Source organism: Trichoplax adhaerens, genomic scaffold, assembly GCF_000150275.1.
Source record: "Trichoplax adhaerens TRIADscaffold_4 genomic scaffold, whole genome shotgun sequence".
Lineage (NCBI taxonomy): Eukaryota > Metazoa > Placozoa > Uniplacotomia > Trichoplacea > Trichoplacidae > Trichoplax > Trichoplax adhaerens.
Window position 1 is genome coordinate 2,397,920 of NW_002060946.1, and position 60,490 is coordinate 2,458,409.

Genomic DNA, 60,490 nt, shown 5'->3' on the forward strand with positions numbered 1-60,490 from the left:
GTAGAACAGGTGTCAATACAGTATACATAGACAATATGATGTTATTGAAAGGAATATTAAAATCACTACAGGTTAATACTATGCTACAACTGACTAGTTATTACTGATTAGAACTGCCATGAGGGTTAGGAATCGAATTAGGAGTAGGTAGGGCAAGGTTAGGACTAAGTTCATTTTATTAATAGTTTATTTCAGTTTTTAGTACGTATAGAATACCGACATACAGGAATTCAGTGCAATCACCGGCTTGCTAAAGTGCCATAACCCGATATAAGTTAGTACGACTATAGCGCTACACAAGCTAAAGCTCTTCGCTGAAATATGTCATAGTAGTTGGAATTCAAACTTGTCCAAAAGTAAATCAATCAATCTTATAGTCATCGATAATACAGTAGAGATTGCTGCTTCATTACACGGTATAACATTACGCTTAATAAAATAATAGTGATGGAAGATGTTGTAACACGTTGCCATAAACTTTATTGATTAACATACGGTCTTACAAATAATGATACGCTTAATAAATCACCTCACAGCTTAGTTAGTTCAATCGATACAGTTATTATGTAGTCATCATCACTACCATTACCCGACTACTTAACCTTATTCTAGCATCTTAACCAGATATTCATATAGGATGATTAGTATTTTCATCTTCTAGCGATATTGAATACGAAAAACAAGGAAGATAGAGACAAAGCAAATATGCAGAAGCAAAATTAACATCTGCACCAAAATAATTATATTATAATACAAATGCCGGCTACTAATAAGCATATTTTTGCTAAAGGAGTGATAGTATAGTGCCGGTATTCCTGTACTCCAATCATAACAATCTATCACTACTCGATTGCTAAAGACCTTCTTAATTTACTTAATCTATTTTAGAAACTATTACACAAGCATTATTCTAGAATCGTTTCCAATTTTAGTGCCAATAAGAAGAACAAAGAAGGACAATAAGCCGTAATAATGTGTATAGGTATGAAGAAGGTCTGCATAAATAGCATAATATATCGGCTACTATGTACGTCTTTGCTATTGAGAACACTAATGTAGTATTCCCATTACTAAATATCGTAATACATGAAGCAACGGCTACATCTCCAAAGCCAGAAACATCGTGGATTGACTCAAAATACTTGAAGCTAGAAAAAGCTTCACTGCTTCTTTGCCTCATCAAGATTTAGCTTTATCTTTTCAAAATCAAATTTCGAACCCGTAATCCGAAAATACATATCCACGATATCATCGCATGTTGTTTCAAAGTGTGATGTGGCATCGTAAGATTTACTTATGAAAATCTACACCATTGGCGGTAAAATTAATATGAAATCAAGTTCTTACTGAAGTAGATTGCATAATAAAATACGGTGAATTGATGTAGCTAGTACAACTCATGAAAATTGAATCGATCGAACGTAGAAATTTGAGTAATACACAATACCATCAAACATACCTTGCTAGCTTTTCCATCATCTGTTGGCTCAAATATGTCTTTAACAGATATAAACCTACAAAGTATACGAATTACGTCAGATAAGACTAGAAATTTGCTATAATGTCATATGGTGGAAAGATTGATAAATTACTTATGCTCGATTGGCGATAAAAGATCTAAACCAATTTTCAACTCCGCTTCTGGGTTATTCGTTTCAACAAGTGTACTCACACTACCTAGATAGAAATCCTTGGCACTTACTTGATTTAAATTTGATAGCAAGCAAACATATATGTCTGTAAAATATAATGGAACAATTCAGAATGATAATTATAATTAATTTTACATTCGAAAATAACTGTAAAATTATAAATCATAGCATACCAGATTTACGATCAGTTTGATTTGCAGGAATAATAGTTTGGAATGAAGACGAATTACCAGCTTTAGCAACGGGATGTTTAAGTATGCAGATAGCTCGAACAACCTACATTATGATTAAAGGTACCACAACAGCTAACCTTAGGCAGCTGATATTATTGCGGCTCAAATTATAAACAATACTGTAATTGCACGGCAGCAAAAGATTTACCTGACCAACTTTCTTAACTTTATCTGAACAGTATGAAGGGTCACAAATAACACATTTTGCTTTGGCAACCTCTCCCCCAGATTTAACACCTACAACAGCACCATTCTCCATAACTAATTCTTCCACCGGTTTATCCAGCATATAAGTACCACCATAAACGGCGCTCAATCTATTATAGAATGACAGCAGAATCATTTAATATGCGTTGTAAAGAGATGAGAAATAAATTTAGTTTAGTCTATCTTGCAGTTGTGTAAGTAGAACAGTTTCTAACACTAGCGATAACTGACCTAGCAAATCCTTGAGGAAATTCTCCAAGGCCATAAAGAGGATAAAGATAAGGCGATTTGCCATAACTAGAAAGGGAATCACTTTTCAAAATATCAAAAATAGCAAATTTTATTATCAACAAAATTTCAAACAGCAAGCTTACGAGAATATTCTTTAAACATGTAGATTAATACATCAAGACAATATAGATATAACCATATGGATATAGATCCAATTGATTGTTATGTATGAAATTGTAACCTAAAACCTTACTAATAAAGCTTGATTCTTTTAATTGCATCAGCACAAGGTTTCTCCAAATATCTGTAATATACAAAAGTCAGTAAATATGAAATTACAATATCCAGTCAATAGTCATACGATCGTTGACTACAGTCCTCAATTGTGATTATATCAGCGAAACGACTTGACTAGGTTAACACGTTAAATGACAGGGCGGGAAATTAATTTTAATTCACCTCATGTTTATATATGTAACAATATTATTTCAACAAAAAGTACTAATTCTACAACCCGTTGCTTTGCTGAGAGAGTATGAGCCACAACGTCGTTACTTACAATAGCAGTTTTAATAGATTTTACAACTTACTGTTTATATTACACATCAAATAAGTTCAAAATTAACTTTACTTCTATTCATATTGTACCGTATTATGTATTATTATGCACCGCACAATGTAGAATTATGTTTGTATCTCAAGTGGAGGATTCAATTTACATATGATAGCCACTATACACGCAGAATAAATTTGAAGAATTTAAACATGCGTGTAGCTTCTGTATTATTTGACATACAGTACGTAAAAAACAATCCGATTTCATAAAGCTAACTGGCAGTGCACTGCCGTGTTGCCTATTGAGACTGTTCGTAAAATCATTTACATATACGAGTATACTGTTTCTACTTTTAATAAAATAGAAAAAATATAATATAGCAGCGTACCCGTCATCAAGATATAACGCTATCGCATGCCCTGTAAAAGCAGCTGTATTGGAATCTAAACCAAATTTCTTGTACACCTCAGTCATTGTCGTTTTCTCAGGGTCGACACCTACCAAACAAATTAACATTACTCTAATCATTGCTTTTTAATATCGGTACTTTATAAATCCATTGGAAAATTAAATTGAAATTGAAATTAAATATGGCTACAATACGGATAACGATATAATCAAAAACCTTGAAAAGTTTTTGGATCTTGGAAATTTAAACTCTGGGCCCATATTAAAAAATTGCGGAATCTCCTCTTCTCAAATATTCCCATCAAGCCTGCCAAATGATATTAATAATATATTTTTTTACTAGATATTTAAAATCAAAATATTCTCGGTTCAAGCTTCTTCATTAAAACATTACATACTCGACGCTAGAGCTTCTTTGTCACTAGCCGGCACCTTATAAACGTTACCACCTTTTTTGTATACGTAACTGCCTTCTATTTGTTTAAATTCTAAATAGCGAGTTACATCGCTATGAATGAGTAATTTCGTAAGTCGGCCTAAATGTACAAGAAAATGGATCAGACGTAATATACGAATCGTGTACAAAGTATTTTACAACTCGAAATATCTAGACATAATGATAGTAATACCATCAAAATATGATCACTGTGATATATATATGCATTAAATAACATCAATGTCAGAAAATAACATTGCAAAACATGATAAATATTAGTAGTAGTTAGCTAATGGAATAAGAATTGTTCCATATATCATAAAATAGCTTCGTCCTGCAGTAACTGAAAATGAACCTAACATGACATAGTTGTAATAATGAGAAAAACAAGAGATAATAACACTATATCACCGATAACAGGATAATATATTCAAAATAGATAAGTTTCCGATTCAATATACTGATATAGTACTAAGCATTGTATATTATTATAAACCGATAAAGTGCTATTTTGCTTTAACTAATCTCATGTATATCGACATTAAGTCTACGAAATTTCTCTTTTAATACAAATCAGTAATGTTTTACTATATTATTAAGAGATATTCAAATAAATATCAATAATATTGTATTTATAATAGCCGCAATTTGTCTTGATGATATCAAATTATTGCTTTACACCTTTCGGTAAATATAATTTATAATTAAAATAATTGGTTATACCACAACGATTTAGCTGTAAGATACTAATCCAATTTTTCCGAAAAACAGTTACAGATTAAATGATTAAAGTCTATTTTATCTGTAATTTACTGAACAGCATACGATATATACGTTGAACAGGGTTATAACATCTCCACTAAGATCGTCGCTTCAATTAAATCTTCTTCATAAAATTATCATTTAGAATTTAGAATTTAGAAAATGCATTGGGATGATAGTCGCAATGTACAGAAATAGGCGTTAAGGCTATAGCTTTTGATGAGCAATAAAGAAATGATGATGATGTCTTAAAATAGATTAATAAATGATACTTTTTTAATTTGCTAGTAACATAGACAGTCATCCATTTTAACATTACAGATCGCAATAAAGATCGTATCTCGTACTACTATTATCTCTCGATACTTTTTCGATATTAAGATGATAGAAATGAGTAATAAATATTGTCCTTCATAACTATAAATTATAGTTATTTTACACGAGTATACACGATAATAAATGATGTAAAACCTAATGTTGCACGTAATACAATACTTGGGTCCAAAAAGATTATACAAACATTTCACTATTACATTACTGTACATAACATATAACCAAGGGTAAGCAATATCCAACAGTTAAAGATCAGAAAATTTCAACATTAATTCAGCAATTCGAATTGCAGATGGGTATTTACCGTGTGCCATTAAAAATTTGGTAATTAAATCAACATTCCAATCGCGTCCACGACCATATTTTTCACCTTCGAGTGTTTCACCAAATAAGGTATATAGCTAATATGAATAAAAATGATTTCATTAATTACAATAGCTGGGTAATAAAGTATTTATTCATGGCTACTGGCAATATGCAAGCAGATTATTTTAGCACTATGGATATTCTACAATTCTTGAGAAGCGGATGTACAAAACAAGCATGATCAATTCAAGTATATTGCATTACCGATTCCAATGGGCTCATCGATGCACTTTCTGCACCATAATAATTGTTGCGGTCTAGATGGAGTACTTTGCGACCTTCAACTGATAAGATACCGCTAAGGATGCATTCCTAAACCAATTTTTTAAGCCAATAGTACAGTATATCAAATTCCAATTTAAGTAAATTAAAAACAAGTTCTTTAATCATAAATATTGATTATTCAAATTGAAGCTCTTTATTAACTCAAGTAGTATTGACATCTGAAGTATTTCGGTTACATTTTTAATGTGATTGGTGGCGGCATAAACTATATGACATGGTAGTTATACTACTACAATGATGATTGCAATCAGAACATAAAGACGAAATGTACGTATATTACTAAATTACAGCAATACGATATCTACTGTATCTTACGTTTTTATCAACATATTTTCACCAATTTTTTATTGCTCTTTTCGTAAGAAGATATAAAATACTTAATACTTAATAGCAAAGGTGAGGAAGAAGATACTAATGTAACCCGTAATTTCATGTCAGCGCTAATCTACTGCAAATTTAAAATAATGATAAACCGTGGTATTTGTGAAGATTTATGGGGCATCAGTTAAGTGTGCAAATTTATCGTTTCGTTAATAGAACTAATTCGATAACGATTAAGATATCGTTTTTATACATCATTTACAGAAACACAACATTGGAGAATTATTATTCTCGTAAATAAGAACGAGCGATATTAATTTTACATTTATATCAATTAAGATACCCAATATCTCCCCTCACTATAATCGAATTATAAGGATTTTAAATACAGTAAAACATTACAGAGTAGATTCTTAAATATAGATCACCTACAAATGAGTATTCTACAGTGTCATCTTAAATTAACAGGAGATTATACTATACGGAGGAACATACAACATACTTAGTATAAAGTAAGTAAATTTTACTACTCAGTGAGATGCTGCTGGTGAATAGACACTTTAGATAAGTAATAAAGCTAGTCTTGCTAGCATTTGAAACTTGGATAAAGCACTGTAAGCCGTGTCAAGATGATAGGGAAATAAACATCATTAAAACTCGATTAGTCATTTGTACGCGTGGAACATTTTATCGCTTATGTTTCTCTAAACTCGTAGTGTGTATTCGATTAAAGTAATTTCCACTGACGTTTGCCTATTTGATTCCAACATAACAACAGTCGTCTATGCTGTAGAAGTGTTATTACTTGAATGAAAATCAGGACAAATTCATATCTTATTCACTGTGATAAGCTGATACGAGATAAATTATAGTTTCATAACAAGATCATGAGATTTACATAATGACCAAAAGTTCCATTAGATCAGGTAACTCTAAAGCATCATGCTAGATGCTCTTTAATCTCTTTTCCTTTCTAATAGTAAGTTTCAATTTTAATAATGGTCGATTAGTAGCAATATTATTGTTTTAATGAGAAATAAGACAACTAGTATAGTTTTCTAATTGAGATATTACTTTACTAAATCATGAAGAGATGAAATGAAGTATCAATGAAGATTGTGCTACCGTAAACACCGGATGCTACTTTGATCCTTTCTTTCTCCTCATATCTTCAAACAGTAGTCGTATATACAGTAATAATGTTATTATCTGAAAGATAAACCAGTCTACCATTGTATAATTGCCTGATTTGTGTTTTTATTAGGTTATGGTGTAATAAAAGGAAGTACAAATAAAATAGTGAAACTTTATACAATTATTACAACATAAATAGATAAAATGACGCCACTCTAGGCGCTAAGAGCCCCAACTACCCTTATTTTTCTTACTTTTAATCCGCTTTACACAGCATTCTATAACTATGTGTGGCCATAAATAAAGTTGGAGATTACCAGATTGCTAAAGGTAAACTGTAGTTTTATTCCATAATCATCACTCCATGTTTGAATACAGGCCGAACAGTAAGTGAATAATATCTTACACTAATACAGATCGACCGATAGATCGATAGATAGATAGATATGCCCGTGTAGAAAGATAGATAATGTTATGTATTCGAGAGAAATGAAAAGCATTTGATCAATTGCAGTAAACTATAGATAGATAGATAGATAGATAGATAGATAGATAGATAGATACGAGTAGATAGATAGATAGATACGAGTAGATAGATAGATACGAGTAGATAGATAGATAGATAGATAGATAGATAGATAGATAGATAGATAGGTAGACAGATATTCGGTAGATCCTCTACCGTTATCAAAACCTAAGGGATTTATATAAAGATTAACAGCCTTCACGCATTAATAAATTCGTACGGTTTCTAGGCAATTAGCTTTACTAATCGTCAAAATAGGGTTAATTTATGGATTATCTATGAAATAATTGCCGAAGTGCGTGCAGATGTATTTAAATAATAAAGTGTGTTAGTGATTATTCAGTATCAGTGTGATAAATATACTAGCCCTGGCAAAGTTGGCATTTCGCTTTGATGATTTTTCATGTTTAAGCCTATAGGAAAATATTTCAACACTCAATCTAGAGTGATAAGTTGTTTAATAGGCTTAGCTTATCCGCTCGGTTATGTTGTAAACATACTAATACAGATTTAGAAACCTTTGTGTCGCCGTTCACTTAGAACATCATCCCATAATTGTATTCATTGCTCATCGATTTCGGCATATTATCGTAGATATTATATTATATATCATTTCTAGCCATCATTATCGCTAACCTTTAGACCGGTACCAAGCACAATCACATCATATTCTGAATTCATAATTATCGACAAAATAAAAAGTAAATTCCTAAGATCTAAAACTACGAAATACGGTGTCAAGGAGCCGGTTACTTAATCGTCTGCGAAAAACCGACAGCGAAAGTACTTTGCAAAACGCTAGGCGCTAGTCTTATATACAGTAGGTGATTAATGTGAATCTACCATCGACTCTGTATACTTAATACTATTAAATGTATTACCTATACATTCCTAAAACTCCGTGGGGCTCTTTTATAATCCCCTGAGAATTAAGAGTCCCAGGGGATTAACACACACTAAGGGGTCCCAGGGGATTATCTCATCAATTCATGTGTTTCCACAATTGTATAAAACGATGAACTATACAATATTATTAATCCTGAACTCCTAAAACGGCCTCATTCTTATCGAGCGTTTATCTTCGACTGTGCCGACACTAATTGAACTTCAGTTAATCATAAAGTGCTAGTACGATCGAAAATTATGATTAAAAGTTGTCTATAACTAGTAATTTATTAACGTTGCGCTTCATGTAGAATATGTATAATACAAGCATGATTAAACGTACACCAATGTATAGAACAGTGGTTCATCTCCAGGTGCTTAGGAGTGGAATAGCGTTGCTTTATTCTAATAGACTATTTGAAAGTAAGAATTGTATACGTCTGTTCTTCCATTGTGCCTCAGTAGTGGGTAATAACATCTAAACAAGATGGCCGTAGATTAAAGTCATTGTACATTACACAATTGAAAGTACAATTATATAATACTAAAGTTAATACTAGAAACTCTCAATCAGGAATAACTCTAAAGCAATTATTTGGTAATGATATGGATCGGGGTTTATTTTCAACTGTTCTACCTTATACATATCTAATTAACTATTTATTGACTTTTAAAATACTGCGCCTGAAGATGATATGCAAACTGCCGTACAATTATCTAAACTGATATTCAAGATATGATAACAGCACGATATCTTGTGCTAACGTGTGCTCGTACCGTAATAATCCCTAATTTTAACAGGTTATGTGCTATAAAATCTAATTTAGAAAAGGGATTTGTGAGTAAAACATGGTGGTAGTCCGTCATAAACCGCAATAAACTTTTACTAAAAGAACCCAAATTTGTAATGAATAAAACTCTTTTAAATTTTGGGGGAACTTTCTGAACAGTATGCGTGCACTACTGGTAAAATCTAGAATAATAAAGTGTCACTACACTGCTACACAAACCAAAGCTAGTCAATAGTATGTAGACAACTAACGTAAAACTGGAACTTATTAAAACGTAAATTAAGCAACTTTTTACAGTATACTGAGCTACGCCTCAGTAGATATTGTTACTTCTCTATGTAACACTAAGATTGACAGCGTAATAGTGATCAAAGTGTTGTAGTATCCGAACAGCTCGGTTAAAAGGTTTACTGTACTAAAAATTGAATATACTGATCAACAAATTGCCCTACAAGTAACTAGCAAATTATTCGTTCAAATGAGCGGGAACATAATCTGCACAAAGCAATATATTAAAAGAAAATTCACGGCGAGGTTATCTTAATATACACGCTTCCTAGATAGCAACATCATTTTAATGGTTAAACCTGCATAACTACGAATATGGTATGGCTTTCCTCAAACGTAGAAGACTGGTATCTACTGCACATTATGATTTATTAATATCCGATTTTCACCGATTTATTATTACTCATTTCGTGAGAATATATGAAATGTTGATACTTAATAGCAAAGGTAAGAAAGAGGATACTAATGTAGCCTATAATTTCATATCAGTGTCAAATCTATTGCAAATATAAAAAATGATAAACCATGATGTTTGTAAAGATTTCTGGATGTATTGTATCAGCAGAGAATTACGCTGGATAAAATCGAGGAAATTATAGCTTTTATCCCAGTCAGTGTCGAGAAAAATCGTACGTAGCATGCCCAACTGTAGCTACCTGATTATATCAATTTCACGCTATAAGTTAAGCGTGTAAACTTATTTTTTGTTAGAACTAACTCGATAAACGATTAAGATATCGTTTTTACACTTTATGTATGGAAATACAAAATTGGAGAACTATTACTCTTGTACATAAGAACGAGCGATCGCAGTTTCACGCGTATACTAATTAAAGTACCCGATATCTCCCCAGTTCAATCGAATTATAAATGTTTTAAATATAGTAAAATACTACAAAGTAGATTATTAAACATAGATCATGTGCAGACGAGTATTCTGCAGTGTCATCTTAGGTTAACGACAGATTATACGATACATAGCAACCTAGCGACATACTTAACATAAAGTAAGTAAATTTTACTACTCATGCGATGCTACTAGTAAATAGATACTTTAGATGGGCGATAAAGTACTATAATCCGTGTCAAGATAATCGGGAAATAAACGTCATTAAACTCGATTAGTCATTTCTACGTGTTGGGCATTTTATCGCTTATATTTCTCTAAACTCGTAGTATGATTTTGATTAAAGTAATTTGAGCTGATAAAGCCTACTTATTTCCAACACAATAGCAATCGTATATGCTGCGGTAGTGTTAACGCTTGAATGGAAAATCAAAACTATTTCATGTCTTATTTACTCTAATAAGTTGATACGAGATAAATTACAGTTTCATTACGATATCAGGAGATTTACATAATGACCAAAAGTACCTATGCTTATTAGATTGGGTAACTTTAGAGCATCGTGCTAGATGCTCTTTTATCTCTTTTCTTCTCTAATTTCAAGTCTTATTTTAAATAATATTCGATATGTAGCAATACTGCTATTCGGATAGGAAACAATACTACTTGTATAGTTTTCTAATTGAGATATTACTTTATTAAATCAGGAAGAGATAAAATGAAGTATTAATGAAGGTTGGGCTGCTGTAAGCACTGGATACTACTTTGATCTTCTTTTTTCTCTTCGTAACTTCAAACAATAGTCTTATATACAGTAATAATGTTATTGCCTGAATGAAAGACAAGTTTACCATTAGATGATTGATTGTCTGATTTGTGTTTTTATAACAAAAGGAAGTACGAATAAAATAGTAAGAATTTATATAATTATTGCAATATAAACAGATAAAATGGGGACGCTCTAGAGGATAGAAACTCCTTCTACTCTTATTCCGCTTCACATGGTACCCGGATAGTTAATGTTTGCTTATGAATAAAGTTTGAGGTTACTGGTACCGGAACGCTAAATGTAAACAGTAGTTTTGCTCTACAATCATCACTCCCTGGTTGATCACAGGCCGAAGCAAAAACGAATATTTATAATACAAAGTAAAAGTAAAAAGTACAAGTACACACAGCTGTATACTATAAGCAAAGTATAACGAACGCAGGTTCTACAAATACCTTATAATAATACAGATCAATCCATGGATAGATATATATATAGATAGCATTACATATTAGAGAGAAATTAAAAAATGTATTCTCAATTACAGTAAATTAATTATAGATAGATAGATCGATAGATATCCGGTTGACCCTCTAACCTTTATCAAAGCTTAAGAGATTGATGTAAAGATTAACGGCTTCCACACACTAATAAATTCGTACGATTTCTAGGCAATTAGCTTTACTAATCGTCAAAATAGGGTTAATTTATGAATTATCTATTAAATACAGTGACCGTAGTGCGTGTAGATGTAAATAATAAAGTACTGTACGCTAGTGATTATTCAGTATCAGCGTGGTGAAATATACCAGTCATGGCAAAGGTGGCATTTTGCTTTGATGATTTTCGATGTTTAAGCCCACAGGGAAATATTTCAACACTCAATCTAGAGTGACAAGTTATTTAATAGACTTGAGTTATCCACTCGGTTACGTTGTAAACATGCTACTATATATTTAGAAACCATTGTGTCGCCGTTCACTAAGTGCATCTTCCCTTCATTTCTACTCATCGATTTCGGCATACAGTATATTCATAGATATTATATTATACAGTAAATCATTTCTAGTCATCACTATCGCTAACCTTTAGACCGGTACCAAGCACAATCACATCATATTCCGAATTCATGATTATCGATAAAATAAAAAGCAAGTTTCTACGATTCAAAACTGCGAAATTCGGTGTCAAAAGGTGTCAGTTCTTTTATCGTCTACGAAAAACTCCCAATGAAAGTATTTTGCAAAACGCTAGGCGCTAATCTTATATATGACATGGCTAAAACCCGATCTCGGCTAAGATGTATAATAGCCGGCTATTTACTGTACATTCCTAAAATTGTGAGGGACTCTTTCATAATCCCCTGGGGATTATCTTACCAATTCATGTGCTTCCACAATTATATACAACGGTTAACTGTATATTTGAGTGTACAATATTATTAATCCAGAAATAAATTAGCCTCATTCTTATCGAGGATTAATCTTCGGCTGTGCCTACACTAATCGAATTTCAGTTAATCACCAAGTGCCAATACGATCGAAGACTATAATTGGAAATCGTCTATGTTTAGTGATTTATCAATTTCATATTTAGTACGTATAACACAAGTATGATTAAACGTACAACAGAGTGTAGAATGGTAGTTCGTCTCCAGGTGCTTGTTGCGGGCCCTAAGAGTGGAATATCACCGCTTTGTTCTAATGGACTATTTAAGAGTAAGTACTGTATACGTCTGTACTTCGTTTGTGCCTTAGTAGTGGGTAATTATGCCGAAATAAGATGACCGTAGATTCAAGTCGTTGTACATTACACAATTAAAAATACAAATAGATCGTTGTACAATACTAAAATTAATACTAGAAACTGTCAAGCAGGAGTGACTCTAAAGTTCTAATTATTTGGATCGGAGTTTACTTTCGACTGTCCTATTTCTATACATATCCAATTGATTAATTATTAGCTTCTAAAATACTACGCTTGAAGATAATATACAAACTACCGCATAATAATCTAGAATGATATTCAAGATTTGATACCGATACAATATCCTGTACTAACGTGTGCTGGTATGCGTGTACAACTGGCAAAACCCAGAATAATAATTACTATAATAAACGTGCCATTCCAGTCGTACACAAATCAAAGCTATTCAATAGTATGTAGACGACTAACGTAAAACTAGAAATTATCAAAACGTAAATTAATCAACCCCTTACAGTGTACTGAGCTACGCCTCAATAGATATTATTACTTCTCTATGCAACGTTACGATTGACAGCGTAATAGTGATAAAAGCGTCGTAATATCCGAATACCCCGGTTAAAAAGGTATACCATACTAAAAATTGAATTTATTGGTCAACATACAGCTTTACAAATAATTATATAACAAATCACCTCATTGCTTAAAAGGTTAAATCTATATAACTACATGCAACTATATAAGCATTATTCTAGAATTTTATCTCAGGCACTTATTTTGAATTTTAATACTTCAATTTTCTAGCGCCAATGTGAAGAACAAAGAGGGGAAAAAAGACCACAGTGTGCAGAGGCAAGATTAAGATCTGCACAAATAGTATAATATGCCGGCTACTAAGTACGTCTTTGCTAATAAGAACACTAATGTAGTATTCCGATAACTGAACACTGTAAACGGTGTAACACACGAAGCAATTACAAATTCATCATTACTACATTGCCAAAGCCAAAGACGTTTTTAGATTTACTTAAAACATTTAGAGAAAGTGTTACCACCTACTGCTCTACAGTCTCAAGATCTTTCTGAACTTTAGCAAAATCAAATTCTGAACCAGTTACTCTACGATACATATCCACGATGTCATTGCATGTTGTTTCAAAGTGCGTTGTGGCGTCGTAAGATTTACTTATGAAAACCTATATTATCAACAACAAATTAAATATAAAATTCATCAGATAATTGGCGAAACGGATTCCATAACAAAATATGTACCGTAACGATTGAACTTATTAAAGTCACGAAACTAAATCGAGCTTATACTTATGTAACACGCAATCCATACCTTGCTCTCTTGTCCATCATCACTTGGCTCATATATGTCACTAACAGCTATAAACCTACAAAGAAGATGAAGTAAGTCACTTAACATTTACTAGAAATTTTATTATGATATCATGTGATAGAAAGGCTGTTAAATTACTTTTTCTCGATTGACCCTAAAAGATCCAAAGCAGGTTTCAGCTCCGCTTCTGCGTTATCCGTCTCAACGGTCGTACTCACAATAGCTAAATACCACCCCTTGGAGCAAACGTTGTGTGTAAAAGACACACTGCAAATATACATGTCTATAAAATAGAATATTTAAATAAACAGTCAAGGAAGAATGATTACAACTAATCCTATAGTTGAAGGCAAATATAAATCACAACATACCAGATTTGCGACCAACTTGGTTTTGAGGAATGATAATTTGGCACGAAGATGCGTTGTTAGTTTTCGGGATAGGATGATTAAGTAAACAGATAGCTCGAACAGCCTACAATTATAGTAGATAACATTATGCAGCAGAAATGATTTCGGCTTAAACTGCAAACGATAAATGCGTAACTAAAATGAAAGTTTACCTGACCAACTTTCTTAGCTCTATTCGAGCAATACGAAGGGTCACAAATAACACATTTCGCTCTAGCAACCTCTCCCTCAGACTTAACACCCACAACAACACCATTCTCCATAACTAATTCTTCTATCGGTTTATCCAGCATATAAGTACCACCATAGATGGCGCTCAATCTAATATCGATTGATAATAGTGTTATTGTAATACGTACAATAAAGATATAAGCAAGCACTTTAGTAAATTCTTGCAGCATGCGTTGCTACAACACTAATGATAACTGACCTAGCAAATCCTTGAGGAAGTTCTCCAAGACCATAAAGAGGATAAAGATAAGGCGATTTACCATAATGAGACAAGGACTCACTTTTGAAGATATTAAAAATAACCATTTCTTAATAAAGTTTCAACAACAGGTTGATGATAATATTCTCTAAATAGATTAATACATTGTGATCGATCAATCTATTATGTATCAAACTGACAAATAAAGTCTTACTAATAAAGTTTGATTCTTTGAATAGTATCACCACAAGCTGCATTCAAATATCTGCGGGATATTTCAAAAAAATTAAAATATTACAAATATCGAATAATTAATCAAACAATCGTTGATTATAATCATCAATTGTGAATCATTGCAACAGAATAACTTGACTAGATTAACATGTTAAATGAAATGGCACGAAACTAATGCAATTCACCTAAATCAATCAATTTGAGTTAAGCAACATACTATTAAATAAGATAATTATAAATGTAACACATAACAACTGTTAATATTATACATCCTATACAGTAGATTGTCAATTAGCTATACCTCTACTGGCATTCTATGATACATTGCAACGTGTTATTGTATTTACATTTTACTTTACGTAGGAATACAATTTTAACATGGTAGTAACCATACATATACGCACAATTAAAATCAGCAGATTTTAAAGTACGTGTAGACGTTGTCGTACTATTTGACATATGGAAAAGAATACCATTTCATAAACCTAAAGCGCAGTGTACCGGGACTATGTGACCTTCATAACTACTTGTAAAGATATTCACAGTATATATAGACCGTTTATCTTTTTAATAAAGCAAAAAACGATAGTAAAAATAACGTACTCATCGTCAAGATGCAATCCTAACGCATGTCCCGTAAAATCGGCGGTACCGGAGCTTAAACCGAATTTCTTATATACCTCATTCATGGTCGTTGATTTAGGGTTCGTACCTACCAAATCAAATCAATACAATAATTGCTATTTTAATATGGCAAAATTATAAATGTATTGAAATAATTTTAAAATATAATTACAGATAAGCAAACCTTGCCAAGTGGAAGGATCATCCTGCTTAAAATCCATAACGAATAATAAAAATTTTCTGAACCTTCTCTTCTCAAATAATCCCATCAGGCCTGCCAAATGATATCAAGAACCAATTTTATGTACTCGAGTACTAGAATTGCAATAACTTGTTCAAGCATATTCATCAAAATTTTACATACTTGTGGCTAGAGCTTCTTTTTCATCAGCCGGTACCTTGTAAACGCTACCACCCTTGTATACGAAACTTCCTTCAACTACTTTGAATTCTAAATAGCGAGTCACACCGCTATGAATGAGCAACTTCACAAGTTGGCCTAAATAAATAATAAAAGGAAATTATTTATACAACTTAAAATATCACAGCATGATGACATACAACCGAAATATGATCATCACAACGGATATGCATCAAAGAATGATAAACTTAAGTAATCATGACATTTCATGGAATAAGGATTAATTATAAGGTACGAGGATATCATAATACCGCTATCCTACGTGACTGAAATTTAATCCAACACTATAAACGATTATAGATAGTAACGAGAATAGCAACCGAAGAGATACAGCAACGTAATAACAGTCTAACACCGAATCACCGATAACAGGATAATAAGGTACCGATATGACCAGCTGGATATTACAGTACAGTATATTCAAAATGGATCAGTTTCTGATTCAATAAGCTTATGATATAGTACCAAAATTCAATTAACCAAATACCAGGTAAATACTATCCTGCTTGAACCCATTTTATATAGTACTACCTATCGATATTACATCTATGAAAGTGCCGTACTTTGCCAGTGCAACTGTACTGTACAAGTCCGTAATGCTATACAATTAGGAGATCTCAATCAGGAAAATCATTTCACACCATACTAATGAGCGTAAAAATATTCATGAAACAGTCTTCATAATAGCTAATAGCTACTATTATCTTAACGAACTACCGATACTGTTTTACTCCTTTTAATACACAATACAAGTATAATATAATGTAGAGTTGATATACTGTAATAAACCACAGCAATAGGGCTATACTATGCTAATCTAATTTCCAAGCAGTCATCGCTATATATTCTTAAAAGATTAAAATCTAAATCTACTTTATCTACGATTTAGCGCCTATATTTAAGTATACGTATATAACATATATACAATAGCACGATCCAATCATTTATCTAACTAAAAACATCACTATCAAGACGGCTTTAGCAAATAGTCATTCAGCCTAATTTTAAATTATAATTTCTAGTTTAGAAAACATCTTGGAATAAGAATGATACAGTAATAGGTCTTGGAATTCGAAATTTGAATGAATAACAAGAAGTGATGATATGGCATTGAAGAATAGAGTAATAGTATGGTACTCTTGTAAGCTTTCAATATTGTCAAATCAAATGGCCAATCATTCATCTTAATTTCATATTACACATATTCGTATAAAGCGTGGTAAAAAAAGATCGTAACTCGTACCACTATTATCTACTGGTACTGATACTTTCTCAACATTTAATCAATTGGAATTAGTAACAGCTATTGTCCTTGATAACTCTATTAATTACTATTAATCAATGTAAACGTCAAGAAATGGCGAAAAACGTAATGCTGCATGAACTACAAGGCCGAGACAAAATTTAGTATTGCATGCACTTTTATTGTTCAATGATATGGCGTATGATCAGCCCATTTTGATCTGTATTAGCAATATCTATCGTTTGAGGACAAGCATATTTAAACATCAAAGCAGTAAGATCAATCTGTAGATGGATATTTACCGTTTGCCATTATAAACTTGGGTATTAAATCAACGTTCCAATCGCGTCCACGACCAAATTTCTCATTGGTATCCGATTGTTCAAATTTGCTAAATAGCTAAGAATATCAATCAAGATGATGTTTATCAATTCAAAATACTGTAGTTCAATAAAAGATAAATGGATGGGTAGAAGAAAAAAAATGATTCATTTCAAATTGTGCTGCATTACCGATTCCAATGGGGTCAAGGATGCACTTTCTCCACCATAGTATTTGTTACGGTCCATATGGAGTACCTTGCGACCACTGACTGACAACATGCCGCTAAGGATGCATTCCTAAAATCAATTTGCAAGCCATTACCCAAGAGTATATCTAATTCCAATTCAAGTAGAACAAACTAATTTCCTTCAATCACAACTTTCAACACTATAGTAGTTTTATCTACAGGAATGGAATTACCAATTGTAAGTATTTCAATTGGTTTTTATACTGCACTATGTATCGATTAGACAGGGAGATATTGTAGAGAGTGGACAATAATTCTATGATGTCTGTGCGCGTTGACAGAGACAATCATGAATGGGATGAGACTATGAAGGTGGAAAGTAGGTTACTAAGGTACAGCAGTAAGGCATCTAAGGTAGTACTCTCTCTAGAAAAAGTACAATGTATTTTGTTTTATTCATTATTCTTTAAAACCTTTTCAGTCCATAAATTAACGTCTAGGGAAGAAAATTGAAAAACCATACGCTTCAAAAATGAACATGTTTACCTACTGGATGTCTTACAAAGCAATTTACTACTACTGACAACATTATGCTGTATAGCATCATCTTATAATCATTATTCTTTCATCGATTCGTTATCAATTCATTGGTGGAGAAAAAATAAAACATTCACTGAATCGTGTAAGAAAGAGGCTAATGTAATCAAGTCAGCAGCATCAATCTACTACGAATTATCTTTCCCCCCCCCCCAAAAAAATACTATTTCGTGCGTGAATATTGCTAATATTGAAAGCTGTGCTTACGACAAATGGATAAAACACAATAGGCCGTACCAAGATGACAAAGAAATGCACAGGATTCACCTTGGAAGACCTAACTGTACATGAAGGTTATTTTATCCAGTAGAAGAGGTTATCTCCAATTCATTTTAAATTGATTAAAGTAGCTTTGAACTGATTCTTGCCACCTTGCAACAAGTTGATGACCGTTGCTTGGAGAGATTAGTCATCGTCGTTTGAAGGCTAAGTAAGACTACATCTGACTCGAGTACTGTACTGTAGAATTGGCTCATTTACGTTTTTATTCAATTAGGACGAGATAAATTGAAATATCAATCAAAACGATTGGACTACAGCAAGCCGGGTTCAACAGTCTTTCAATGGTTATTTTGCTTCCACTTTTCTTATTTTCACTTTATAGTGTGATGATCACAACTATTGCTCCACTGGCTTATTTGACTAAACCGGCAACAAAACGACGGGAATCATGCTCCCCCTATCGAATTCGTCTCTATCCAATGGCCATGGTACACTGTAGCGAAAAGATCAACTGATGGACTTTCTACTACGACTACTACTACTACTGAAGTTAAAATTGCAAATATTTCCATGATTCAATAGCGATTCTTTAACATTATGATGGTAAAATACGAGTGGAAAGTGATGGTAGGCAAGAACGCTATCGGCGTTTGATGTAGTCGGTGGAGTTGGTTGGGAAAAAAGTTGGAACGATTGACTATCCAGTCTTGATTTGATGTAGTATGAGCAATAAGTGATGTTCTCAACACACTACAGTCAACACTATGCAAGGGAATGACGGCGTTGGTGATACACTTGATGCATGACTGTCCTCATCTCTCAACCATTTCTTGTTGTCGTCTCTATTCAACATTATTTCTAGGCATGAAAATCACTGACCTTTAAACCGGTACCAAGTACAATCACGTCGTACTCTTCATTCATGATTGTCGACTAAATTGAGAGCAATTTTTTTCCGATGGAAACAACCAAATATCGCCCAAGAATGCAAAAGAGGAGCTGATTCTTTTTTCGTCGTCGACCTGTCCACTGGTTGGTTTGCATGCAGTACGTGGTTACGTGTCTGCTGTCAACACGCTACAGTACAGTACAGTAGTGTATTGTACTGTAAGGAGGAATTCTTGCAGTTAGAGTACTGTACTGTACAGTACAAATAATCTACAGTGCTGTACTGTACTGTACACTAGTGTACAGTGTACAGTATAGTAGAAATTGAGATACAGTACTGTACAGTATCATCGTTTAAGCTATTTACGCTGAGTATCTGAGTAATCGGGGTTATTATGGCTGGGCCTACTGTACAGGTAACAGTACAAGATAGTACAGTACTGTACAGTACTGTGTACAGTATAAGTACTGTATGTACAGTACTGTACTGTACTGTACATTGTACTGGTTACAGTGCGAGATAGTGTAAGTATGTACTGTACACTGTACTGTCCGTAACTGTACTGTACAGTATGGTTTTTTCTGAACTCTACAGTACAGTACTACCGTATGCGAATGCAATGTACTGTACGAGTACCTGAAATCTGGACACGATCAAGATGGTACTGAGCTGTTTCTTACGTTTCTTTAACTCGTACTCACAAACCCTCATGGCCTACTGTACACTGTACAGTAGAAGCATTTTGAAAGGTAGTATCGCTAGAGTACATTACACTCCTGCGCTGTTAAAACTCAAGATTGTAGTACCGGGACTTCCAAGACTAATCATAGTCTTCCAAGCCCCTGGTAGTACCATATACTGTACAGTGTACAGTATTGTCATGGACAAGGACCACTAGAAATACAGTGTACTGTACTGTACTGTACAGTATATCTGGACACTGGACAGTACAGTACTGTACTGTACAGTACCAAAAAGAAAGAGATGGTAAGCGAAACGCTTGTTGACCATACCACTGTAATAATGTGAAAGCTGATTATTTTAAAGCTCATTTCAACTGTATCGCATGTCTGTAATGGTGCACTATACTGTCCGCGATCGATATCCAAATTAGCTGCGATTAGCCTACTAAGTTGATTTGAAGCTGCCATTGGGACACGCTTTCTTCAGCAGCGTATCGTAGCCACTTTTTACTCAACTCACCTTTGCCTGTCCGTCCCTCTCTCTTTCTTTCCCCAAGTCCTCGGTCGAATGCTACTGTACTTAGTACTGAAGCTAGTACAGTACTGTAGCCTGTAGGACTGCGACAATCCAACTCGTGTCCTTCTCCAATTCCTTCTTGTGTAAGAAATAGAATTGAGAATTGATTTGGTTCCTTCTTCATCGAGTGGATATAGATGCTAAATCAATATTTTATCTTTGCTTGTTTTCAACACTAGACTGTACAGTAGGTACTAAGAAAAAATTAATATCCTTCGATCAAAATGAACATCCGAAACGCAACGGTTAGTCTATGATGAGGTTGTATGGTGTAGACAGCCAATGTTGGACCATGCTTTTGATCATCAATAACTTAGTAGAAGAGTAATAGTTCAAATGATTCTATTTTAGCCTGCATTATCACGGCCACGGATTCTTTGCTATTGATGATATCTATTTTTAAATGTCTTGCGCTACTGATACCTTCGATTTACACTCTAAAACCTTTTTCAGCAAATGACAGATAGCTACACTAGTTCGATGAGCATTCAAAATCGCAAAGAGAATGTACAACACTACAGTATACATTAATAACATGACTGAATAGGGTCAATTTGTACGACTAAACAAAGTCAACCTGGGCTTGCATCTAGCTTTCCTAGTATCTTGTGCTACTCAGATCTTTCAAATAAGCGACAGATAGTCGATTTATTACACATGCAACATAGCAAAGATATTACTACTGTAGAACCGGACATTATCGATATTAGTCTAGATTCTAGGAGGACACGGTAATGGAAGAAATACTCTTTTAACTGAGGCCAGACAAGATCGAGCTGTCCTAATGTTTCCGACCTTCCTTTAACGGAATCAACTTACACTCATATCTTTTCTATATCCATAATGAACAGATAGCCGATTTGATGAACATGCAAAATTGTAATTTGCTATGCTTACCGGAGAATTATCAAATGAAATACTACTTGTATCATGGCCTTTCATGGCCCCAGGTAAAGTATGAAATACTTGCGCTGTGCCTAGCCTCTAATACGTCAGCTCGCCGCATTAATCAATTTTTCAATATCCATGTGGTTAATGAATAAATTGGCGCAGTAGCCTTCAATAATTAATTAATACACGGTTATTAATCTTTTACTATTATATTTAGTTGTCATTTCTAGCTGAAGATGATAAAGGGTCTGTTGTTGGTTACGTCTTAGCTAAAATGTAAGTCAAAATACTGCAAGTTATCTGCAGTATTCATACTGTATGCGTTTAAAGATAGAATTGAGGGTCCAACAAACACCAATATACTTTATATGCATTGGATAGGGAAGAAGAGTCGGATGAAGCACCTCATGGCCATATTACTTCGTTGGTATGCTACTGTGATACAATTATTGTACCCAAAAAAGTATACTTTACCACCATTTCTAATTGAACAACATACAGTAGGCACTACCTTGACGGTACTATTCATATTGTACTTTTGCATTGGAATTAGTAAATAGCTCGCTATATGCCTATTACAAAGCTTAAGGTCATCATATAACAGTATCATAGAGCCACAACAACTGTTTCTAGCGTTATACATAGATTGAGTAATTTACCCTAGACTTTTGTTATATTATACGTATAGGCGGTTCGAAGATCACATCGCCGATTAGGATTAGCTAGAACCTTGATGGACTTGGTAACTATTTGAATTCTTCACTTTGTAACATATTGATTATCGTACTAGTACTCTTTCAAGTAACGGTGTCTTCCCTATATAGTCATCCAAAGCAATGGTAGAATGTTTTAATGCTAAATATGTATCACTTCATGTTCGCAAAAGGTAATTCTATAGAAAATTTCCTACTTGCCATGATTTTATAAACTAGCACACCATTACTGTTGTACAATTTTTACGTTTGGACAATCAAATTAATATTCTATTACTTGTTGTAAATCAATTATAGCAATCGAGCGGCTCTACATCTCTACAAGAACGCTTTAAGCTTTGCGTAAGATTTAAAAACTTGTAATGCCTATGTAGTTATTGACATACAGTACTCGAGCAAATTCAATTCTAACATCTGATTTAAAAACTTGCAACACCTACGTAGTTCTCTACTGTACATTGAGTACTGGAGCAAATTCAATTCCAATATCTTATTAAATGTATATATACATATATATATACGGTAAATCAGTCAATCAAATGCTTCTGTATCTTTAATACAATAACCAGCTAAGATTGAACATCTCTTACTTTTATGTATGAAAAGATTCTAAACTTGTATTTACGTATGCTATCGTAAAATAGTATTTCCGAAATTGAACCGAAATATTATGCTGATGGAGAAGATGCATATGCTATGAAGCGGGTTTTAACACATTTAACTGCCGACGCAAAGGTATAAAATGTTGCAACATGATTACACGAATAAATTGATAAACCTTCTACGCCCTGTAATTCACTACTATCGAAATTTTAATGTACTAAATATTACCAGAAGTAGCGGTTGATCACTTTTTCTTAATCCTGGCTTTGGTAATTTGTCAATTGTTAATCAAAGCAATTCTAAGAAAAAGTATATGAAATGCATTGTTTAAAGCCCTCTGCATAAGATCTGTCAACAGCAGGCTTGCGTTAGAGGGAAGATAGCATTGCGATATCAGCTATTAAATATCCTGGCTACTCAAAGTATTTGCGTTATTCACATCTTACCTATATTAACTTTACGGAAATCTTTTTTACGATCAACTGTTTCAACTATATCGATACGTTCGTTACCGCATGAAATATACCTTACTATTACTTTTTCGTCATAATTCCTTTTTGCAATCTTAATCTAATCCTACTCCTTATGTGAATGCTAGCGTTACACCATCGTTAGTCTGTACTTGTATATAAAATCTGCTAAAATGTATATGCGCGCAATAGTAAGAAAAAGTAGTCAATGTAAAGACTTGCTCACGTAAAATATCTCATGCAATTCTACTTCTAGACTGAGGCATCAAACTAACAAATGGTTATACTTCGTCAGGACACACTACAGGTTAGCAATCGGTTATACATTATCTAAACACTGTTTAAATTTGACAACTTTAGCTTACCGCCTGTACGTCTAAAATTTTGACTAGAAACCAACAGAACGGGCACCTATCTCCTATCTACCAAATATTTACTAATCTAATCATAATATTACTATTGTATATTACCTAATATAACTAGCAGAGCCATCTACTAATGTTGTTTAAATTGTAGCACTTTCGAATGTAAGTTTATCAATGTAATAAAATTATTTTATTTCGGAAAAGCTTTCTGTGAAATGATTAGTTCAGGTTTATCATATCAAGTATACCCATTAAATGTATACAATAATGTAAACGAAAATGCTTCATCGTGTAGACAAGCTAAAATCTAGACTAACGTCATTAGTTTTATTGAGATAACTGATACATTTATTAAATTCATCACTAGCATAGGTTCTGTAGTGTTTTTCCCCTTTACGCTATCAATGTTTGGTTAGCTAGCCAGATTGAAACTTACAAAAGTGTGAAGACAAAATGTAATTCATTTTATAATCAGCTAATACATCTTCAAACTCATCACTAGCAATAACCACTGTATTTTTTTCACCTTAAACTATAAATCGCCATTGAGCTATACGAAATCTGTATTCTAATTGATACCACCCATACAAATATATTTTTTATCTAAAAATTCGTCCAGTGCATACTTCGACCCTTCACGGCCAAGACCAGACTCCTTAACTCCTCCAAAAGGAGCGTATTCCGTAGTAAGCAGACCTGTATTCACTCCCACCATACCAACTTCTAATGCCTCAGCCACTCTCCAGATCTGATTCAAATCGTTAGAGTAAAAATAGCCTGGAAGGAATAAAGTTATGTTATAAGCTATTGCCGCCGTGTTGTATTAGTGATTATCATCAAAGGTTATATATGAGTATACTTAGAATACCTGCTAAGCCAACATTCGTAGCATTTGCTAAAGTGATCACATCTTCCTCACTAGTAAACCTGTATGCAAGTAGTAAATGAATTACGAGATTATGCAGATTGCAGTTAAAGCCAAAGAGGAGTCTTAACGTTATAATAGCTCCAAATATTTCCGTAAGTACTTAAACAATGGAGCCAGAGGGCCAAAAGTTTCCTCCTGAGCTACTGCCATATCGCTTGTAACACCAGTAATTAACGTCGGCTCAAAGAATCGACCGCCTAAGGAGTGCTTCTTACCACCAGTAACAATTGTTGCTCCACGCGATACTGCATCACTGATATGCCTTTCAACCTGTTACAGTAGCAAGTTTTAAAAGTTGAGAGATAAACTTTACAAGAATTATCTCTCGTGGTATTACCTTAGCAAAAGCTTTTTCTGTAATGAGAGGGCCTTGAGTGATACCTTCCTCAAATCCTGAACCAACTTTAAGATCTCTCTTCATAGCGGCAACAAGTTTCTCACAAAATTTATCGTGAACCGAAGCATGAACAAAAATTCTATTGGCGCAAATGCATGTCTATGGTATATCAGAAGGAATCAATCACTTTTAGACAAGTAGAATCATGTTACGCGTATACTGTAGTGCCATTGCGATAACCATACTTAACTTTCACAGATAAGTAAACTATTGTACATCATATAAGGCGTTAAGCAAAGTAAACGACAGAAAACATTGAAGGATTTAGATAAACCTATCATAATTGATTAATTAACGAACCTGACCAGTATTCCTAAATTTAGAAGCAATGCAGCCTTTTACCGCATTATCTATATCAGCCGATTCAAAAACTATAAACGGAGCATTTCCACCTAATTCCATCGATACGTGTTTACAAGTTTGGGCACACTGTTCCATCAATAACTGTTTGAACAATTAGATACAAGTAACATTAGTATTTGCGAAAGATATTTACAATGGCATAGGGAAATTTTTGATCCCAGCTTCATGTTAACTAGTATTGTAGAGCATTACCAAACGACCTATACAAATCTATCAGGATGATGATAGTATAAGGGCTCTTAATAGCAATAGAACATGATTCCATAAGTGCCCTAATGGACTTTGTCTATTGCAAGTACTGACGACTAAAATTTAATCTCACGCAAAATTTATGATAAAATATACTTATGGATAGTGATAGATTTTACTAATCCCGACCTTGCCAATTGCAGTAGATCCAGTAAATGATAGCTTTCTGATCAAAGGATTGTCTATTAAAGCTTTAACATTACGTGGAGTGGATTTTGCACTGCTTGTTATGACATTGAATACACCAGGTGGGAATTCTGCCTTTTCAGCTAGCTAGTAAACAATCAAACAACAGAAAATTGAAATCGGTTCGATATGTTATCAGCTTTTTAACTTATAATAGAAATTTACGTATATACATTATATCATACAAACCGCGGCTAATGCCAACGCACAAAATGGTGTATACTCCGAAGGCTTGACCAACGTTGTACAACCTGCAGCCAGGGCTGCACTAGCTTTTCGGGTAATCATATTAATAGGGAAATTCCACTATAAAAAAATTATAAAAATTATCATTTAGCATGAAGAAATAATACCGTGCGTTAATTAAGTCTGTAGTGCGAATAGAAGAAAATTGTAATATTGTCATGTAACATGCAGAAGTAATACGGTACATTATTAACTAAATTTGCACAGCTACTAGAAGTTAACTCAATTCTTTAACTACGCGTATGATGCTTAACATTAAAATTGTTATTGAATAAGCTAACGCTATCCAAGAATAGAGGAAATATTTCTTAATAGGCTTTTTACTTGCTAAAGCACAATTATAGATTTTAGCCCTAAGCCATTACAAAATAGTTTCCAGATAATAACTTACTGGTGTTATGAGTGCTGATACACCAACTGGTTGCTTTATAACCAGTAAACGGTGATCTTGTGCATGACTAGGTAACACATCGCCATGGATTCTATTGGCCTCTTCAGCGCTCCATTGAACGTAATTAATGGCTAAGGCTACTTCACCTTTAGCTTCGGCTAACGGCTTGCCCTAGAGATTAGTGCATTGATTGTAAATTTGAAAACTATACCTATTAGATCAATTCTTAGCTAGACTTGTAGCCATCACTTCGACCGATATCTTGAAGAACTACTCATATCATATTTAACCGTAATCTGGTATATTATTAAATTTTTCCCGCTATCCTTAAACTTATGAATAAATATTAATTTATATGCTAACAGTACTGTTTTACTCTTATTGCAAAGATTTCAAAAAGCAACCCAGCTAGCTAAAATTTCGAACTACTGTAATGTGAATATCAACTCACAACCCAATTGATCAACCTATGGTATTATTGAACTCGTCTACTATCCTGCTTGACGCTGCACAAACTCGAAATCATTTAATTTAAATTATTACCAACCTCTTCTAGAGTGATAATGGCCGCTAGATCGTCACGATATTCGGATAATAACTCGCTCCAACGTCTGATGATACGCGATCGTTCCTAAATAAATCAATGGAATGGCTCAATCTACCCATCAAGAACAACAACTCAAATAATGCATCGATCGACAATTAAATCAGTAATCTATCAGGACATTGCTTTCTATAGCCAAGTCCGCTAACGATAACCGACTGAATAGTGCAAATCAAAATTGACATCATCAATTCGTCAGTAAACGTTTGAGAAAATTGTTTCTCTGGGGCTTAAATCATTGGATACATGTATGCCACTCTTACCATGTATTAAGACTTACTCTGTAAGACACTTTCCGCCATGTAAGGAATGCATTATTTGCAACATTGACGGCATTCTTTAAATCTTCTTCTGCCAAATCAGGTACTTCACCTATTAGCTCATCGTTTGCAGGGTTGTATACTTTAAAGGTTTGTTTGAGGTTAGAAGTAATCCATCGTCCTCCGATGTAGCATTCACTTCGTAAAAACTGGCTCACAGATTTGATAACTGATGATGGACTTACTTTCTCCATACTATACAGTCTACATGGGAGGAGCAGATATAGTTTAAGGCATGGCAGTCAATCAGTAAAATGGAAATGTAAGGTAGCTAAATTAAGATCGCTTGCACGATATTTGCCTTAAATTAGCACACATTTGCAGCACTTTCAAGGCGATAGTTAAACTATCACCGTAGTATTAACTGCTTGCTTTCTATCTTCTTCTTAACGAATTACAGTAATCATGACTATCTACGGTATAAATTGTCTGATTTTAGTTACCTCTAAATTGAAGGTTCCAAGAGAGAACAGCTGACAATCTAACATAACAAACCCACACAAACTTAGCAAAGTTCAGTAGAATACAATATTGTAATTACTGTACAAATGAAATCTACCGTCATACTGTGTGCAGCAATAGCAATCCCTGAGGATAGGATGACGAGGGATACTGCAGTACTGGATCACAGCAGTCCAGCACTATGCAGTATCCTCATTATACTGTAAACTGCAATACTAGTGCCGTTATAGAGAGCATGCGAAGATCCTGAATACATACATATTTTAATATCATTGAATAATTAATTAATTACTGGACTTCTTACTTTTATTAGCAGCCTGAGTAAATGATAACGATATCATTTAATGTCTGATTTTGATATCGAGCACCAAGTACTGTGCTAGAACATACAGTAAGTGCATGTATAACAACTAGTATGTGAGCACTGAACATTTTGAACATTTAGGGGAATGAGTGGGCTACAGTACACGTAAGGTGTTCTTAAATTACAGCATCAATTCATTAGTAATGAATTGATAATTTTTATATTTTTGGCAGGGCTTAATGTACTGTACTTGTGAGGCTACCGTTTGAAAGCTATTCCATACTCATTGTTTATCAGTTATTGCTGCTTCTACTTAAGTATATGTGAATGAGAAGCGTGTACCTTTCCTAAATTCAATTTATTGTGATAATAGCCAAGCCAATATACAGTACACACGCTTCGATCAGGGACTATTGAGAGTAGTCCTTGCTTCGATCATGGATTACTAATAGTAAAGTGCAGTAATAAGTAATACTCGACTAATAACCAATTTGATATCAGACGTATATGATTCGTATATAGACGGCTTATTGCACGGCCACAATATCAAGTCTTGTCATTAATTAATCAATCAAAATATACTCTTCCATCAATCGTCAATGAGACATTCGCTGTTATTTCTGGCTACTCTTAAGTTAATTAAGAGCGATAGGACCGATTTGGGCAGATAGTTGTAAACTTGTAATGTCCATGTGTGATAATAACTTACTCTTGCTGCAGTAATAACAGGTTGAGAAAGTACAGCACACTCCTCGCTTGCATTTGCATGATGTCATTTTCATGTTTAAGCTACTTTTGATTCCAATAGCATCGCAGACTCTAGCCATGCTTTATAATCATCTCTATCATTAATCATTGTTTAATACTGGATATGATGCGATACGCTAGCGATCTACTCCGTACAATTATTTACTGCACTCTTTGCTGTGGTTAACAGATAGATAAACTAGGGCGAAGAGGATTTTAAAGGCTCTACGAGCATGTACTGTGCAAGCTATAAAATTGACCTTCATCATCTCTATTGTAAAATACGCATACAGTCATTGACCACCTTACTAAAAATTTTAGTATTTTAATAGTCTGCGATACAGTATTCATCACGAGCACTAGGTGAACAAAAATTTGAGGGAAAATTAATCGTCTCCGACGTAAAACTCAATCAATCATTGCTATATAATCATCTTTTAATAGAACCATTGAACTGCAGTGATTACATAGAATACAGAAACATATGACATGTAGGTCTATATATATTTAGTTTAATAAATCGGCTTACACTAGTAATTATAATTATCACAATATCGATAGTAGCGTACCTAATTAGAGCATACAACTTAAGAATACTTTAATCACTTAACGCCGAACCACCCTTAAGTTAACTATTTCTTTCGGTAAATATTATTTCATTTCGAATCGTTATCGATATTAATCGTTACACATATGCCAATTATTAATAATGCTAATTTATTAAACCAAATATATAACGAGTACGCATTTGCTCTTGAAGATCTACTGCACATAATTTTTGCAAACATCGTGTAAGAGCGTCGCATCGTTGTGTTAAGCAACAAAATTTTGTCAGTTCTTCAAAGTAAATGCCAAATATTGGAAAGGACATATTCAACATTAGCTAATGAATGAATTAATTAATTCCACCCATGCAGACATACTTTTTATTTAAAAACTCTTCCAAAGCGTATCGTGAACCTTCACGACCAAGGCCAGATTCCTTTACTCCTCCAAATGGAGCAAATTCTGTAGTAAGTAGGCCTGAATTTACCCCAACCATGCCAACCTCCAGAGCTTCAGCTACACGCCATATCTGACATATATCACGGGAGTAAAAATAGCCTAACCAAATAAAAAGCTACATTGTACTCATTGCTAATACATAAATATTGGTTCGAAGTGGTATGAAACCTCCTAATTAAATTACAAATTTATTTATAACAAGACCTGCTAAGCCAACTTTTGTATTATTTGCAATATCGACTACTTCGTCTTCATTTTTAAATCTATTGCGAATAATCAACGAAAAATCAGTACTTGATAATTATGATTTTAATAATTGAATCGCTTTTACATATTTTATTGTACAAATAAATTGTAGAACTTAACGAATAACAATAGAGAATGTTTTCCAGTATTAGCGGCTATTGTTTGAGTTAAGTAGTCAGGATAGCATAAAAATAATAATGTAAACGGGTTTCTCCGGCAGATTACCTAAATACTGGTGCTACAGGACCAAATGTCTCTTCAGAAGCGAACGCCATATCGACTGTAGCACCGGTTAGTAAAGTCGGTTCGAAAAATTGGCCACCTAAAGGGTGCTTCGTTCCTCCTGTTACAACCGTAGCGCCACGAGATACAGCATCTGCAACATGCCTTTCAACCTAACAGTTGGAAAACCAACACTTTACGGTTACCCTGGTTTTTATTACGTAATAATTTCATCATCTTTATAACGTTAATCGTACCTTAGCAATAGCTTTCTCTGTTATCAATGGACCTTGTGTAACACCTTCTTCAAAGCCAGGACCCACCTTAAGGGTAGTTCTCATGGCAGCGGCAAGTTTTGCGCAAAACTCATCATGAACGGAATCATGAACGAAAATTCTGTTGGCACAGACGCAAGTCTGGAAATAGACATAATAGTAACCAATTTTCCATCACAATATAGTATGATTAAATATAAAAAATGGTTCCCTGACGAAAGTACTAAAGTAAGAAATTGTTGTAACGATCTGTTATATCTAGCTAACCTGGCCAGTATTTCGAAATTTAGAGTCAATGCATCCTTTCACAGCTGCATCTATATCGGCAGACTCAAATACTATAAATGAAGCATTTCCGCCTAATTCCATCGATACACGTTTACAAGTGCGAGCACATTGTTCCATTAACAGCTATTTCAAAATATAAAAAGCGAATACCCTTTGATTTTACAGTCTTAATATCGATAACGATATAAAAAGGTGAATTGACGTTTCGACAATGTTGCACTGCAATCGTACAGTTTAGTTACTATCAATAAATTACAAACTGATAAAAGAATTTTTAAACGATGATTTTACATATACGAATATAATAATGAGCCTGACCTTGCCGATTGCAGTTGATCCAGTAAATGATAATTTTCTAACTAACGGGTTGTCTAAAAGAAGTTTGACATTATGTGGAGTCGATCTTTCACCAAAAGTTATCACATTAAATACCCCTGGAGGAAAGCCAGCTTCTTCAGCAAGCTGAATGAATACAAAAAATAATAATATTAAACGACAAACGTAACTATAATACAAAATTTAAACTACTATTTCCCATTATTATACTTTTGATTATCACCTACATCAGCTAACGCTAAGGCAGATAGTGGTGTATATTCTGAAGGTTTGATAATAGCTGTACAGCCAGCAGCCAGGGCCGCACCGGCTTTCCGGGCGATCATGTTGACAGGAAAGTTCCACTAATATATTTATCAAAAAAGATATGGAAAACTAAGTTGATACTCAACGGAAAATTTACTTCTAATCTATTATCATAAGATATCAAAAAATGTGATAAATTGGATTCATATATTGCATCAATGCTGTTAGCAAGGACGATGCTACGTACTCGATATAAGAATACGAGTATCTAAGGATAACGCTGCTAAGATGTTAGATTTGATACAATGCGATGTAGAAGTAAAATTATGCGGTGATTAATATCATCACGGTGCAAGCAGCTATGCATTCTTACCGGTGTGATCAGTGCAGCAACACCGACAGGCTGTTTTAAAACAAGTAAACGATGATCGTCAGCATGGTTAGGCAAAACATCACCATGAATTCTTTTCGCTTCCTCAGCAAACCACTGAATATAGGTAGCTGCCAACGTCACTTCCCCTTTAGCGTCCATCAATGGCTTTCCCTAAATAAAATTTGCATAATTGTTATCAATCTTCTCGGCTAAATGAACTCATACGTTACGACTACAAGATGGCACTAAGACACCTCCAAGGATTAAGTACTGTAAGCAGGTGATAAGGTTGGATCATTTGCCAATCAATCAAGCTACCAAGTATCAACTGTCGTCAATAGTAATGTGAATGTTGTCAAGTTGTAAAGTAATCTAGAGTAAATGATTTCGAGTGATTGATTCATTTTGTGCATCTGCTGAGCATTGGGCATTGCAAGTGCTGCAGATACTACTTGCAGGCTCAAGAGATCAAGGCATCTACAACTTGAAAATGGGGTACTGTATACTGTAACTGTATATATTCATTCGTAAAGATTTTACTGCAAAAGTTAATGCTTTCTAATGGACTAGCCCGAATTTCGGATCCTATTTGCTATTCACTGCTTTTCATGGCAAATATTTGCATACAAACCTGTTCTGTGGTTACGATAGCAGCCAAATCATCTCGATTTTTCAACAATAGCTCTCCCCATCGACTGACAATTCCCGATCGGTTCTAAAAGTGAAATAATCAAGTTACAGTATTTACTATTTAGTATGCCAGCATGTAAAATAATTAATCTAATTTCCAATGAATAGGCAGTGCTGTACGCCGCTGTTCTGCTTTTTGAAATTAAATGAAATGATTCAGGGACTTTTACGAGAGAAAAAGTTCTCTTAGAAATCCTTGAATAATTGCAGGTTAGATAAAATGAGTACGCCATGAAAGCATTCAAGAATATTGTTCTTAAAAATTTACATCTGTGCACGTGAATGTTAGAGATAATAATAAAGTTATCGTATAAATTTTGATAATTACTATGGTATCTCAAGCAATTCCATCCTACAAACTAGTGATAACATGATCTGTAAAATGAATGAATAGATAGCGATCGGAATGTACGTGGAATAGGCGAGTACAACTTTATTCGGTACAGTATGCAACTTATCGTTTGTATAATTCATAGTTGCATACCCAAAAAATGGAAAAAAATGTCTACTTTGGAGAAGCTAAAGTGCTTTGAAGAAACAATAACCACAGTAAAGCACTTGAGACATGAAATTTTATAGTTGAATTAGACGTTTAACTGTAAATTTTATATTATTTTATCACAGGCAGAGGACAAACTGCTGTTCAGTAAAGCAACATTGTCTATCAATCCAATCCGATTCTAGCATTCGCATCAACCAGAAAAGGTAGCCACTGTCGAATTTACATGTTGAAAAGTAGGACACTACCCATTTTGCAGTTTTGAAATAGAATATTACTAGTTAAAAGCAAGTTGCTGACTAATCACTGTTCTACTGTAGTACCTTATAAGACAATTTACGCCATTGATGAAAAGATTGATGTGCTGAATCCACCACTTGAGCAACATCTTCTTCAGCCATATCAGCTACTTCAGCAACAGCTTCGCCATTTGCTGGATTGTAGACGGTATAAACTTGTTTATTAGCTGATGCAACCCATTGTCCTCCGATGTAGCTTTTATTTCGTAGGAGACTACTGGCTGATCGAGTAATCAACGATTCAGCTAATTTTACCTTGGACATTGGTAAGCTCACAAGTAGGGTGGGGGAAGGGGGAAATGTTGACTAGAAGCTTGTATCGTAGTCGATCTTTCAGCAAAAACTGATAAATGATGCCGGCAGAATGATTTTACTCGGCTCTTGCTGGCCTTTTTATACTCTACTTGTGAGTTAGTAACGACACTGCAAGACGTACTTACAGTACTGTACTATATTATTTTTCCCGTGAAATCAGCACAATATTGTACAAGTGACCGTCCATCACTTGTTGACTCACCAAGTTTAATTAATTAATTCTAATTGCAATTATCAATTTATTCATTGTTCATTTACTATACTGTACGTGTTTATCTATTCATTTATTTATTTATAATATAATTTTTTTTATATTATTCCATCCATTTTCGCTACTTTTTATAGCTGTAGTGGTAATACTGTACTACAGTGGAAGGCCTGGCGCTTTCACTCTGTGATGTAGTACACTATGGATAGCCAATGGCCGTGATATTGAACTTCATGCTTGAACCGATGGCCGTGGATTGATCTACAGTAACTGTACTGTATTAAGAATAAATAACCACAAATAATAATATTTGCATCATCGCAGATGTCATCTCAATTATTAGATTGGATACTTTAAAACAAAATAAAAGCTAACGAAAATATAGTGCACCATCATTACTCATCAGGAGGAAATTGCACAAACTAAAACAATCCTAGAACAGATAATTATATGCTAGCATATAGGGCTGTATGCTGTCTGCAGCGTAAGATATTGCATAAATTGATGACAGTATCCCATAGCTAATGTCATCTACCGAATAACGATACTGTCTGAATCAGCCTTCTGAGTTGTGAATCTTGTTGTACGGCAGCCAGGCCTGTAGTTACCTGTCCAAGTGCACGAAGACTTTTTTTTCATCTTCTTTTATTGATTTATGATTTTTAATTTCCGCAAAGAATGGGACTCTTGTTTTGATATTGTACTATGCGGTATACAGTATTTATCAATCGTTTATGCCATCGCCCAAAGGAGCGACAAATTAACAGCAAGTCCATTTCTACCGAGCCGTAGTGTGTGGTAAAGAGATTGCGTTTAATATTTCTACGCTTCCACCAAGTATAATCAGTAGTCCATGACCTCAAAGTATATATGTTACAATATTCTACTCTATCAGACATGATCCATCGCATCTTCGTGTTATATCAACAGTTACAGGCATGATCGTAATACGTGGCCCTCGTTCTAAAATAATCTTGGAACATTAACGTCATTTGAGAAGCTTATTAAAACAATAAGTATGATACTATTATAGAATAATTTATCATAAACAAACTAACAGCAAACACGCTCACTCCATTTATAGAATCGGTGTATTAAAAACATGAAGTCCGATCTGCATCGAACCATACTAAATTCATCACTAAGTAGGTAAGTATCGAACTGTTCACTGACTGAACCAGTCTCGTTTTGCAGTCTTACTAATGTACGAAAGAAGAGCTTTAAAACCGAATTCATTCATTCATTATATTTCCCTTTTCATTTATTTTTTAACCGCAACGCTAATAGAAATGCATTAGTCATCACAGCATGCATATCGTATGCAATATTTAGGCAGTATCAACTAGTGTACCAAATTATTTTTGTGAACTATTGAGGCACGAAATTTCGGACCCCCCCCCCCCCAATTTCTGCTACGATGAGTTCTGACTTCCAATGCAGTAATTTCAAGCCATCAGCAATGTAACTAACTTCCAATGACTGTAATTGAGCACCAGGATGGGAGCAGGAACTTTTAAGATTTTCTCTTCCAAGTGCTGGTAAGAATTCACTACAGTAGACATCCTACTCAATTTGGTACTTTCATTCATTACAGTAGCAAATGCATGCAATACTTCATTCATTCATCCATGACAACAGCCTGATCGAGGCGGGTAGACTAAAAATGGCGAGGGATGAGAAATGGTCGTTCATGTAGTTAAAATGCGAAGGCCGACTAATATTTACTGCTCATGTCAATTGTACAGTATCCTATGTTTGCAACGATACTGTCTACTATCGATGATTGTCCTCCAACAGGCACAGTGTACAGTACTCACTGTTACAGTACTGTATACTGTAATGATTCCTGTATCAGTACTGTACTGTACAGTACAGTATGGTAAGCGAGGCGTACAGTACAGTACAGTACGCGTGGAGAACTTCTTAGTACTGTACAGTACTGTAAGATTTCAGATTTGACATCATGTCTGTACAGTGTACTGTACTGTACACTTGTACAATATACTGTACAGTAGTGTACTGTACAGTACTCTACGATTTTCACTGTGCCCAAAGAAAAAGAACGAGGACGGGACTCTCAAACAACCCCTACAGTATAATACAGTACAAACAATTCAGCATAAAATTCGCAACATCAGCTTCAAATCTTTAGATACAGTACAGTACAGTACTATACCTACAGTGTACAGTACTGTACTGTACAATCTGTACTGACTTTTGCATAGCCAACTTTCTTTGATTAATCAGAAGTCTCCCCGTCTCGGTTGTCAGTGTACAAATAGCGATCCGGCGTTCACTGAAAACACTCTTGTCCTACAAAGGAAATAAAAAGACATCTTACTATCATTATTGGCAATCATTTCGCTGAAATTAACGGAGAGACTACTAACTACCTATCTATAGTAAAAACTGAAACAGAATAGTTTCATTATGGACAATCTAGAAGAGGTCCTTGAAGCCTTACATTGTAAGTACGAGTATAGCCTACTGCGTTTGTAGACAGTCAGCTTGATCATGTTGAAACGAAGTAGCAGCAACTATGACGCGCTATTGACAACTTTCTACTTCACTACATCATTTCTATCACGATACTACGGTATTGAAGTGATTCTACTAAATTATAAAAATAACTTACCTGATAAACACACTGTCAGAGGCTTCTAACAAGTGCCTGACCCTGTATATTCAAGAACAGAGCCAACTTAACTTGATAGACAGCAGATAGTTGCTTGTAAGAGCGAACTAGAGATATCATTGGACAGTAACTCTATACTTGAAGCGTTTTTAATATTATCCATCCAGTCAAGTACGTAAAATGTGTCAACATGGACTGTATACGCATACACGCCATTAATTCTACCATGATGCACATCATCATTCCATCACTCATCTAAACGTTGAACAATAATAGGTTAATACATGATAATGTTATACAGCATTACCATAGTGTAATAACTCAGTTCCTATGCTGTGCTTTTCCTACTTTAGCAATTCGCTGTTGACTGTACGACATACGAGCATTGGATTGATTGGTTGACCAAATACTCTGCAATATTGAGGATCTTTTTGCTGTACAGTAGAATGCAGCCATCATTATTTCTCCCCCCTCTTTACATGTAATCAAGTAGTATGGTGATTCTATTTAGTATGGTACAGTATATCAAGCTACTGTATGCTTTGACGAAATTTCACCTGTTAAAATGAATTGTGCTTGATACACTATTATACGTATGACCGCGTAAAAAATTGTCAATGATCCTCCGTAATAAAAATCAATCAATCAATCAAACAACTGTTAATTAAATGATGTTGGTACACGTCCTGTTGTTTCATATTCTTCCTACTACGGTACACGACATACACCAAGTAGACAACTTTTTGGACTACCATTCTTACTGTAAATAGAAAATACTGCACACCATGCATCTACTGTAGATTCATTGCACTTACTACGACTGGAATAATTCATTAGTAAATTTGGTTAGTGAATGTATTGAAAGCATGAATTCACATACTGTACTAGCAAGATCGAAAAAATGGTCAGAGCTTGAAGAATATCCGCTTGAAGAATATCCAATACTTCATACGGTACTGCTGTCCGTACGTACAGTACAGTATGATTGATTTCAGGGTACACTGAGTGTACCCTGAAAGAGGTTCGGTCCGAACCGCATACGAACCGAATCCGGTACAGTAAAACCCCACGCTGGGCCGAGAGACTGTACTGTATTGTACTGTACACTGTACACTGTACAGTATGTGTTTGTGGGAAGCAAACCATCGACTATAGAAAGCTCACAGCGTTCAGACGTAATCACACAGTAACGTCCACAGTCAAGACACCCTAACGCATGCACAGTATGCGCAGATACGCCACTACCCTTTTTATATACTATATACAAGCAGAACCACAGCCCTACTGGTCAAGTGGTCAGGCTTTACTCTTGTAGTCAAGAAGACAACCATAAGCTACAAGATAATGGACCCAAGTAGTAGTTCGTAAACACCGCTACCACTAGCGCTAGAAACTATCCAATCGCCTTGAATAATGTTCATGACTGTGCTTTATAATCATTATAATCTACAGTATACTGTAATCAGTTAACTACTAACTAAGGATCATACAAATTCAATTACTATCACCAGCATAATCAATCTTCCAAGTTACTGGATTATCTTAAAAGATAAATCATTTGTAAACATACAAATTGCAATGAATATTGTAGAACTAGGATGGAATTAGTTCCGTACCATCACCAACATAATCAATCTTTAAATTACTGGATTATTTTAAGGATAAATCATTTGTAAACGTACAAACAGCAATAAATATTGTAGACCTAGGACGGAATTGGTTCCGTACCGAGATGGTAGTATTTTTGACTGATATCATACCAGAAAATGCTACGATATATCCGTATGTGATACAGTCACGATACTGCACTATAGGCAGTTAAGCACCAATATCATCATGTGATACACAGAAAATTGAAATTACAGTCTACTTTGTAGCTAGTATTAGAATTGCTCCAGGAGGAAAAAATAAGTAAAGGCAAATTATTCAATAAAGATTAATTTCCATTTTTATGAATATCATATTTTTGTAATCAAGTAGCTAAGTGGATAAAATGATTATTATTCATCAGTTAGGTATAGATAGTACATTTTGAAATACGGTAGTGAATGCAAGTTTTGATAAAACCGTGTTTTAAGACTTAAGCGTAATGTTTGATATACTGTACAGTATTGCGGTATTTCTCCCTATTTCGCATTGGAACATTCGACCAGTACAGTAGTACAGTACACTAGTACAGTACTTATATTATATATTGTAATATATTGGTGTATAATATTCTCTTGAATAATCATTAAATTACAATAGTTGCGCAGTATCAATCTACACTATAACAAACAGATAGATGCCGTCCTGTTACGTACTTATTTGTGGCATAGTAGACATGAACTAAAAAACTTTTACCTACTCAAAGCTAATAAATTATACTGGTACTAACTATTTTATAAATAGATATACTGTATTAAACTATATATTCAATGTATACCATTTCATATCACAGTGAGTAATTGTACAGTATATCATGGCGGTATTTTAATCTTAAATTGAAATCCTTTCTCATTTTAGCTTTCAGTAAAAATACCCCAATCACAGAGCCTCTCGAAAAGTTTCTTCAAGCGATCGCAAAGACTGGAGATACTTGGTAAGTAGAACATGATGATATCGAATATTTTCTTTAACTTGCAATAGGCTGAGTTATTTTACGCCACTTCCGTCCCCTTTGCGATTGATATGATAACTTATTATTGACCCTAACTTCACTTTCGCTTCTGCTCTGGATGTCTACCTGTAGCTTATATTATGTAAAACGACATTAATTATTAACTTTAATTTTGCACGATATGCTAGGTTACTTGATGAACATATTTTTTGACGACTCTTTCACGACTGTAACTGAATTTGAATAACTTGTAAAACTACAACTACCATATAAAACACTACACAATTGTATAGCAGTTGATACACAATCAAAACTTAGAATATGATGAACCACCTCTTATTTATGTAGTGTCCGTACCAGTTAACGTTTGTTCAACTCTATTTATTTACCTACAATCAAACCAATTTACAAATATTGACTTGAATAGGTCATATATTAACGCGCTGTTATAGTAGTGATATACGTCTTACACAACCAGAATGGTACACGTACTTTTATCTTTAAATTAAGTAGGTAATTGATGTGATTACTTTTCTTCAATAGGAAGAATTATGCGTATACGTAGCCCCTATTGTTCTGTAACTTGCTCAAGTACTCTACAGTAGCTTGTTCATCTGCTCTAAGAGGAACTTTGTGTTTAGTTTATATACTTCTGCTTCGTTGACTGCTCAGTTGTACCAATGTTGCTTAATTAATTCCAATCTTTTGACTTAAACATTAGCATAATAGTCATTTCCAAAGCATAACATGATCGTAGATAACGAGTAGGCAGTATATCGTTATAGACACACTCTTGCTGAATCACTTGTATATCGGTATGTCTAGGCCAAAGTTATAATCGACAGTCAGCTCTAGCTCTATTGCGATTGAAATATCCTCTAATAAATTTTGATGGCATATTTTATATATATGGCTTCGCTTGGGACTGTAGTTACACCGTCCTATAAATTTCAAGAACTTATCGTTCATTATTGTAACTTCATAATGACAATCATTTCACAGATCCTTTACTAATTGCCTTTCCTTGTCGTTCTTTCTTTCAACTTGTAGCTTCCCTTGGTCAATTATCAAACCACTAATCGTTAAAAAGCTTGATAATGTTATGTGTGACCTGTACCAACAATGCAAATCATCTAACAGCATGTCGTTAGAAGCTTTCAATGAAATTCGAGCTCGATTGCTTGACTATCTGGATTCATTCATAGAGTGAGTTTACTTGCCAATGTTTTATATTTCCGTTTGTTTCTTGCAAATTAAGGATTACTAGACTAGATAACTCTTCTGTTCGGCTATACACTTAAAGTTGTACTACCAAGTAGTACTCTAAGGACGATGAAAAAAATACGTGTACATTTCAATTGTTTCACCTTACGTATAGTATAACCCAATGTGTGCCGGTATCATTTATGATATTGTATTTGTATAGCAATGATGATACTAATTTGACGATTCAAATCATTGATATGTGACATATGACGACAATTCTTAATTACAGAGCTCCCTTTACAATGCAACGAATCGCAGAATTACTTATTGAACCGTACAGGTACTACAGTAATAGTGAGAAGTTTCTAAGAGGCATCGAAAAGGTACGTTGCTTGTAGTCAATAATTGTATGCAACAACATCACTGAATAACTATTGTGTATTAAAAATTTTACTGAAAGAACGATTCTGTAATCGATCTGGTCATTAATTTTATGTCACATAATAATAAATTCTAATGTAAAGTTGAATATCGAATATATGCCATACTTTTAAAATGTTTATTTCGCCCTTGTCAATGAAAACTGAATTATTAAATTTATTATTTCTCTTTCCGTTACAACAGAATATATTGGTAATAAGTACCGTTGAACCGAATTACAACAACAAGTTACTGTAAGTATTAGTATGAATTAAATAATATATGCGTAAATGGATATCTGTGCCGCATCCGAGAAGAAAGTTTTCACAACATTATTGCCTTAACATGCCTATGCACCAACATTACATCGTTTCCTATATGTTGTAGTAATGCACTACCATTAAAAAGATGTAAATAGTCTGCATTAGTTATCTTCCAGTATTACAATACATAGAGTACTTCGCACGCTCCTGTTGTTACCACTATAAAATGGCGTTATTGCTATATAATTAATTAATCTTCATGCTTAGTTACGTGATAGCCCTGTTTTGATGTCATTTTTATCTGATTTTGCATTTTTAAAACAGAATAAATCATAAAATAGAAAGGGAATCACTAGCAAATGGTATAAAACAAAACGACAAGACGACTGAATATGATATCGAAATAAATGATCAATCAGGTATGTTTACTTGAACAAAGACTAACATTTTTCCTTGACTAGTACCTTCTAGAATCATTACGATGTTTTAATTACTGTTAATTATTTATTTAGTAGATAATGGTAACATCATAGTGAACGACTCTGCTCAGCATTCAGAAAGTGATATAAAGAATGGTATATTATATTTTATTTAAATTTCTGTAACGTATCACATAGTTCACTTTTTTCTCTATATCATGTATAACGAAAATTTATTTACTTTAGAATCAATGGACGATTTGAAACCATTAAACCCTGGTGATAGCGATTATACAAGTCCGCCAATACATAAAAATGGAGATGACGTCAATGTAAGTGAAAAATGTACCGAAGACGAGGTGAAAGATAAAAGTGACCATAATTCTGAGCCAGATGACGATGCGACTCCTCCGATCTCGCCTTCCGTTGATGCAGAAGAAGAACTTAACTTTGGGCAGGTTGTAATCCCTAAAGTAGCGCAGAATGCATTGCAAACTCTCATGACTACCTCCGAGAGAGAAGTAGTCAATTCTAATCATACCATTGACGATGGTAGATTATTTCTTGCTAACGAAGACTCAGTTCATTGTAAATAGTTTAATCCAAGTAGGCTACTGCTAAAGCTAGCACTATAAGATGGCCGGTATGTTTTTAAATATTCTTATCTTTTATAACTTGATATAAGATACAGTATAGCGCCTCCTTTACCATCCGTTGTGTCGTTGAATAAATTTAACGAAATGTAATTAGACAGGCATATAGCTATAGATAAAACGACATGAAAATTAATCTGTAACTCGATAGTAAGCTGCTATGAATATCTGGATATCGGAGATTTTCATAGGTATTTAAAAGTAGCTTATTTGCTCTTTAGCTTTATGTTACCCACATAATCAATATCGGCCGTGAAATTTACATCACACTATGTAATTAACGCTAGTACAGTAATAATGTACGCGTTATTGAATTAGTGGCTTACAACAAAGCTTGTAGGTAATGTTGATACTTTACTTGATTCTCAAAGCATCGGTTTGTTTTATTATAAATTTACAATAACGGAATGTCCGTTAGTATCTTGGAAATGTACTATAATGAGTATCATAGGATATTTCACTTTTCAGATAAATCATTCGTGCTTGTATTACTTACTAACGTAGATGTACAAGCGACATACGCCAACAGAAAATTATTCTGTGTTAAAATTTGTATAATAACTATCACTCTCATCAAAAAGGTATTTTAAAAAGATCGCTTTATGGCGAAGTTAAATTTAAAGTGTAAAAAAATGTATCCTACGTTTCAATTTTGCTGTTAATTATTGCTCGTCAACTAAAGTATTGTTAAATCAATAAGTGAATTAGACAAGCAAGATGGTACCAAACTTTAGATGACATCGTTTAGCGAAATAATGCTTTTAATATATTACTCCAATCTGGAGTGTAAGATGATTAAGATAAGGTATTCTGCTACGTAATGTCATAAGCCAACTTAGCCTGGTTCACTTTTGTATTATATTTAACATAATTATTTGTAGGCATTAATTGACTTGTGTCTTATTTCGCTTCTGGGGCAGACAAGAATGATTGTCAATAAAATTGCTATTGATATATAAAATAAATACTGTAGATTGTTATAAAATTTCTCTCTTTCTCGCAATTTTCGCAAGTGGCAATGATGGAACTTTAGCTTCAACTTTTAAAATTTTACAAGATAAACTGTTATAAAAATTAAGTCTTGTTGCCAATCTATTTGTACAATCACATTTATACAAACAACTATATTAAGGATTCTATCCAATTATTATATGAAGGCAAGCTTGAAATTTTATAACAACATGTATTGCTTTTCTCCCCCACAGGTGAGCTACGTCGATAATTGAAGTAGCTATCAATAAATTTGAGATTGCTCCATGAGACAGCATTATCTGCTTTCGTTTGCTAGTTTTGACCTTTTCCCCCTCTAATTACTTATGTAAAGCATTACAATAACTCTATAGCCAAAGTCAAATGAATTGATTAGATTCCATGAGATTGGATGTAAGTATGTTTTTATTCATGCGTTTTATATCATTTTTATTCAGCGTTTTATATCATTTTTATATGCAAGTATTCACTGTGTAAGCCAGCTTTTATCAATAATAACAATTATGTATCATAATTGACCCAATTTTCTCTAAAAATTAATTCGAAATAATAAGCAATAATAACTAGCCCATTGAATAATTAATAATATCCATTGGTCATGACAACAATATTTCCAAATCAAAAAGACCTGAAGTATAAATATGCCATAATATACCGTAACCGTGCTCTGTACAATCTATTCAATAAAATAGTGATTTATAGTGTGTTTAGTATTTACGTGAAGATTGCAGTCAAATATCTGAGATGTAATAAATGTGTATGATGAAACACTGCTATAACTCACTGACACCCTACAGTGAAGATGAAGAAAAGACAGAAAATATCGCAATCACAGCTAAATTAAATATTAACGCAAAATAATTCATTTACACTATAAATTTAACGTGATTTTGTTCATAGACAGCATAACTATGTAATATGCTATGCAGCAAGAAAGCGCAATTCAAGCATCGCAAATATAAATATACTTGTAAAAGCATTTAAAAAATATAGATAATGAAATGGCAACAAGGGCAACCGCAGATATTGCTATGCGTTATGGTTGCTTTTAACGTGTCTTTTATCGTTAATAACATTTTATGCTGGAAAAGTACTTTGCAATTGCAAACTTGATAAAAATTTGATCTTAATTAAAATAGTGAATTACGTTCAAGAGTTTGTTTAAGTCATATAGTATTTAAAATCTCTTATCCACACTATCCATTTTATTACATGATTTAATAGTGCATAAAGTACAATGATGTAGATAGTAAGTTAAACTCTCCAATCATTATCAAGACAGGTGCTAGTTAAGAAAACAGCATTAGTAAGATAACATATAAACTGAAGTGCTTTAGTCTGGTTATGCTGGAATCATTTTCTCGAATAATTGTTTAGGACAATATAGCAGTAGCAATGCGTAAGTATTCTGATTTCTAATCTTACTTTACACACCACTCATAACAATCATCAATTAATGTAATACGCGAAGTGATTCGATTATGACAGAATTAGAGGCTGGCTTATTTGTTCAAAACTCCACAATCGATATTTCATATGATAACCATGGATGCAAGCATAGACTTGTGAAATAATTAATAGTTGAAATGGCGGAGTTGATTATATTTTAGTAGCTTAAATAATGAATTTTAGTTTAAAACAGAATTTGATGCGTGCTATTTTGTTTGTAATCCTGCACTAGATATCTCCTACAAACAATTACGAATATTCTTTATTGTACTCATCGAAACTTGAAAAAACTGATCTAATTCTATTCTAGTAATTTTCAGGCTATGTAGTAGTTTAATTAGAGGCAATGATTTGCTCATAAATTCTGCCTACTTATGTCCTATGATAACCAAGGATATTATATATTGCACTCATTCAAAATTGTAAAGATAAATTTGATCCTATTCTAGCCATTTTCAAACCACTTAACAGCTTGATTAGAGGTGCTATCTTGTTTTTATTTTTGCCTTAGTGTCCTTAATGAAAATGACCAATAGAGAGATGATACTTATCCAGTAGTTCATCAATTTGAAGTTATTGTAGCAATTTTTAGGCTTTTTTGTAATTTAAAACAGAATTAGAATCGGTGTATATAGATCATAAATCTGTCTCATAGGAGTTCTGAAATTATATTTGTATAATATTTGTCCAATGATGAATTTGATAGTTTTCTCTCATAGATTAGAATGTATAGCTGTTTTGAAAACAGGAATACCATCAGCTACTTGTTGATATTTTGGATTTCACGCATGCCAACCATGATTATAATTTATGCAAATTGGAATGATTCATTACTTTATAATATAATTCTACTCTGTTTTGGATATTTCTTACGATTATCGTAAACATCCATGAGCCTATATCACTATCACATAAATTATAGCATCTAATATACCGGCATCTCATGGATATTCAATTTGTCCAACTTGATTGGACGATTGATTGATTGGTTGATCATTAGTTTTACAAATTGCTCGCGATACCGTTAATTCTTAAATCGAATCGCTTGTATAATTATTTAACGAAATAAAATTATGCTGTCTTGATGCTTGCTTTATCACATTGTAGGTTATCATAATTGGATTGATGATACTGATCGAAATACTTGGCAACGTGATTGTGATATTCCTGCCAATCATTAACCACAAAAACGGGATCTTGGTAATAATGTTTTCCAATCTTTCCTCTTGAAGTACTCCACGTTTTGTATAGTTTAACATTATCGTTATCTTCATCAAATCGAATATGATTAACTTTAACACCTTTCATACTACCATTTAAGCTAATGGCTGATAGTTTACTTTCTATCGTTGAATGTTCAGGCAATTGGCTAATATTCATTTCACTGTAACTATGCATAAATTGATGACGATTATCTTTGAACTCTGTATAATAATCAGCTAAGTCACTATCACTCGTGGTTTTATTGCTTGTATTAGCATCAATCTTCTCTGTATTTATTTTATGATCGTCATATTCTCTTGAGCTAGGTGATTTCAAATTAGAGTAGATGGAATTGCTTTTGTCATCATTTGGAATATCGCTTTCATCATCGACATCATTAGAATTCGTCAATCTTTCCTCATATTGGTAGCTAAAATTGTCATTCGTGACTAGATTCTCGTTGAAATCAATTTCACTTTCCCATTCTAATGTTGGCCCGTCTTCCATATGTTTCTTGATCGATGGTAGTAATACTACATCACTATTATTATGATACTTTAGCCCTGATTCGTCATCATCTTGCGATACAAGATGTGAATCTGTTTCAGAATTGAACGCAATTTGTGCTGGCACCGAGCATGAAGAAGTGTGAATATTTGTCTGGCATAAAACTGAGCCAGAAAATCGTTTCATTTGTTGGGATACTTTACTTGCTTTATGGCTTGAGTTACTCAAATGGTAATTGCGTAATGATAATAATTCCAGGGAATGACTTTTTGTCATCTTTGATGAACAATCTTGATTTTGTAACAAATTTTTGCCATCATTTCGTATCGATTTGATACCCAGTGGATCTTTTGATTTCTTCTTATTTCTAGGTAAAGATTGGTTGCCTTTGAAGGAAGGATTGTGTAATTTCTTACTATTCAAGGATAGATTTAATTTTCTTAGTTTATCATTAAAGCTATCATTTTGTGCTTCTGAACCTGCTGAGACAATATTATCATAAAAACGATTATCATCCAGACTATAACGACCATTTTGGTTTAATGATGATGACGATGACGATAACGATTTCATATCGGCTACTTTAGCTCGATCATGGTCAGTTATTGGATAGGGAGGAGATCTATCATCAGTATCTTGCATTTCAGGATTTCTATATCGCCTAGAATCGATTAGATTATCCGTTTGGCTAGATTGTGTAATACATTTATTCTGAATGCGATGATCATTTTTAGCTAGTAAAGGCTTATGACATCGTTTTTTCCTCCGACTGCTGCTTCTTTCATTTGGATGGCGTGCGATTTTTCGAGCAATGAGTAGATTAATGGGTTCAACAGCATTTGAAATTTTTCTTGCAGCTTGGTCTTGTGTTAAATTGGTTATATCTTTACCATTGACCTAATACATAAAATAGTAATAGGAATCAATTTTAATCTTTGATGATCGATAGAAAATAATCAAATCTAAGTTAATTTCGAACAGGTCTCCTGGCATAAAATGGAAGTGATCATGCCTTAAAATTGATCCATACTAGCGAGTCGATTGTGTCGTTACTGATTAATTTTAGAATCAATTATGAGCTATTAGCAAAAAATTTTATCTAAATAATTATTACCTGCAAAATTCTATCATAAATTGCTAATCGGCTAGCAGCTAAAGTGCCGTCGGCGATTTTGGATACATAAACACCAGTTGGTTGATGCTAGAAAGGAACAAATTAAACAAGCGAGGATGATTACAGAGTACGAAGAATTATACTGCATAGAGAGCTTGAATGACATAGAACTTTAACATTTTTATTGTTATTCCGAGGTAAAACGGAAATACATTTATTTATTAACAGTATCTTAAAATTATATCAATCCATGTATGTCAATAAAGTCCTCAAATGAACTGATGTAATTTCAAATCTATACCGAGGTTAATTAGCAAATATAACGGTAAATTACAAAATGGAAATTTCAGTAGAAATCCTCAAAGTGTAGCCACTATTTGTTCTTCGATATTGTCAAAAAAATTGACTTACCGCATCGAATCCTTTTACACTAAAACCAAAAGAGTTGTTCTCTTTCACAAGAAGAAGACTTATAACAACTTCAGAAACTTCCTAATATGATATAAAAATATCTGGCTTTAGCGGTCAATATTGATTGCATAAGTAAAGTACCGGAATATTTAGACTATAAGTTCTATCATGAAATTAATTCAATAGTGCTGTACTTTAATAAATTAGCGATAATCGATAATCACTAAAATACCTCTTGGATTTTATCATGAGAGAACTGAACAAGAATGATCGAGATGGACGATTTAAGAATCAATGAAGCCCTCCATTCAATCAGGTACTGCATGATTAGAGTTAACATGTCTAGGTCTACAGTGAGCTTAGATGGTTAAGGTATCGCAATATTATCTGCAGCTCTAATAGGACCATTCAAGTATTTCATAACTGCAATAAGACATGGAATTAAAGATGATTTCAAATGGTAGACTGTACTAAATAATTAAATAGAAAAAAGTATAACATAACTTGTCTGAATATGCTATAAATTGTGATCATTAAAGTACTACTTGGGCTAACAAAATATGTACTGTAGACGGATGATTTTGAATAATAGGTTTCAGTAGGTATTCTATAATCCAACTCCAGATAACTATAAGTCGACTGCTATAATGATGTATCTTATTCTCTTTCTATGACCCATTCGATCATGATGAAATGAACTCCACTAAATACTTTGATTGAGAAATTGGATTACGTCTATATTCCGATTGGAAGAGGATCATTTCAATCTTACTCCTCTTTGGAAATATTTACGATAGGAAAAAGCAAACAGACATCAAACTATTCCAGAGCAAGTTGAACTTACCGTTGGAGAATAACTTGGCTTTAATCCTGCTTTTTCATGATCATTGTTGACAGGTATCGAAGGTCGATAGACTAATCCTTGTTTTAATAATTTCATGGTATCATTTAAAGTTGCAATTTGATTTTCTTGCGACCAAATTGTAATCTGTTGCTCGGCTACTTTTTGACGTAAAAGTTTAAAGTCAATTTGATGTTGTTTATTAAAATCGACTAGACTGGTAAAATATGCATGGCCGCTATCTTGGACTGGATAATGGATAGCATCGATTTGTTGGCCATTTAACGGGCGAAGATATTGCACGTCGTGGCGTGATTTATCGCCATAACTGCGTGATCGTTGAGCGGTATACCGCTTAAAAGAATGAGGATTTTCCTCTTGTTGATAATGACGATGATTTATCGCTCTTTCTTCATCGTCATCTGCATGGATTCTATGAATTTTAACCGAGTCTTTCTTCTTTTTCTGATAGAAGTTATAGCGATAATTGCAAGAATGTAAATGAGATCGGACATTTTCAACCTGTAATGTCCGACGGCAGCCTAAACTCTTATAAGGGCATGATAATTGTAATTTATTGAGTACGGCACGTAGGTTAATTGCTTTCTTTAAGGCTTGTGCAGAAAGCCATCGGCTGCAATGGGCCGCCGGACATTGCTTAATCGGTCCATCGCTCGTTAACTTGTAGGCTTTGGTGCTATCTTCTCGTGCTAGCCAAGATTGGATACATTGCATGCAAAAAACATGCTTACAACTGGTTACCATCGGTTCATCAGCGACTAATGTACATAATTTACAGATCATATAAGGATAAATGCGATCAAGAAAGAGATCAGGATCGAAGCCCATAATGTCAAGAATTATTTGTTGAGGAAAATACTCTCAACAGTAGAGATATATGTCCTATAAAAAGGAATGAAAATGTCAGTATTCAATGGACGAGTTAATGTGCTAGCATTCAACCGCAATATGGCCATCTTCAGGTATTCATAATATTGACTAACATCAAAGTGAATGAATCAATATATTATAGAATATATCGGGGCAGAAATTGATTTTGAATTGAACACATGATGGAATAGGATTCAATCAGAGTATGATCTTCTACGCGATGAATACTATCCAGTTCTAGTTGAACAAGCCAATCGGCCTAAAATGAATCAAGCTGTAATTCTTGCTTCTATTGACATAACGGGGATGGGCTAGAATTAGTGGACTTGTAATTGCCCACTTGAGTACTAGGCAATTATCCAGCTTACTTTTCAATCTCAAATTTTCATCAATAACGAGCAAAAGAATGACAAGCAACAATAGACGATTAAGGAAATGGAAATTTTCTCAAAAGAATACTTTTCTATTTAATTATTAATTGATGTTAGAACAAGAGGAATATCCTTGTCAATCAAGGGCGATTTACGCATTTCTATTCATCACGGTTGGAGTAAGAGGAGGAAAATGATATCGTTATGGCTTTTAATCTGTTTATTGAGGGTAGCCATGGCGAGCGATGATAATCATCTTAAATTTCTTCTTCTAGTATGGTAGTGAACTCTCCAAATTCTTCATTCATTTTACTCCTCATTCTGACTAATTTTACCACTCAGTAATTCGAACGCAATATTGCAATCACTATTTTCTCCAACAGATACCATAGCAATTGCAACAGGCCAAAAAAACGAAGCTATTCATCAAAGTTGTACAGGGAAAATTAGCGAATGCAAATGAAGACTGTACTTTAAACTCTTGGTAACACATGCTTCGAGGGTGCAATTATAATATCGGAAATTTTCATTTTGTAAAAGAAAAATCTTGCCGTAATGTCCCAATTTTACAACCTTGTCATTGCCATCAAAAAATAGGAATTATAACTAAATCAGAACAAATGTCAAAAAGAAATACGCACTCACGTCTGGAAAATCGATTAAAAGGGATACTTTCGATAGGCCCTTTAAAGTACTCTAGTACCGATTCTATGCAGTTTCAAGGTTCAAATAAAAAAACGTGTAGGATTCAATTTCAAAATAAGAATTACAACCCAACTGGTAGTATATAATGTCAACAAAAATATTGATTTAAGTATAAAAAATATATTAAAGGGGTTACTTCCGATAGGCCCTTTGGAAGTACTCTAGTACTGTTCCTGGTCACTTGGAAATTGAAAGAGAACAGAACGAGTAGAAATTTAATTTATCGATCGTTCCGATAAGTAAAACAGTGTAAAATAATTAAGAAGTGATCGAATGAATCAGGGAAGAAAGGGGATAAACTTTCGCCTTGATTCTAGTGTACGAGTATCGATCAAAAAGGTAACAAAAAAAAACTTGAAATAGATATTTCACTTACTAAAGGCAGTAAAGGAAAATCGTCAACGTTTACCACACAAATTTGCAACTCATGATTAGTCCGTAGATTGCCTAAAGGCATATTATAAAATTGGCCACGTTAGTAAAACACAAGAGCAAATAGATTAGAATAGCGGTCAATCATGGCTTGTCGTAGTAGCTGTAGGCATGATTGCTCGTTACCTATCGAAGGAGGATGAGGATATTTTGCCTTTTTAGTTGTACTTCCTGGTTGAATATAAAAACGAAAGTTAACCATGCTGCAAGGTAAGAAATAATTTAATTTCAGTACCGTATAGTAGACATTTACTCTATCCTAGACTATATTTCAATATTAAATTAAATTTAATGCATATATAGACAGATTTGAATTTTTCTACCGTAAATTCTAGATTTGGATCATGCCCAAGTAATTGAGAACTAATTTACACGTCTAATTAGAAATGATTAGAAATTCAATTTTGTTTCCATTCAGGTAATTACAATTCAAGACCAAAACTCCTTCTATTCAATTTTACGCTTCCATTTAGACCATGTTCAATTTAATTTCTATTCGGCCATCAAGGTAAAAATGGCGAAACTACAGTAATTCTGTAATCAACATGAAATTATAATTTATTTCAGACCTCCATTTAGACTATATCCAATTCATTTCTACTCTACCATCAGGGTAACATTGACAAGAAAATCAAAACTTATTTCTGCTCTGGTAATTCCAATTTAAGTAAAATGACTACAGAATCGATTATTGCTCCCTCTTATAATTAAGTAATTCCAATTTAAGGCCAAGACTAATCACGATCCACTCGAAATGATTTGATAGTCTAATTTAGACTATACCCAGCAAATAGCCAATTAAAGTAAAAATAGGAAGAAAATTATCCTTTCTACTCAAGCAAGTTTAATTTGAAGGTGAAGACTCATTGCAATCGAGTAGAAACAACAATTAATCCTAAATCTGCATATAGGCAAAATCGAGTTAATACGAGTCTATTGAAGTCAAAGTGACAAGAGAATTGGCTATCATTCCTATTCACGTATTACGATCTTGTCTAATTAATATATTACCATCAACTGGAAATCATAATCTATTCTACATGTGGATCAAAATAAAGCGGCATAAGAATCTTTTACTCCATTAAGTTCACCTTAAAAGGCCGAAACGAAGCACTATCAAATCATCTCAAAATAATAATAACTTATCCAGACCTATATTGAAGTAAAATGATACAAGAATCAACTATCCTTTCTACTCTATTCGAAGTCCAAAACTAATAGATAGAACAATTTTTTCGCACTAATATCAAAGTAAAACGATACAAGAATCGGTAATCCTATCTACTCTATTTAAAGGCCAAGACTAGTCAAAGGCAGCTAGATAGTACAATTAATCCTGTACTTACATCAATGTAAATGTAAATGACACAAAAATCGACTGTCCTTTCTACTCAATTTGAAAGCCAAAACCAATCAATAGCAACTGAAAATAATAAATTATCCTCTACCTACATCAATCTTGTCTACTCTATTAGCACGCAAAAACTAATCAACAACAGCTCGATATTATAATTTATCCTGTGCCTATGTCAATGGTTATGGATAGAAGAATCGTCTTGTCTACTCTATCAGAAGGCATAAACTAATCAATAGTAAATGGATATTACAATTTATGCTATACCTTATTCAATGGTTACAAGAATCGCCTTGTCTACTCTATCGTAAGGCCAAAACTAACCAACAGCAACTCGATATTACAACTTATCTTATACCTACATTAATGGATATCGATACAAGAATCGTCTTGTCTATTTTATTGGAAGGCCAAAATTAATCAATAGCAACTAAAAATTTATTTGTACGCGTAAGCCGACATGGTCATCAGTGGAAAAATAACAACCAATTCAACTAATAGTGATAGCAAGACTCGTTACACCCTTTCTTAAATAAGTTCAATTTAAGATTATGATTAATTTCCAACGGATATAAAATTCTTTCGCCTCAATTAAAATTTTACCCTTGCTCTTGAAGAAACTTGGAAACCGTGGTCAATAACATGCTGATGTTAAATTTCATCCATAGAATCGATGCAAACACCAAACCATTTAATAGACCATTTCAACTACAAAGTTGAGGCGATCGATATTGACGTCGATCAATTGCAAAGGTAGCAAGGTCTAATAACATTTTTATTCAAAAATCTCAATATGGTCACATTGGAAGCAACTAGCCTGCCTAGCTTTAAAAAAAGTTATCCTACTGTTCTGTATGATGTCATAATATCTTTTTCATTCTATCCATATTATAAATAGCTAGAAAGACTATATAACCTTGACGTCGATACCCGAAATAGAATATGAATTCAAATAAAGCTTTTTCTTCTCTTTCTTTTCTATTCTTTATTTTAAGTTGTACTTTACTCCATCTTGTTTATAGCTGTTTGTTAAAGTAATCAATCAGTAACGCCTTTATCCAATTCAACGTGCTATTCACTCTGAAAACTAAGATACAATTATTCTATCAATCTATTTTTGCTCTCTATGATAACAATCAAAACTCGATCGATAGCATCGATTAAGAAATGCAGAAAAGCAGAAGGATGATGGCTAGATTTTTAACCTACAGCACGTTGGATTTATTTCTAACATGAAAGAAATGGATTACAGGATGTAGAATTCTAGCGGTTTAGGTAACGATCGATGGGCAGGGATGGAAGTTTTATTTTTTCTTCTCTTTTCAACATCAATATCTAATCTTTGTATTGGGGATAACATAACAACAAGCGAAGGTTAAATAAATACCTTGATCATGCTGGATGGATCAGCGTTAATTCTCAGCGTCTGTAGTGGCTTAAGATAAATGAAGGTAGGAAAATGGTTAATCGTGGATATTATGATTCCAATAGGGCGATGACGCATTGAGAATGGAATTCCTTTCCTTTTTCTTTTCTCTCTCTCTATTTTTTTCTACCTCTCTCTCTCCTGCTATTTTTTGATTGATTGATGGACTATTTCTGTCTAGGCGATGTATTTTTGCATTAACATTTTCCTGATGACAATAATAATTTCTTATTTTTCAATCAATAAGATCGAAAGAAAATAGAGCAAGACGAAAATGGGATCGACTATCTACAGGCTTTGTATTATCCTAACACGCTTAAAATTATGACATTGTATAGATAAAGAAGAAAGCAATAAGGGGAGAAAAAAGGCCAAAAACATTGACGATGGTAATCATATTGTTAAATCAATTAATTATCTTGTTTCTTATTGATTATTCAATTCTGCTTTTTAATAGTATAAATTCAATCTTTTGATTTGATGACTTAGACATGATGATTACAATTTCAACAAAGGAATAGACTACCCGTAGAGAATTGTTATTCTACGGATGCAATCGATTATTCAAGTAGAAATCAATGCTATGATTGAGAATATTTTGAATTTTTGTTTTTTTTCTTCTTATTTTAATTTGAATAATTTTCCCATATGATTTAATCATCTCAATTATAATACATGACAATGCATTATAATCGATTTGTCATTGGATTCCCATATACACTAATCCAGAATAGTGTTGCCATTTTGGCTGGACATATGCGATATCTTGCTTAAGAATCGGGAGGGGGAAAAATAAGATTCACAGAGGCAGGATGGTACCAATAAGCTTGGCTACTCTCTATCAAGAGTGAGGGAAAGTTCTACTTAGGCAGATGGACTTATAGGATACAACAATAAAGAGAAAGTTGCTTTTATACAAATATCAGATTCGCTATTTCCTGTAAATAGAACAGAGATATCGCATACAGTTTGCCATGATGGAAAGCGTAATTTGCTTTATTTCAATTTGATCCTGAACGTTCAAAGCCATCATCACCTGTATTTAACCACATATTACGACAAAATAGAAGGTCGCTAAGTAAACTACTTCCGGATCGATGCGGATCAATATTTATCTATCGTAATGGCATAAATAGAGTAACATAGCAAGGATATGTCTACGGGGATTGGTATGATAAAAATTATAAATTAAATAGACCACTAGAGTTTATATCTAGATAAATTTAAAGCCATTGAGATTCCTCTTAAATTATTTAGAACGGCAACATTAGAAAGTGATTGAGTTAATCTACTTTGACAATATCTGTAGGTCAATGTTTTTCTCAGTGATGATAGCATAATAAATAAGGGAGAAGTGTCCAGTAGAGGTACTAACCTAGAATGATAATTTAATAGACAGGATTTGCAATCTAGACATCCTACTATTATAGAGATTCCACTTTGTTGGACGTTGACTTTATATAGGTTGTACCCGATTAATTCTAAATCATTTTTATCCTTTAATCATATAGCAAGGCAAAACAAAAGCTTCTTTTGATAAACAATTCCTGTACTGATGGCTGCTATAACATAGATTGTAGTTTCCCGCACATTTGTATAAGACTATATATAAATTATACTTGAATAACTCTAAAAAATTTTTATCCTTCTTCAATCCTATAGCAAGGCAAAATAAAAGATATTAGTGCTGAATTGCTATCAATACAAAGATAATTATTTCCTTTATGAGAAGTGCTGTAATGGAGATTATACAGCAATTAATTTGTTACGCATATACTATATGTATGTTGTGTTTAAAAAAACTAAATAATCATTATACTTTAATCATATAACAAGGCAAAATAGAAGATTATCGGTAAATTACTATTGATATAAAATAATTATTATCCCGACATGACAGCCGTCACGATAGAGATTTTGTGGTAATTAATTTTTTGCACCAATACTAGCATGTAAATTACACCCGGATATTTACAAATAATTATTATCTCTCTTCAATCATATAACATAGCTAAGAAGAAAATTTTTAAGTAAACTGCTATCGATGTAAAAGTAAGTGTTTCCAGCGATGATAGATAACGTAGCAAAGATAATAATTTTATTGCACATATGCGTATACTATCTATACTATAAATTATATAGAGAACACTTTATAAATAACCATCACCTTCTTTAGCCATAGCATGGCAATGTAGAAAATTATTAAGTAAACTACTATCGGTAATAAAATAAATAATTTTCTGTGATAGCAGTTAGTATTGTTATCCGTAATATGCTGCATGCATACTCGGCCATCTCATAAAAGTGGAGTACAGATACCTCTAAATAATCATTATCCTTCTGCTATCGAATGGTATAGCATAGCAAAATAAAAGATTATCGAGTACGCAACTACTGGAACTAAATTAATACTTTTTCCACAATGATAGCCTATGCGTAAATATGTGTACTCTTTAGTCATAAAGTAGAGTTAAACTGGGAGAGTTAATGAGCAAATGACTACTGATAAATGTACATCATTATTTTTCTGCAATGACAGCATAGAGTAAGAAAGATACACCCAGTTGGCTTACCGCGACAGAAATTATAGTTTGATGTATTTGTACCTAAATTGTACTTATATAGCTTTAATTCTTGCCCTTCTCTTATCAGAGGTGTATGGCTAGATAGAGGTCTATAGACTATAAATAAACTGTTACTGCTACAAGTAAATATTTTCTTGTGATATACGATATTATTAAATAATTGAAAAAATACCTAGGAAGATTAAAACCATACTTACCATACTTATTATATTTATTTGTACATTGTCAAAGAATTATCCAATAAAATAGATATAACACTTATATAGCGTGACAGTATTAAAGGTTCTTAAGTAAGGTACTTTCGGTAGTGATCATGATGGTCCTTCCTTTTTTAATTTACGATAATACAAATTTGTCAGAGGTACTTGGGCTATTTACTACGATATCAGTCTCTGCGATGACTCAATATATCTATTGAATACTAGTATCCATTTAAAAACAATGTCACTTTACTATGATATTACTACTAGGTAAACTCTATACTAATATTCGGTTGTATGACGGCTCTATCAATTGATTAAGGGTTGGCCTACAAGAAAATAATTTTTCATGATGTAATAAATCTATAGCAACAATTTTTCTTCATATTGTGTAATGATGCTGTAAAACCTACGGTAAGTAAACTGCATTATGATGGCTGTCGCAATGGAAACTATAATATAAAGTAAACTCAGCAATACTTTCACGACTTTCAGCAACCTATACTTCAGCGAAGTGAAATTATAATTTACCGGTATCTGGATACTCTATCCAAGCACTGGATAGTACAATTTAACTTAAACAATTTCAAGTGGTAAATATTCAATAAGGATTCTTTAACAAGTGAAGAGGGAGCCATTCGAACGAAACTTAATACAACATTTTTCTCAATTGATATAATTAAATCTGCATTATGGTCAGTATTATTGAAATTGTCAATTGGCCTATCCTAATTGGCCTATCATACCTTCATTATGTAATACATATAATTTAAGCAGTTTTAAGTAATAATTTATCCCAATAACGACTTCTCATACGTTAAAAGTAAGGGATAATTCTACTCAAATAGTTGTTGTGCAGGAAAGCTTTTGAACTGATCTTTTAATGTATACCTTCTCCAACACTTATTGAGTACAATTTCAAAATTTAGTCAACTTTTAGTTATCAGTATCTCAATAGCATTCACCTAAACATATCAAAAGAGAAGGTACCTGAATCAGTAATATTCAGTATACAGCATTAAAATTTTTCTCTCTGTAAAGAAATGCTTATTATGGTCAAGTAATTGTAATTTCAATAATAAGATTCATATACGTCGATAGTCCATGGCCAGGTTGAAAATTAAACGGAATTTTAATTTAATTTTCAATAGATAACGACAACATAATAGTTGTACCAATATTGTTTAAATTGTCATATAGTAATAAATCTTTATTATTGGTAATGTTCGCTTATATTACACAATATTTGAAATAGGCAAACGTACACATGTTTCAATTTATTGTAACCTTTTTCGATGAAGCATATATCTTTATTTTATTTAGTTTACTAAAAAAATTTCTATTCTGTTCTATTTTCAATAGCTTCAGTACCACATGTTCGTTCATCAATACCATGATTAAGAGGGAAATTTAATACCCATTAATTAGATGTAAATTATTCACATTTTTAATTTATATTGAAGATAGGCTATTTCTATTAACATTTTCTCTCTAGTGTATCTCATATGCGTATTATAATTTAAGACGAATTGATATAATAAATTAATCGATTATAATAATATATACAAACACGTATGTTATATGTATGTTATACATAAGTACGTTGATATTTTTTTCCTTTGATGACAACCTTTATTCAAAAACTTACTTAATACTTTATTTGAACCGTATACTAAAAAGGTCGATAGACTGGGCAATCTTTCTAATTGCAAACCCAGCCAATTCATAAATTTTATTTATTTGCAGATAAATTTTTGGCATTGTAATACGCTATACAATATACGTGAATTTCTAAACATATGCTCTTTTAGCGTCTCTTATTACTAAATTGAATAAAATTCGGCTTGGCAATATCTATAAATTTTTATTGATTTGACTAGTGATATTCAGCGGGCAGCCTTTAATTTAATTAACAACATCACGTTATCGGATTACTGTACATTCCATAAAGTAGGGCCAAATAGGAATTAATTTAAGCCGTATTTTTCTCGTTCGGTAGTGTAAGTTAAAGCTAGACCAAATATAGGCAATATAATTTCGTAGATACTGTTTCCAAGCTACCCATATACAGGTCAATTTTGGGTAGTCTATACAATGAAATTCATAGAAAATTCTTCAGCTTATACTAGTGGATTAATAATGAGAAGTAACATTCCTAGATTGCAGTACAACATGAAATAAAATTCGTTATTTCCTTTTGCTTAACTATAAAAATTACCTATTGTCAAGCGATAGGTAATCATGGATATCAGGAATAAAACTACAAATTTCGATTGTCTTTGGTGATTGCGCATATGATCAAGGAATAATTTTTGTTAATCTGTAATAATGATAGCCAAATTCGATCAAGCTTGTAGCTAATTCTTCCTCTTTTACTTACACATTAACAAAATAAAATAATAAACAGAAGTAATTGCATATTATATGCGACGAAATTTACTGATTTTTTTATACAGAAATCACAAATTGTATTGTACAATAATATCAGCAATTAAGGATATTAATGTGAGCATATACAAACTTTTAGTAATCTACTTGCCTAATACTGACTGCGAAGATGAATCGAATTTGTAACTATTTCTTCACCAATTCTTCACTCACAAGGATTGATATGAAGGAATAGCACATAGAAATTTTAAGGATACGAGATAAGAAAAGATTGTTAGGTGATGTGAGTAGAAAATTTCATGGTATCAACCTATTATCATGTATATCCTACTTTTGATTTTGTGATGAAATGAATTTGTCAGAGGAAACTTGTCTATTCTTTACATTGTTGTACTGCCCAAGACCAGATACTGTATATGATTTAAGGGCCTATACTGTAAAAATGATTTTCACAGTTGGTCATGGTATATTCTGTTTAACCATTTCCTAATTGCACATGACACCTTACAAGGTGAAATTGCAATTTATCATTCGTAAATAATCTGGGAGCGAATTTTTATACCGATTTTAAGTATTTATAGAATTTTGGAATAGTATTTACCAATTTACGTCAAGTATTTATTAAACGGTATATTAACTATCCTCCATACTACGCGTATTAACATCAAATATGACCTTCTTAAGTGTAAAAATGACTTTAGAATAAAATTACAAGAACAAATCAATGCTATTACCTCTAACTTGCATCCGACCCTGTTTAAAATGTTATTCAATTGTGTAATCAGAGCTGATTAAATTTTAATACAATTTACGTATGCAAGTTACTCAGTACGGATTAAAACTCCATTTACCTAATTTTAAGATAAAAATCGACCAACTTACTCGTACGTGTAATATTTATTAATCCATCGGCAATTTGCTTATTCTTCGTACCAATGTCAAGTGTCAACGATGTTAGAAGTACTGTAAATTAGACTCTTGTTGGAGTATAAATTATTATTTGCGTATATCGCTCTACAGTTGACTCTGTTCAGAGGTTTTAATTGTACGCTAGGAATAATTAGGGTACTGTTCAAGCAGCACAAGTGCGTATTTTAATCTACCCTATGTGTGTGTTAACTGCACATCGACGAGTAGGAGGCCTGCTCCTTAGATGGTACAATATTTCTGTCAGTACAACTTTTCAATACTATTTTGTAACTTAGCTCAGGCTCAATCTCAAGTTCTTAATCACTCTAGCATAGGAAATAATTATAATAAGATTTGTTGC

General features: G+C 33.3%; 7 protein-coding genes across 7 annotated transcripts; 2 read left to right on the top strand and 5 right to left on the bottom strand.

Annotated features, from left to right (window-relative positions):
• Positions 1-1,160: 1,160 nt before the first annotated feature.
• On the bottom strand, positions 1,161-8,131 carry TRIADDRAFT_23368 (uncharacterized protein; the record flags this gene model as incomplete). The annotated part of the gene is made up of 13 exons (XM_002111874.1): positions 1,161-1,304; positions 1,460-1,514; positions 1,593-1,737; positions 1,826-1,928; positions 2,034-2,202; positions 2,324-2,404; positions 2,577-2,627; positions 3,268-3,376; positions 3,505-3,594; positions 3,686-3,823; positions 5,123-5,219; positions 5,389-5,496; positions 8,087-8,131. 13 exons carry the CDS (start codon positions 8,129-8,131, stop codon positions 1,161-1,163), a joined length of 1,335 nt encoding a protein of 444 aa, XP_002111910.1.
• A 5,258-nt stretch (positions 8,132-13,389) lies between these two features.
• Positions 13,390-19,692, bottom strand: TRIADDRAFT_35792 (expressed hypothetical protein; the record flags this gene model as incomplete). The annotated part of the gene is made up of 13 exons (XM_002111875.1): positions 13,390-13,930; positions 14,077-14,131; positions 14,215-14,359; positions 14,448-14,550; positions 14,639-14,807; positions 14,917-14,997; positions 15,131-15,181; positions 15,754-15,862; positions 15,959-16,048; positions 16,139-16,273; positions 17,741-17,837; positions 17,951-18,058; positions 19,648-19,692. 13 exons carry the CDS (start codon positions 19,690-19,692, stop codon positions 13,790-13,792), a joined length of 1,329 nt encoding a protein of 442 aa, XP_002111911.1. The 3' UTR covers positions 13,390-13,789.
• A 2,037-nt stretch (positions 19,693-21,729) lies between these two features.
• Positions 21,730-23,241, top strand: TRIADDRAFT_5398 (N-terminal acetyltransferase; the record flags this gene model as incomplete). The annotated part of the gene is made up of 7 exons (XM_002111375.1): positions 21,730-21,867; positions 22,026-22,084; positions 22,190-22,235; positions 22,497-22,550; positions 22,633-22,694; positions 22,819-22,863; positions 23,166-23,241. Coding segments are annotated over 7 exons (480 nt in total), but the record flags the coding sequence as incomplete, so codon positions are not given.
• A 1,286-nt stretch (positions 23,242-24,527) lies between these two features.
• Positions 24,528-27,837, bottom strand: TRIADDRAFT_24320 (uncharacterized protein; the record flags this gene model as incomplete). Its single annotated transcript, XM_002111876.1, has 10 exons — positions 24,528-24,736; positions 24,828-24,886; positions 24,988-25,157; positions 25,225-25,383; positions 25,585-25,728; positions 26,026-26,169; positions 26,272-26,388; positions 26,720-26,890; positions 27,267-27,350; positions 27,604-27,837. The coding sequence occupies 10 exons, from the start codon at positions 27,835-27,837 to the stop codon at positions 24,528-24,530; spliced, it is 1,491 nt and encodes a 496-aa protein (XP_002111912.1).
• Positions 27,838-29,774: 1,937 nt separating this feature from the next.
• On the bottom strand, positions 29,775-33,899 carry TRIADDRAFT_63836 (uncharacterized protein; the record flags this gene model as incomplete). The annotated part of the gene is made up of 10 exons (XM_002111877.1): positions 29,775-30,260; positions 30,366-30,424; positions 30,633-30,802; positions 30,887-31,045; positions 31,172-31,315; positions 31,511-31,654; positions 31,756-31,872; positions 32,148-32,318; positions 32,779-32,862; positions 33,660-33,899. The coding sequence occupies 10 exons, from the start codon at positions 33,897-33,899 to the stop codon at positions 30,052-30,054; spliced, it is 1,497 nt and encodes a 498-aa protein (XP_002111913.1). The 3' UTR covers positions 29,775-30,051.
• A 2,689-nt stretch (positions 33,900-36,588) lies between these two features.
• On the top strand, positions 36,589-42,296 carry TRIADDRAFT_55408 (uncharacterized protein; the record flags this gene model as incomplete). The annotated part of the gene is made up of 8 exons (XM_002111376.1): positions 36,589-36,625; positions 39,299-39,374; positions 40,443-40,598; positions 40,888-40,981; positions 41,223-41,272; positions 41,606-41,700; positions 41,794-41,856; positions 41,947-42,296. 8 exons carry the CDS (start codon positions 36,589-36,591, stop codon positions 42,294-42,296), a joined length of 921 nt encoding a protein of 306 aa, XP_002111412.1.
• Positions 42,297-45,863: 3,567 nt separating this feature from the next.
• TRIADDRAFT_55409 (uncharacterized protein) lies at positions 45,864-49,717 on the bottom strand (the record flags this gene model as incomplete). Its single annotated transcript, XM_002111878.1, has 4 exons — positions 45,864-47,399; positions 47,617-47,703; positions 48,028-48,108; positions 48,872-49,717. The coding sequence occupies 4 exons, from the start codon at positions 49,715-49,717 to the stop codon at positions 45,864-45,866; spliced, it is 2,550 nt and encodes an 849-aa protein (XP_002111914.1).
• Between the last annotated feature and the right edge of the window lie 10,773 nt (positions 49,718-60,490).